This window comes from Myotis yumanensis, unplaced genomic scaffold (genome assembly GCF_028538775.1).
Source record: "Myotis yumanensis isolate MYYU_CA2020_CCGP unplaced genomic scaffold, mMyoYum1.0.hap1 SCAF_17, whole genome shotgun sequence".
NCBI lineage: Eukaryota > Metazoa > Chordata > Mammalia > Chiroptera > Vespertilionidae > Myotis > Myotis yumanensis.
The window spans coordinates 34207076-34278149 of NW_027223768.1; the positions used below are offsets into that span (position 1 = coordinate 34207076).

The 71074-nt window shown below is 43.7% G+C and overlaps 2 protein-coding genes and 1 pseudogene across 7 annotated transcripts; 2 read left to right on the forward strand and 1 right to left on the reverse strand.

The window, feature by feature from the left end:
- Positions 1-3171: 3171 nt before the first annotated feature.
- On the forward strand, positions 3172-10578 carry RAB29 (RAB29, member RAS oncogene family). Of its 5 annotated transcripts, none has more exons than XM_070397577.1 (6): positions 3172-3206; positions 3523-3769; positions 6317-6388; positions 7070-7251; positions 8240-8361; positions 9407-10578. In XM_070397577.1, the coding sequence occupies exons 2-6, from the start codon at positions 3646-3648 to the stop codon at positions 9516-9518; spliced, it is 612 nt and encodes a 203-aa protein (XP_070253678.1). In that variant the 5' UTR covers positions 3172-3206; positions 3523-3645; the 3' UTR covers positions 9519-10578. The 5 variants fall into 5 exon arrangements, with proteins under 5 accessions (XP_070253678.1, XP_070253683.1, XP_070253682.1 ...); XM_070397582.1 differs by having other exon boundaries at positions 3190-3206; positions 3528-3769; XM_070397581.1 differs by lacking the exon at positions 3172-3206 and adding an exon at positions 3320-3336 and having other exon boundaries at positions 3528-3769.
- On the reverse strand, positions 10500-16406 carry LOC138996179 (putative solute carrier family 22 member 31; annotated as a pseudogene).
- A 3131-nt stretch (positions 16407-19537) lies between these two features.
- NUCKS1 (nuclear casein kinase and cyclin dependent kinase substrate 1) lies at positions 19538-51072 on the forward strand. 2 transcript variants are annotated; one of them, XM_070397084.1, is made up of 7 exons: positions 19538-19772; positions 35842-35891; positions 38522-38627; positions 42368-42423; positions 42786-42938; positions 43687-43833; positions 45849-51072. In XM_070397084.1, exons 1-7 carry the CDS (start codon positions 19756-19758, stop codon positions 46046-46048), a joined length of 729 nt encoding a protein of 242 aa, XP_070253185.1. In that variant the 5' UTR covers positions 19538-19755; the 3' UTR covers positions 46049-51072. The 2 variants fall into 2 exon arrangements, with proteins under 2 accessions (XP_070253185.1, XP_070253184.1); XM_070397083.1 differs by having other exon boundaries at positions 19539-19772; positions 43684-43833.
- The last annotated feature ends 20002 nt before the right edge of the window (positions 51073-71074 follow it).

A 71074-nucleotide genomic window follows, 5' to 3' on the forward strand; every position in this document is an offset into this window, starting at 1 on the left:
GTTGCCTGGCCGACGTGGTTCAGTGTTTGAATGTAGACCTATGAACTAGGAGGTCACGGTTCAATTCCCGGTCAGAGCACATGCCCCTGTTGCGGGCTGGATCCCCAGTGTGAGGCGTGCAGGAGGCAACCAATCGATGATTCTCCATTATTGATGTTTCTATCTCTCTTCCTCTCTGAAAGCAATAAAAAAATATTTTTTAAAAAAGGAGGGGACGTAGGTGGGTTACATAAAATCCATTGGTGATAGATTAGAGAGGCTGGAGAAAGCAAAGTGGGGGAACCTCTGGGATTGGAAGAAGAGTAAAATGATGGACACATAACAGTCAACAATTAACATGATAACAATAACAATGAAGGAATTTGTGGTATCTGTCCTGGCACCCAGGCACATTAGATTGTGCCCCAAGGGGTTTGGAAAAAGGGAAGTTACAAGTTACCCAGACATTTCAAGGGTATATTATTATAGATGCAAAAAGACAGATAGGCTCAGTGAAGGTAAAGGCTGACCTTGTCAGTGAAGATACCAGCCTAGGAGGTGACTACCCACCATAACTGCTTTTAGTTAAAGTTTAATTTCAGACCATCCTTTGTGGTTACTTTAGGTCTTTCAGTTTGCAAGACCGCCATGCAGGCCTTCCCTAAGCTTGTCAGGTTAGCATGTGGCTCCTTTCGTCCACATTTGAAACAAATAAAATAATAAAATAGTCAAATTTATAGAATCAAAGAGTGGAACAGTGTTGTTAAGAGCTGGGGGAGGGAGAAATAGAGTTCCTCATCAAGAGGCATAAGCTTCCGTTAAGCAAGATGAATCAAGTCTGGAGAACTGTTGTACAACATTGTACTCATATTGCACATTTTAAAATTTGCATCTTTCTGTATTTATATTGCACACTTTAAATTTTGTTAAGAATGTAGATCTTATGTTAAGTGTCTCCTACAATAAAATAATTTTTTAAAAATGCTTGAGGTCTGAAGTCTGAGTAGAGGAAAGAAATAATGAGGACAGAAATAGGGAAGCTGAGAAAAGGAGCTGTTTTTGTGGTGATGTAGTGAGAGGGAGGACTTCTAAGTGGATATACCTTTATAGCAGTTGAACATCATTGATTGGCAATAAAGATATAAAGTCAAGACTCTGAGAGATGTTTGAGGCCAACTGCAACTTACTAAATAAAGAGTTTAAAGGACAATAAGCTCAGGGACATAGAATTGAGCCTAAGGAATACATATTTAGGGGGTGATGGTGAAGTATGGTAGCAACCATCTCAGGTAGAAACTGTAGTTTAATACTAATCCTGTTGTTTGGCTTAACAATAGAAAAGTTACTTTGATTTTCTGAATTGTATAAATCATCCCATTCGATTAAATGCCTTATTGATTGTAGTGTGAATATCCCATAGGTTGTGGTCATACTGGTCTTAGAAAGCACATTTTCCTTTACCTGGGAAGGACAGCACAGTTATCCCAAGGTCAGAGGGCTCTAGACCCAAAACTGTAATTTAGATAACATGCTTAATTCTGCTTCTGTAAACTGCTTTTTTTCAAACCAGGTTCCTCATTCCAAACCCTGGGATGTAATCAATACCTTTGTGATTTTTTGCCTATATAACCTTGGAGCTGTGACCATCTTGTTGCTCTGAGATTTGGGGAATGGCCCTTCATAGTCCCGGATTGCAATAAATGTGACTCTTTAATTCGACTTCTTGAGGCGTCCTTCTGTGATTTGCGGGGTACATTACAACAATGGGATGAGAAGAAACCATGAAGGAAAAAAAGATGATCAGAAAAATAGAGGGTAAACGAGAAAGAACTGTGTCACGAAGCCATGTGAGAAACAAATTTAAGAGAGTGGGCACCCAGCCAGTGTGGTTCAGTGGTTGAGCATCGATGATGAACCAGGAGGTCATGGTTCGATTCAGGTCAAGGCACATGCCCAGATTTCAGGCTTTATCCCAAGGAGGTGTGCAAGAGGCAGCTGGTCGATGATTCTCTCTCATCATTGATGTTTCTGTCTCTCTCCCTCTTCCTTCCTCTCAACTATGTTTCAATAAAAATATACTTTTAAAAAACATATTCAAATAAAAACATTTAAGAAAAGAAATGGGTCAACTATGGAAAAGCCAATGAGAATTGAGAAAAGACCATTTAAGAGGTCTGAGATATCCTGGAATATGAGTAGCCCAGCCTGACCTCCCCTACCTAGGTAACAAACATTTGGGGCTAAATAAGTTGTGAACTACGCTGATGTTCCTTCTTCGTAGACCGTAAGTGGTGGCCTCCCTGTCAGGAAACCTGGCAGGCCTATTTTTCCCATGGCCCTGCTGCTTTCTCTAACATTCCTGAGAAAAGCATAGGAAAGGGGCTTATTTTGCTTGTCATGAAACTCATTATCCCCTTAACTCTTACCAAAAAAGTTACAGATTGAAAAACTAAAATTGTTTGCAAAACTTTAGTTTAATTATTATTCCTGAGCAACAGAGGCAACAAAAGGAGGATTCGCAGTGTACTCCAATTAGCTTCCAGCTCAAAAGTTATACGAGTAGTGTAGCTAGACTAGGGATTGTGGAAGTGAGAATGACGAACTGCCTCTTGGTTTCTATCTATCTTTACTGTTCTGACTAATTAAATGTTAATAACTTACACTACCAGCATGGGTTTTTGTAAGGGTCAGTCTCTTGATCAAGTGTCCCTGAACTTGAATGATATGATATTGGGATCCAGAGAGAAATGTAGGAGTTGGCTTTTATCATGTTCACAAGATTCTGGGTTTGTCTACCTAAGTGAAAGAACAGGAAATGGATTTCACTTGAGCTTTTATTAGTGGAAAATTTTATGAACTCTATGGAATAATTTGTAATCTTTGCTGCATAAAACCTTTCAAGATAATGAGGAACCTGAGGACTGATTCAGGCAGATGAGATCACGTCGAACAAATCCCTCTTAAGAATCTTTTCTATTCCAGAATGATTTTTTAAATAGCATTCCGAAAGTTGAAGGAGTTCGCCAGCCTTGAAACTTGTGTTAAGTTTTTTAAAAACCAATACTGCGTAAACTACACTTCCCAGGAGGCCTCGCGGGCGTGTCTCCGCACTCCACTATTATTTTCCCCGCGAGAGAAGCTGGGAAATGTAGTTCTCCAAACAACCAGCACGTGACGCGTGCAGAGTAGACCCGAGGAACCGCGCCTGCTGAGTCCGGGGAGCAGAGGTGTGAGCCGCTCCTTCCGCAGAGTTTGGTTGTTCAGTGGAGGGAGGGCGCCCATCTGCTGGTCCAACCCGGGAAGTGAGCTGGCCCGGTTTAGTCACTCATTGGAGCGGCTCCGGGGAAGTCCGGGCGGGTGCGGCACCGCCCAGCTTCATCCCGTTTCTCAGCAGCGGGGCGGGCAGGGGGAGAAGGTGCGATCAGCCCGGGGCTTGGAGGTCGCGCCCGGCGCCCGGCGCCCCGCGCTCCACCCAAGCTGCGGCCGCGCGCGGAGGAAGCGCGCAAAGGTTGAGTGTAGTTTCCCTTTTTGCTTTCTCGTCAGTGCAGCCCCAACAGGCGGTGGGCGGAATGCCGAACCTCAGTGCGAAGGGAGTCGGGAGCCACAGAGGTTAAAACCAGCGGTTCCCCGGCTTCCCGCCTCCCTGAAACGTCCACCGCGCTCGCCATGGGCAGCCGCGATCACCTGTTCAAAGTGCTGGTGGTGGGGGACGCCGCGGTGGGCAAGACGTCGCTGGTGCAGAGGTACTCCCAGGACAGCTTCAGCAAACACTACAAGTCCACCGTGGGAGGTGAGCGGTCCAGGGGGGCGGGGCGGACCGGATCCGGGCCGGACCCGAGCTCCAGCTGGGGCCTCCAGCGGGGTGGGAGCTGGGGATCTCGTGTCGTTGGGTCCTTCCTCGGGTCAGGAAGTAGGTGTCTGGGATCCTGCAGCGGTTCTCAACCTGTGGGTCGCGACCCCTTTGGCGGTCGAACGACCCTTTCACAGGGGTCGCCTAAGACCATCCTGCCTATCAGATATTTACATTACGATTCATAACAGTAGCAACATTACAGTGATGAAGTAGCCACGAAAGTAATTTTATGGTTGGGTCACAACATGAGGAACTGTATTTAAAGGGCCAGAAGGTTGAGAACCACTGCTAGAGGGAATAACTGCTGGGTGTTTGATTGGCATGCCTGTTTGGGGTTCCCCCGTCTGGTTTTCCTGACCTGAGCTGACTGCCGGGAAAGAAATGGGGCGAAGGTGTGAAGATGAGACGTGGGGAGGGGAGGGTGGAAAAGGAGCAGTTGCTGCGTCTGCGAGGGAACTCTGTGCTCAGGTCTCTTCCCTGCGGAGCAGCCGGCCAAGCGGTCAGGGGCAGGTCTCCAAGCCCAGCAGAGGCAGCTGAGACCCCGCGCAGGGCCTGTGAGGGGTCCTGCCTCTCACGGGCGGTCGAGGCAGCTATTGCAGGAGCAGAAAGGCATTGACCCCGGCCTAGCTTTGTTTGCGGGATGCCTGCGGGGAAGAGTCCGGAGGCCACGCGATCAGACGCTTATCCGGGCAGATGAGCTATGTGTTTGTTGTCCATTGATTGCTTAAAGAAAGGCAACCTAGCCCTAACTGGTTTGGCTCAGTGGATAGAGCATTGGCCTGCAGACTGAAAAAGGTCCAGGTTCGATTCTGGTCAAGGGCATGTACCTTGGTTGTGGGCACATCCCCAGTGGGGGGTGTGCAGGAGGCAGCTGATCATTGATGTTTCTAACTCTCTATCCCTCTCCCTTCCTCTCTGTAAAAAATCAATAAAATATATTTAAAAGGAAAGGCAACTTAGGAATTCTTCAAGGATCTAAAATATACCACTTCTTGGCCTATTTTCCCACCCCTTTTTCTCTCAACCTGGGTTATGGAGGAAGGAAGAGAACACCTTAGGAGTTAATTCATTTCTTTCTAGGTGTGATCTTTGGACTGGTTTTTCAGGAGTAGAAATGCCTTTTTGTTTAATAGAAAGTGCTTAGCTAGGCAGAGCTGGTGAAGTGGAGAGTAACAAACATTTATTTATCTCCATTTAAAAAAAACTACACAAGTTTTTGACACCCACCCCTCCTCCTGCTTCTCCCGCTGGGCGCCCTCATCCCCTCCCCTACACGCCCTATCCCACCCACCCACGCTCCCCTCCCCCTGCACATCTGGGGGTGGGGGGTGCGAAGGGTACCTGGGGAAACCCTGCCCCTTCCCTACTCACACTCCACCCAGTGCCTCCTCGAGAGATGCCTGGGAAGGGATTGAAGGGTGTGAATTTTCTCTCAAGTGGTTTGGGGACCTGGATCTTGGGCTGGAGAGGATTCCGAGATGGGGAGGTTGGGGTGGAGGGGAGGGGAGGGGCGGTGGAAGAAAAAAACACGTTTTTTAAAGGAAAAAAAATTTACACCAATGTAAATTTTGAAAATGTGTGTTGGTATTCATTATGGAATTTTAAAACGTTAACAAGCATTTAAATATGTTTTTATTGATTTCAGAGAGAGGAGAAGAGGGATAGAAACATCAGTGATGAGACAGAATTAGAAATTATCTTGGGCAGGAATGGGATAGAGTGACAAGGTCCCAGAAGATTACTAGAAAGAATATGGTTGCAATGAGAGAGAATCATTGATCGGCTGCCTCCTGCACTCCCCTACTGGGGATCAAGCTAGCAACCAAGGCATGTGCCTTAAGGGGGAATCTAACCCTGACCTCCTGGTTCATGGGTGGATGCTCAACCACTGAGCCACACTGTTGGGGCTACCCATTGTCTTCTTTCTAGGAATCCTCTGGGACCTTGTCACTCTATCCCATTCCTGCCCAAGATAATCCCTACAGCCTTATGGAAGATGTAGAATTCCCCAGAGGGTGTTTGTATCATAATATGATTGGATGAGGAGCCAAGAGTGAAATTGAATGTGAAAGAGGCAAAAGCCACCACACTTACTTCATTTCCCCTTTGCCCTCTATCCTCCCTTCTCTGAGAAAACTCCCCAAGTCTCCCAGAAGCTGTTTAATCTGAGATTAGTAATTGTTTTCATAATTACTCCCACCCTCCTAGTTCCAGCCTTGGAGACAAATAGTATCAAAGGAATTGGTTTGACAAGAGAGTAAAAGCTAAAGACTGAGACTGAGTATGCATGAGCTGTTCCATACCTAATACCTGAGTGTGGGCTCAGCTCACTGAGGGCTTAAAAATTGAATGAATGAATGAATAAGTAAATAAATAAATAGGAGCTGTGTCTCCCTAGTGTTGAAACTGCAGATTTGATCTGAGGTTTTCTGTGGATTGTTTAAAGGTACATTTTATTCACCTGCATTACACGTATATTTTCAGTGGATTTCGCGCTGAAGGTTCTCCAGTGGTCTGACTCCGAGATGGTGAGGCTGCAGCTGTGGGACATTGCAGGTAGGCTGGGAAGACTGAATAGGAACAAAGGGAGAAGTTTTGGGGTAACCAGCCAGCTCCCAGAGAAAAAGGGGGGCAGGAAAACCAGGAGTGTGTGTTCCCGAAGCTGGGACGATGGAGCTGCGCGGAGGGTGCACGAGCTGAATAGACACAGGACTTTTGTAGATGTTTCTGCCGATGTCCTGCCCTGTAAATGTCAAGCAGTCTCTGTGGGGAGGGGCTGGCAAGGCGGTGGATGGTCCAGGCCACAGGTGGATGCTCCCACGGCAGGGGGAGGGTGCTCGTTCCAGCTGATCTTGGTGAGAAACAAGATGCTCGAAAAACAGAGACAATAATGATAGCTAACCCTTGTTATGTGTCAAGCACTTTTCTAAACATTTTTTTATTCACTGACTCATGAATCCTGGCAATGACCCTACGATAAAGCTACTGCTCTGCTTCTGTCCCCACTTTTCAGATGGGAAATACTTAGCCTTGAAAGCTTGACTTGTCCAAAGTCACATAGATAGTAAATGACAGAGCAGGGATTTGGACTTGGGCGATCTGGGTACAGAATCTGGACTCAACCACCATGCCTCCTGCCTTCTCTCCCACAACGAAGGCAGAAAGGACAGGGTGTAAGAGGGGCTTCTGGGACTGGTTCTCAGGATCACCTTCTAGGGGCCTCTCCTCTCCTCCCAGGGCAGGAGCGCTTCACATCTATGACACGACTGTACTATCGAGATGCCTCTGCCTGTGTTATTATGTTTGATGTTACCAATGCCACTACCTTCAGCAACAGCCAGAGATGGAAACAGGACCTGGACAGCAAGCTCACACTGCCCAATGGAGAGCCTGTGCCCTGCCTACTCCTGGCCAATAAGGTACATGGTCAATCTAGGACAGGGGTGGGCAAACTTTTTGACTCGAGGGCCACAATGGGTTCTTAAACTGGACCGGAGGGCCGGAACAAAAGCATGGATGGAGTGTTTGTGTGAACTAATATAAATTCAAAGTAAACATCATTACATAAAAGGGTACGGTCTTTTTTTTTTTTTTTCGTTTTATTCATTTCAAACGGGCTGGATCCAGTCCTCGGGCCGTAGTTTGCCCACGGCTGATCTAGGAAAATGGTTCCTGGCCTCAATCGGTGGTGAGAGGGCAAGCTATCTAAAATGCTCTTCCAGCCCCAGCTGGTTTGCCTTAGTGGATAGAGCATCGGCCTGTAGACTGAAGGGTCCCGGGTTCGATTCCTGTCAAGGGCACATGCCGGGATTGTGGGCTCGGTCCCCAGTAGGGGCGTGCAGGAGGCAGCCAATCAATGATTCTCATCATTGATGTTTCTGCCTCTCTCTCCCCCTCCCTTCAACTTTGAAATCAATAAAAATATTTTTTTTTTAAATAAAATAAGCCCTGGCTGGTTTGGCTCAGTGGATAGAGCATTGGCCTGTGGACTGAAGGGTCCCAGGTTTGATTCTGGTCAAGGGCATGTACCTTGGTTGTGGGCACATCCCCAGTAGGGAGTGTGCAGGAGGCAGCTGATGGATGTTTCTCTCTCATCAGTGTTTCTAACTCTCTATCCCTCTACCTCTCCCTTCCTCTCTCTAAAAAAAAAAAATCAATAAAATATATTTTAAAAAATAAAATGCTCTTCCATTCTTGTGATCCACTTTTCCTTCTCAAGTTGGCAAAATCATCTCTACCTCCTTTCAAGGGATATTGAGACTTTCTTGGGGAAGAACGTTGAATGTAGATTTTAGATGTTGCTGTTCTTTGCCATTGGTGGAAAGGTTTTAAACCCACAGGTATCTGAGCTGTGTCCCGAATCCCAGGAAGTTTATGGTGTTGCCTTTTATTTATTCTCTTTGCCAGTGTGATCTGTCCCCTTGGGCAGTGAGTCGAGACCAGGTTGACCGTTTCAGTAAGGAGAACGGTTTCACGGGTTGGACAGAAACATCCGTCAAGGAGAACAAAAATGTTAATGAGGCCATGAGGTGAGTAGCTTATGGGCACACAGATGTACCTATCTTCTACTGAGGCTCATTATACCTTCTTTTCTTTTTTTTAAAATCAGGAGCATATTCTTGATTTATATTTATACTCTCAGAACCTCTAACAGTGCCTGACAAACAGCAAGTCTTAATAAATGTTTCTTGAACAGAATTCTGTTTCTTGACAGCAAAAGTAATTCTGGGTTAATCTTCTGAAATACCAAACTGGAGATCTTACTCCATCTTTTGATTACTAAACCGCACAGTGGGATTCTGGCAGGTACTTAGAAACGAAGTTTTGTTCCAGAAACCTCAATTACAAATCAACTAGACACTGAAATAACACAGATCAGGATTCAGCTTGCTTCTGTGTTCCAAACAAAAGATAAGCTCTTCCTTTTCAGACAAATAAATGACATTAAATTTACTATGTTATGGTATCAATCACAAATACCGGGTGGATGGCCAACAAGAAACATGTAGCTCTTGTTTATTTAATCTATCCACTCTGCACAGATTTCTGATAAAATTAAATAGATTTTTTTTAATTGAATAGATTTATTTTTTTTTTTTTTAATATATTTTGTTGGTTTTTTACAGAGAGGAAGGGAGAGGGATAGAGAGTTAGAAACATTGATGAGAGAGAAACATCGATCAGCTGTCTCCTGCACACCTCCTACTGGGGATGTGCCCACAACCAAGGTACATGCCCTTCACCGGAATCGAACCTGGGACCTTTTGTCTGCAGGCTGATGCTCTATCCACTGAGCCAAACCAGTTAGGGCAAAAATTAAATAGGTTTAATAGATGTACCCATCTTCCACTGCAGCCCATTGTACCTTTTTTCTTGTTTCTGAGCAAATAAGAACAGACTGGGCCACCTGAATGCCAGCTTCTGAAGGTCAGAGTTGCTGTCCTCTCTCCTGAGATAACTGGGGACAAACCTGGTGCTTTATTGAACGCCATCTGGCGTTAAGACAGACAATGTCTGCTGTTTCTCCCTTTCCTCAGTTCAGCTTTTCAGGCTTATTTTTTATTTGTTTTTTAGAGTCCTCGTTGAAAAGATGATGAGCAATTCCAAAGAAGATATGTTTTTGTCCACCCAAGGGGACTACATCAACCTACAAGCCAAGCCTTCCTATACTTGGGGCTGCTGCTAGTCGTGTTACGCCTGTTTTCCCTCCGGGTTCTAATTCCTTCCCTTTGGTTGTCCACCCAGCAGTTTTATTAAGTACATTTGAACTGTCTCCTGCTGACTGTCCAGTAAGGAGGGCCATCATCACTAAGAAAAGATACCTGGCACTCATGTGCATTTCTGCATCTCCTGAAATTTGGTTCCCACTTGCTGCTGACTCATGTGGTCCAGTTAGTGCCTTCCCATTCTTCCCCTTTATATTGAATTTATTGGGGTGACACTGGTTATCAAAATTATATAGGTATCATGTGTACAGTTCTACAATACATCATCTGTACAGTTAGTGCCTTTTGTATAAGAAAAATCATCTCATCACTCAATTTATGATCTGGGATTTTGTGGGTAGGATTAGAAATCAGTGTCTGGACATATGAAAACATGCTCAGAGGACTAGTCATCCGAGAGATGCAAATCAAAGCCATCTCACACCTGTCAGAATGGCTGTCATCAACAAATCAACAAACGACAAGTGCTGGAGAGGATGTGGAGAAAAAGGAACCCTCCTCCTGCTGGTGGGAATGCAGACTGGTTTGAGCCAGTACCACTTCTAGGAATATACCCCAAGAAAACAGAAACACCAATCAGAAAGGATATATGCACCCCTGTGTTCATAGCAGCACAATTCACCATAGCTAAGATTTGGAAACAGCCTAAATGCCCATCAGCAGATGAATGGATTAGAAAACTGTAGTACATCTACACAATGGAATACTACGCTGCTGTAAAAAAGAAGGAATTCTTACCATTTGCAACAGCATAGATAGAACTGGAGAGCATTATGCTAAGTGAAATAAGCCAGTCAGTGAAAGATAAATACCTTATGATCTCATTTATGGGATATAAAGAGCATTAGAAACTGTTGAACAAAAATAGAGGCAAAGAAGCATAGAACAGACTGTCATACTACAGGGGGAAGGTAGAGGAGGGTTTGGGGGCAGGTAAGAGATCAACCGAAGGACTTGTATGCATGCATTATAAGCACAACCAATAGACGCAAGACATTGGGGGGCGGGGGTGAGGGCGAGTCCTGGGGGGTAGGGGAGGCCAGGGGGAGGTCAATAGGGGGGGAAGGAGACATGTACTACTATTTGTAATACCTTAAACAAATTTAAAAAAATAAAAAGCAATTCAAGGGGGAAAAAGCTACATAGTTTGTTCAATAAATGCTGTTAAATGGGGAAAAAAAAAAACACTGGTTTAAGGATCACAATGCTCAGCTGCTTTTGAGCTTATTTTTCCATCTGATGTATGTTGAGTTATCAATCTGATATGACTTCAGATTGAGAAGAAAATGAGATCAAAGGTCATGACTTTCAGATACTTCTGTCTTGGACTTTTAATTTAAAGATCTGATTCAGAGATACAGTAAAAGTGGGGCTTGATATCTTTGGGGGCGGCCTCTTCTCGGTGGTAGGCAGTCTGCTGTCGCCTGGTCTGGCCCTGCTCGCACAGGACTGCCATCTTCTGCAGGGGCTGAGTGCCCTGGCAACAGCAGCTCCTGCCGCTCCTTCACACTGAGCCCACAGCTCCTCCCTGAGACCCCTCTGCCCACACTGACATGTGGCCATCTGAGGGGAGGTGTGTCTGTCCAGCCAGAGTCACCCTTCCTGGACCAGCTGTGTCTGGGCCCAGCAGTGGGAGGGTGGCAGCAGGGGCAGGTAGTCCTGGCGTAGATGGCCCCGAAGGAGCAGTGATCAGCGCAGGCGGTCAGCATCCTGCAGTGACTGGGGCAGCCCACCTCTATTTCTGCGGCCGCCTGGCCCAGGAACCCAGCACCCAGCACGAGGCCCAGCCCTGCCACCCTGATCGCTGTGGGGAAGATCTCGGCTGCAAAGAGGCTGCTGAGGATGGACATGGCCTGGGCGGCCAGCAACCCCAGGACAGAGGGACAGCACAGTCTAGGCCGGCAGGTACTGGACCCCTGAGAGAATCAGCAGGGATGCCAGGCCCATGACCAAAGTGCCCAACAGCAGGACCAGGCGGCGCCCCCAGCGATCCACTGTCAGGAGCAGGAAGACGATGGCCACCACCTCTAGGACAGCCCCCAGGAAGTAGGGTCCATAGAAGGCCAGCTCATGAGCGGCCAGTCTTCAGAAAAAACTGGCTCTCATGCCCCCACCGACCAATGAACTGAAGCCCAGGATGAGTCGGTTTCTCCAGGTGACGCGCACGTGTGCAGTAGCCCTAGGACCCAGTGGCGCTGGGGCTGGGGATTCCCTGCAGACAGCACATCTAGCTCCGTAGCCAGGGAGCTCTCCTCCTCGGAGCTGCTCTCAGGGTCCACGCAGTTGCTCTCAGGGTCCACGCCGCTGGCTTCCGCAAAGTGCCACAAGATCTTCCCCGTGGCCAGCAGCCGGCAGGGAGACTCAGGTAACAGGGCTGGGAACCCCCAATCAAGCTTGCCCTGACTAGTGTGGCTCTGTTGGTTAGAACATCATCTCCTGCATGGAAAGGTCACAGGTTCGATTCCAGGTCAGGGCACATGCCTAGGTTGTGAGTTCAGTTCCTGCTCAGGGCAGAAGCAGGAGGCAACCAATTGATGTGATATGTCTCTCCCATATAGATGTTTCTCTCTCTCCTCCTCCTTCCTCTAAAAAAAAAAAAAAGGTCAAGCTTTCAAATTATCTATCTTGTGTGATGCCAACATTTCTTTCTGAAAAGAAATTACTGCCGAAACCGGTTTGGCTCAGTGGATAGAGCATCGGCCTGCGGACTGAAAGGTCCCGGGTTCGATTCCGGTCAAGGGCACGTATTTGGGTTGCGGGCACATCCCCAGTAGGAGATGTGCAGGAGGCAGCTGATCGATGTTTCTCTCTCATCGATGTTTCTAACTCTCTCTCTCCCTTCCTCTCTGTAAAAAATCAATAAAATATATTAAAAAAATAAAATAAAATATAAAAGAAATTACTTCTCACATTAGGGTGTGGTCTAATTGTCTCCCTACCAGTAGGGTAAGGGAGGGGTTTGCAGTGTCTGCGGGTTTCTGGGTTGATGTCTTGATGCAGAATGCTTCATGTGGTGCCCAGTTGTCTGTTCCTCGAAGTTCTGGGAATCTGAATGGAAGAAGAGGGAGAGGTTAATAGAACAAAACCCTGTGAGCAACTTGCTTATGAGCAATCTGAGTGGCTAGCACTTAACAGCCACAGGAACTAAATATTATGTACAGACCTCTTTGCCTGGGGGTGGGAGTAGATAGACAGGAAATCATTAGCTAATTTAAGTGCTAAATCAGGGAGAGTTTTTAGTATCAAATCACTTCTAAGCAGTATAATTTGTTAAATGCTCACAGGATAGTGATTTATAACCTACCCAGAATTATGAATATTCTTAGTGAACCCAGGGGCCCACAGTTCTTTGAGAGCTACTTGTCTAAATGTATCCTAAGTCAGTGGTTCCCAAGTCTGACTGGTCAGATGTAACTTCTATGTGGAATCGAGTGAACAAAATAAACTGACCAACAAAATAGATCCAGAGGCATGGAACAGATTGACCTCAGTCTGTTTGTTTTTAATACCAATTACAACTTTTGCACAATGTTTGGAGACCTTGAAGATCTCTTTTCTATCACCCTTTTCAGGTAGGGTTTTTATTACAATGATTCTGAAGGTAATAGTGGGTTAACAAATTCTTTTTATTTGAGAAGAACATTGATTTGTAGGCACTGGTTTCAACCCCAGCAATATCAAATAAATGGGAAATAAGTCTTGTATTCATGACAGTTATTGGCCTTTAATGTGAGTTTGTTAAAATGTTAGTCTATCTCACCCTAGCTGGTTTGGTTCAATGGATAGAGCATTGGCCTGCGGATTTGGCCCAGGTTCGATTCTGGTCAAGGGCATGTACATGTGCGGGAGGCAACCAATCAATGTGTCTCTCACATCGATGTTTCTCTCAGTCTCTCCCTCTCCCTTCCACTCTCTCTAAAAATCAATGGAAAAATATCCTCCGATAATCCTCCAGTAAGGATTAACAAAACAAAACAAAAAGTTATTCTACGCTGATTAATCAAGAGTATTGTGGAAGTAGAGACTTTATTTTTTAAAAACCTTTAAAAACGAAGGTAAATGTTTTTCTGTTTATCTGTTAATTTATTGGTACCAGTCGCCTAATACCAATTCAGTACTTGATGTAACATCCCAAATGCAGCTCGGAAATGTGACCATTTTAAAAAATAGAATATCCTTTCTTTTCCCATTTGCTAACTCAAAATCTACCTGCCTTTCAAGCATTGCTAGAAGCTGGCCTGCCAGCCCTTATGGATTGTCTCTCCTAATTGGTGAAAATTATAGGCCTGAAACTAATTAAAGAAGAAATTGAAATACAACTAATTTCTCTCTATGTCCGTATCGATAAAGAAAAGGGAAAACAATTAAGGAAGAAGAAAATATTTACAGGACTTGAAATATGATTATATTAAAATTATTAGATCTTATCATTTGGATGCCACCTCTCAGGTACAATTGTTTGGAACATGGATACCGTTGTAGCCCTTCCCTAGAGAAGTTTCCGTATTTGAGACAAGATGTCCCTCCAACCACAGCTGGTCTGTGGCCCAAAAGAAAACAAGCATTCCCTACAGTATGTTCTAAGAGACGCAAGGAAGGGCTGAAAACTGGGCTGTGGGATTGTGCCCTGCCAGGCTTTCTACTCTGGGCAAGATAGCTAAGTGACCACACAAGCAGAGAGAAAGAGACCACAGGCCAAGCAAAGCCCCTCAGCGGTAAGTGAGGTCTGCTCTTTTGTTACTACTAGTCAGCCAAAATTACTCCAAGAGATTTCCCTAATTCCCTTTCCGTAGCTATTGCCAAAGTATGTTTGGGTTCCTCATTATTTCCAGATTTAACTTTTCTTTATGTGGTCTGTCTTCTGTCCTCAAGACAATGCCCCATCTTCCATGAGGCTTTCCTGCCCTTCGTTGTCCTTCCGTAGGCAGTGTGGCCTGCTTTTGACATGATCTAAGGCCACGGTTAAAAGATGTAAAAATCTCCACGGTATTCTATAAACTCCATTGACCAGATTGCCCAAGGAAGTTTCCCCTCCACCCGTTTTGGTTCACTATGTGTGAAGAGTCCTCAGCTGTTTAAGTGACTCATTTATTACAGCCAAACAACACCCCAAGATGCAAGTTGGATTAGGTAGGAAACCACTAGGACAGGGGTTCTCAACCTTCCTAATGCCGCAACCCTTTAATACAGTTCCTCATGTTGTGGTGACCCCCAACCATAAAATTATTTTCGTTGTTACTTCATAACTGTAATTTTGCTACTGTTATGAATCCTAATGTAAATATCTGATATGCAGGATGTATTTTCATTGTTACAAATTGAACATAATTAAAGCCTAGTGATTAATCACAAAAACAATATGTAATTATATATGTGTTATCCAATGGTCTTAGGTGACCCCTGTGAAAGGGTGGTTCAACCCCCAAAGGGGTCTCGACCCACAGGTTGAGAACTGCTGCACTAGGAAGAGATGTGTTCTAAAGAACTATACGCGTCTTTTTAGTTCTGCCATAAAACCAGACTTAAAAATACGAGCATATCCACCTATGACTTTCATTGTTATTAGAAAAACCCCACCTTCTCTTTGGCTTTCAAGCATAATCTGAATTCTCTCAAATTTTATCTGCAGAGTTTCAGTATAATAATAGTATTGCTCTATATCAGGGAAAGAGACTAATAGGAGAATATATATGTAAAGGGATTTACTATTTCAATGGCTTATGCAGTTATGGAGGCTAACAGATCCAAAAATCTGCAAGTCCTGACATCCCCGTTAAAGTCCCACAGCTGGCAGGCTGATACTTCAGTTCGAAAACCATCAGGCAGGAGAATTCTTGCTTACTCAGCAGAAAGTCAACCTTTTCTTCTATTTAGGCCTTCAACTGATTGGATGACACCCACCCACACTGGGGAGTGCAATCTGCTTTACTAAGACTACTGACTTAAGTGTTAATTTCATCCGAAAACACCGTCACGGAAACACCCAGAATAACCTTTGATCAAATATCTGGGTACCCCAGGGTCTAGTCAAGTTGATACATAAAATTAACCACCACATGCACTGAATAGTACTTTACTGTATAATGGTGCTTTTGGTACCTTTCCTTTCCATTCTAACTTGACCCGTATTCAAAGTCCATCTGATTAGGAACTCAGTGGGAATGAAGAGGTGAGAGCAAATAGGAAGAGGAAGGAGACAAGGTAGGCTTTTATGATTTATCGTGATAGGAGAAGGGTAGCTCTGGACACCTATGTCTGGTTTAGTATTAAACTCTTTCCTCAGATATGTAAGTTGTTTGTGCTTATTACACTATCTTGGAAATAAAGCAAACAGTTCTTCCCATTTTATGGCTGAGGGGACAAATGCCTCTAAATCTGACTGTCTGAAAGGCAGCTGGTTGAATTTGTAATGAAGTCAAGACATCACTGCAAGTCATCTAATTCCCCATCTTCACGCTGCCCTTCAGGCTCCTGAAAAACCTATTTTAGAAAATAAGCTCAGGCAGTTAGAGGAACAGAACTGACCCCTTTAGGGTTTGAAACTCTTGGTTTGTGTTAGATTTTGAGACCATGTTCATGTGTGGAATAGAGAATGAGTAATTGAATTTGGAGCCAAATTAGTGCGTTTGAATAGCAGGCACTACAGATGTAAGATGCTTAACTGACAAGTTCCACTTATTAACATATGTCACCAAAATGCAGTGACTATCATTTAATTTTGAGTATTAGCTCTCTTGTTGGAAAGTACAGAGATTTTAGCAGCCATTACATTTTCACCTGTTGCTGCCAGCAGCTAACATCTGAATGTTGCCATAAACCAAATAGTCTGAGCACGTCACATAGATCATTTTTACAAAGACCCTCTGATATATATAAATAAGGAAACTGAGGTGCAAAAAAACAAGACTGCTCAAGGTTAGATAGCTAGCAAGTGGCAAAACTGATTTTTAAGCTTAAGTAGTGTGACTTCAGAAACTGGGCCCTTTACTACCATACACTGCCTCCCCTTTTACATGTGTGTGTTTGGTGGTGGCATCCTTTAGGTTTTTCCATATAATGATTTTTCAGTATGGTGGAAACAAAAGAGTTTATTAAATGGGCATACAGGTATTCTAATCTAATCTAATAATAGTCAAACAGGGTAATTGACCGTACCTTCGCTACGCCTCCTATTGGCTAATCATCGAGATATGCAAATTAACCACCAACAAAGATGGCGGTTAATTTGCATACATAGGCGCAAAGCGGCGGAGTGAAGACTGAAGGCAGCTCTGGTCAGAGCAGCGAAGGCCTGGGTGCCGGGTGCCTGAGGAAAACCGGTGCCAGCAGCCAGGGGAAGGGAAGGTCTATTGCATGAATCTTTTCATGCAATAGGCCTCTAGTATCTTTATAATGAAACTTTTAAATCTACTTATTTTTTTTTTAAGTTGCATCCCATTTTATTTTATTTTTTTTACATATATTGTGATTTTCTTTTTTTTTATTCTTTTTAAAAAAATATTATAATAAGTATTACAAAGGGTATTACATATGTGTCCTTCCCCCACCCCCCGCCCTTGACAATCCCCTGGCCTTCCTTACCCCCAGTGTCTTATGTCCATATAAGCATAACTAATGGACATAAGACACTGGGGGTAAATCTACTTATTAAGGGAGATGGAGGAAAGAAGAAAAGTCCAAACCACCATCAATTTACATATTGATAAGTTTGTTTCCCATCAATTTGTTAAAGCAAAGATTTTTTTCACATAATTGTATAATCATTTTATTTTATTTATTTTATTTTATTTTATTTTTTTACAGAGAGGAAGGGAGAGGGATAGAGAGTTAGAAACATTGATGAGAGAGAAACAGATCAGCTGCCTCCTGCACACCTCCTACTGGGAATGTGCCTGCAACCAAGGTACATGCCCTTGACCAGAATCGAACCTGGGACCTTTCAGTCCACAGGCTGATGCTCTATCCACTGAGCCAAACCGGTCAGGGCTGTATAATCATTTTAGATTACATACTTTTTACGTGTCTAGTATTATCGTAGGAGTTGTGGGGGATAGAAAGATCGGTGCCATAGAAGTTCAAAGAAGAAAGAGATCTAAAAACATTTCTTAAAGGAAAGTAGGACTTGGATACAAGTTGAGAAAGAGGTGGGGAGAAAGGGAGTTTAGCATTCCAGGTTGGGAAGAAACAGAGTTTAGAGTTCTTACACAAGTTTGAGAAGTAGCCAGTAGATCAGAAGGTAGACTAGGGGGTGCCAGGGGCTGGGAAAAGAGGGGATGGGGAATTCGTGTTTAATGGCGAAAGTTTCCATTGGGTTTTATGAAAAAATCCTGGAGATGGATGGTGGTGATGGTTGCACCACAATGTGAATGTACTTACTAGTAATGCCACTGAACTATGCATTTCAAATGGTTAAAATGGTGAATTTTGTGTTATGAATTTTTTTACAACAACAGCAAAAGAAACATTCAAGGGAGGAAGAGTGGTGTGGTGTGGAAGAGACAGAAGATAACGTTAATGCTTCGCTGGTTCCCTGTGCTGGTCTTTCCCCTTAGAATAGCAGAGCCCACGAAGGACACTTTAGGGGGCAGACAGTGGTGGGTTTGATTGATATGGCGTATATCTGCAGTTGGTTATCAACAGGCTGCCTGTGTCTACTTTGCAATGGTGGGGTACACCTTGCTGTTCCCATAGGGATCCTGAGCTCTGCCTCCAAGAGTTCAGGCATCCAACACATGTTCATGGATTTTAATGGGGTGATGGGAGTTACCCTAAGTTATTTGACTTGAGTCTTGAGCCAGTCCCCCCTATCTCTACCTAGGGATCAGGTCACCTTTTAAAAATTGCACTTAACGTCCTGACCAGTTTGGCTCAGTGGATAGAGCGTCGGCCTGCAGAATGAAGGGTCCCAGGTTCGACTCGGGTCAAGGGCATGTACCTTGGTTGCGGGCACATCCCCAGTAGGGAGTGTGCAGGAGGCAGCTGATCAATGTTTCTCTCTCATCGATGTTTCTAACTCTCTATCCCTCTCCCTTCCTCTCTGTAAAAAATCAATAAAAAAATATATTTTTTAAAAAATTGCACTTAACAATTTTAAGCGCTTAGATAATGTTTATTGTGCGCCAGAGACTGTCCTAAACATTTTCCATATATCAAGTTATTTAATCCGAATAACCCTATAAGGTATGATTGCTTCCCATTTTACACATAAGAAAATTGAGGCACAGAGAGGTATAGTTATATAGCTGTTAAGCTGTGGGCCTTCACACCAAAACACCTTGTGGCCCCAGAGTTCATACTCCTGGTCATTAGGCCCCCGAAGTAATGTCCAAGATCGGGGCTTGGTGACCCTGAGGTGTCTCCCAAGGTCCAGAATGGAGAATGGAAACTGAGGGTGAAGTTTTCCCTTCGTTATGATCCTGCCTTTCTGCTCCAGCAGCGGGATTGGACCCCTGAGGGCTAAATACTAAATCCAGGGCAAGGGGCTTACCGGTCTAAGATCAAATTTTTTGAACCTATGGAATTTCCCTCCAATTCTGAAACAGCGCTTTAGTGACGAATCAGCAGCCTATCCCATAGGTTTCGCTATTGGTGTGGTTTCAGATGATCAAGCAGGCGAAATAAAAGATAGTGACACTAACAGTAAATGACATTATCTCCTATATAAATCTTTTTTCCTAGTCCTTCCAAGGCGCGACCCAAGACGAATCTGCAACTCTGGAGTGGAAACCAGGGGGCGGGCTGCGCAGCGACCATTTTTGTTTTGCAGCCGTGCGCTCTCAGAGTAGCTTTACTAACAGGACCCAGTGGGGGAGGCGGGGCCTATGAAAGCGCGGGGCGGGGCCTAGGGGACGTGATGATTCAAATGGACTAATGAGCTCGGCGCAGCTGGCACCAGCCGCCAATGACCGGGCGTTTGGGGGCGGCGTCCACCAGCCCCAGTGTGTTTGGTTGCACGGCGGCTTTGGCGCATTTTCGGCTGGTTTGATTCATCCATTTTGAAGAGACGGGGGAACGGGGGCTTCGTCTGATTACGGGCCTCTGAACCGAGGAGCGGCGTTGTTTGAGAAGCCAACAGCTCGGGGTTCTGCGGTATCGGCCCCCTCGGCCAAAGTTGGGGGGGGTGGGGCGCCGAGCGCGCGGGGTGGGGGGGGGTCCTGGTCTTTGGCTTCTCAACTCGGTCCTGATTCGACAGCGAACATGTCTCGGCCTGTCAGGTCAGTGCGGAGTCTGAGGCCCGGAGCGGGTGAGAGAGGTGGGGGTGGGGGTGAACGGCGAAGGAGTGGGGGACACAGACCTGGAGTCTGCTCGCTCCCCTGCCACCCGCGGCCTCCTCCCCTGGGGGCCCCCGCGCGCCCTTGAGCGTGGGGGGCCTCGCTGGCGCGCGGTGCTGCGTGGGGGTGGCGGCCGTGCGCCCATGCGCGCTCCTCCCCTCCCCGCTCCGCGGCCGGGCTCCCGGCTGCTCGGCTGCCTCCCCCACCCGCCGCACTCGCGCGGGCGGGGTGTTCCCTGCACCGCCAGCGGCCGGAGGGGGAGGGGTGTGGAGTCAGTTCCCCCACCCAGGCCCCACCTCCTCGGGGCCGGCCCCCGGGAGCCCGCCGCGGGGACTGCGGCGGAGCCGGGCTGGGGCTCCCCACCTTCCGCGAGGAGGAGCGCTGACACCCGTCTCGCCCCTTCCCCGCCTCTGCTCGCGTTGGGGGCTGGGGCGCACCGCACTTTTTCCAGCGGCCCGGAGTGTTCCACGCCGAGGAGGAGGGCAGCTCCGCCGCGGGCCCCGCCTCCGGCATCGGGCGTGGGCGGGGCCCGTCCTGTGCCCCCTCCGGCCCGTGTGAGTTCCGAGCCGGTCGCTGGGGAATGACTGCTGCCGCTCCCCCAGCTCGGAGCGGGTGGGAGCCCCCGAGGTCGCCCTGACCCTCCGCCTCGCTGTGCCCGTCCTCGGGGAAGCGCCCTTCCTCCCGGAGGTGCGGGTTGGCAGCGCGACCCAGATCCCGGGCGGTTCTCGGTCCCGCTAGCTCCCGACTCCCAGCGGCGTACACGTCGCGCGGTTTTTGTAACCCTCTCTTTACCCCGGTAACTTTAATAATGACGGGCTTCTGTTCGGTTCGCCGTTGGACTTTATTCTGAGAATTTCAACAAGTTCGCTGTCCCCCCGCGGACGGTGGGCTCGTCCTTCGCCGTCCTCCGGGCGGTGGTATGGAATGTGCCATTTGTGGAGGGGTGTGGCTGGACGCCGTCCGCGGGGGCCTCGGGGAGGAACAAGGAGGGCTGTTGCCAATACGACTTTGCATGTGATGTCCGTGACGTTTTCGATGTAAGGGGTTGGCTACTTTGCATAGTGTTTTCTGGATAAGTACGGAAAGGTATGGTTTTAACGTGTGTAAGAGTTGCTTCCCCTCTTCCAAGTGTTGTGAGAAACGGAAGTGCTCCGACCTGGCGCTGTGAAGAGGTTTGCAACCCCCGGAACGGGGTTTGTTCTCCTCGGTCCTGTTTCCCGACTAGGCCGTCCGTCTCCAGCGGGTGGTGGTGTGGCCCTGCGTGCCCCGCGCTCGGGATGGGCGCGAGGCGAGTTCCAACAACCTGACTCGCTTTTCTGCCTTCTCATTTCAACCCCCGTCTCTGATAACTCACCATCACCACCGGGAAGAGTTTAGCCAACTTTTTGCAAGGAGTCTGAATAGGTATTTCAGGTTACCGTATGCATACCTTTTTTTGGCATAAAACTTACCTATGTATCCCATCCATTTATGTAGAATATTTTCTTGAGGATCAGGTCAAATAGATTATCAAATATTTGTTTCATGTGCGTTGGACCTTCTGTCTTCCTCAAAGTAAATTACTGTGTGGTGAAATTGTACCGTTATTTTTTCCCTGCTTGTACTGGAACACAAGCAGAACTTTATTTTACTTGGAAACTGGATTTTTAATATCACCAGGTGGAGACAAATATATTAAGCATGCTCTCTAAGTTTTTTGGAGGCATTGGGATTTCTGCACAACCTTTTTCTTGCTCAGTATGTGTTAAAAATAATTTTAACTCTGTATTTGCTCCTAAATGACGCATGAAGTTAATATATTCTGGGCTTTTGTGGGATCACCTTAAAATTATTTCAAAGCAACTTGGTTTTTTATTATATATTTTAGTGATAGTCTCTAACTATTTTTTGAAATCTTTAATATACTCAAGACCAATAATAAAGCAGAAATAACTAAACGTGAATTTGGTGGTTGGTTAAACTTGCAATTTAAAAAGTCCTCTTAGGGAAGTGCTTTTGCTTCAAGGTGTAATTGAAGATCTATGTGCCTGTGGGCGTTTAATAAAAAATTAATAGTCGACATTGATTCAGAATAATCAGCCTTGTTTAAAAACAGAAAAAATCATTTTGGGAAATAATAGTATCAGCGCATCTTGTTTTGGAGTATGTTTCTTCCCTTAGGCCTATAGGTAATTTTGAGGTTTATTTGGTTTTCAGAATACTGTAAATATTATTCATTTTCACATTAACCTAAGCATTTAAAGATGATTTATTAATAGCTGCTTTCACTAGTTTTCAAATGGGAATAAGCTACAGCAGGGATTTCCACAGATGTGTGTAACATATAGTATTATTATCCTTACCTTTTACAGTGTCTGACTCATATATAAATGATCGCAAATATTTTAGGCCTTGGATTCAAATTTATAGCATAAAATTACAGTTTTGGAGTTAGAAAAAAATTTAAGCTAATTTATTTTTCAAGGGACTTAATGGGAACCTGAACAAATGAAGTGCCTTGTATCACACACTAGTGGGTGCCAGATTGGGTCTAGAGAACCTAGATTTCTCATTCAGTCTTGCTCATCCTTCCCCTCCCCCTTTCTGTATAGTTATCACTTTATCACCTTCTTCCTGATAAATATTGACATAATTGTAGTGTATGGAACTTTCTTTGAATATATATTTTTCTTATTGACTTCAGAGAGGGAGAGATAGAAACATCAGTGATTAGAGAGAATCACTGATTGACTGTCTCCTGCACGCCCCCTACTGGGGACTGAGCCTGCAACCCAGACATGTGCCCTTGACCAGAATGGAACCTGGGACCCTTCAATCCACAGGCTGATGCTCTATCCATTGAGCCAAACCAGCTAGAGCTGTATGGAACTTAACTTTTCAAAGTGCTTCCATGACTCCTAACTGTGAGGGAGGAAGAAAAATGCTATTGCTTCTAAAAGATGAGAAAGTTCAGAGAGATTTACGACTTGCTCAGACTAGAAACCAGGTTTCTTGAAATTCAGCTTGTTATATTCTCCAGAGATCCCCCTCTCCTCCCAGTTTGTACATGATCCAAGTTACTCAGATCAATTTATTTGCTCCTTTCTTTGTAGGGTAAGTGTACTTGATATCTTTTCTTTTTTTTTTTTTTTTTTTAATTGACTTTTAGGAAGAGAGAGTGAAACATCGATCCGTTGCATCCCAACCAGGGATGGAACCCACAAACTGGGTATGTGCCCTGACTGGTAATCGAACCCGCCACCTTTTTGTGTACCTGACGATGCTCCAACCAACTGAGCCACAGGCCAGGGCGATATCTTGTTTTTTGTTTAGTACAGTGGTCGGCAAACTGCGGCTCGCGAGCCACATGCGGCTCTTTGGCCCCTTGAGTGTGGCCACGAAGTTTCAATCGCACTGTACGTGTGCGCCCGCACGTGGTATTTTGTGGAAGAGCCACACTCAAGGGGCCACAGTTTGCCGACCACTGGTTTAGTACTTCAGATTGCAGGGAACCTTTAACATTGAAAGTTTATATGTGAAATTATAGGCTCTTGCAGATTAATATAAAATAACTTTTATGTTTATAATTATGCTGAGAATTAACAGCTTTCCCAAGATTCCAGATTTCTTTTCCAAGGAAATTCTGTTTGAGATATGTCTAGATTCTAAAAATTGATACTCTCACCAGAATATTAGTTTCAAAAAGTTAAAGGGTAAACTGGAAATTCCTGATAGCTTGGGATTTATGATACCAAGTATGCACAGGAAGACATGAAAAGTTTAGTAGCCTAGTAAATGTGGTTTAGACTGGTTCCTTATATCTCTTATTCTCTACATCCAGATTTGGGGGGGTGCGGTTAACCGTGGATCTGTACATTTTATTACTATTTACATATCATTTTCCTCTAAGACAGTGGTTCTCAACCTTCTGGCCCTTTAAATACAGTTCCTCATGTTGTGACCCAACCATAAAATTATTTTCGTTGCTACTTCATAACTGTAATGTTGCTACTGTTATGAATCGTAATGTAAATATCTGATATGCAGGATGGTCTTAGGTGACCCCTGTGAAAGGGTCGTTCAACTGCCAAAGGTTGAGACCCACAGGTTGAGAACCGCTGCTCTAAGAAGATGTAAACTCTTCTGTAGACTTTACTTTCAAAAATAACTCACATAATTGACAAAGCCTGAATAATAGGGGGAGTTAATTGTTCAACATTTCAAAGTAGTTTCCTGAAAATAGAGTCACTTTACTAGAGGCTTTCACTCTAACTTGTTTTATCCTCATTACAACCCTGTATGGTAGGATTTTTAAAAAATTCCTACATAACAGATGATGAAATAAGCTTAAAGATTATGTTACTTGAGGTCATAGAACTATTAAAAGCATGGCCAAGATTTGAACTCAAGTTTTCTGAATGCAAACCTGGCCTTCTTTCCATGGTACCAGTTTTTCCTTCCTAAGTATTTGGCATGAAGATGGTCAGACTTTTTAAGTTTAGTAATCTCTCAGTGGCAAGAATTTTCTGCATGCATAGGTTTTTTTTATTCTTTATAGAAAATATTTTACAGAAAATGTGCCCGTGTTGTGTTTTTGTTTTTCATTTTTAGAGAGAGAGAGGAAGAGGGAGAAACATTAATGTGAGAGTGAAATATCTATCGACTGCCTCCTGCATGCCCCCTACCGGGGATCAAGCCTGCAACCAGGCATGTGCCCTGACCGAATTGAACTCATGACCTCATTGTTTAAATCAAATCCGGTTTACCAAAATACTCTGCCAGGTACGTTAACATATTTCGAAATCTTGAAATAACTCTTAAGGCATGGTATACTGGTATATTATCTCCATTTCATATGTGAGGTAACTGAGGCTTAACGAAATTAAGTGACAGGTCCAGTTCACCTAACTATTACTAAGTGAAGGAGGAATTCAAATCCCAAGTGTGGCCAACCCAAAGCCATATGGTCTTTCCTGTGAGATACTGCCATGAAGCGTTACTCTTTTCATGATAGTAGTGCACTTTGCTGTCTCTGGAGGGGGTTACAGTTCATAATAGGACTTTTGTAGGGAAGACCAACTTTAAAAGTGAGCTGGGCCCTAGCCGGTTTGGCTCACTGGATAGAGCGTTGGCCTGCAGACTCAAGGGTCCCGGGTTGGATTCCGGTCAAGGGCATGTGCCTTGGTTGCGGACACATCCCCAGTAGGGAGTGTGCAGGAGGCAGCTGATCGATGTTTCTCTCTCATCGATGTTTCTAACTCTCTATCCCTCTCCCTTCCTCTCTGTAAAAAAATCAATAAAATATATTTTTTTAAAAAGTGAGCTGGGGGGTGGGAGGGGTGGCCTGTGTGCTTAGTGGTTGAGTGTCAACCCATGCACCTAGAGGCCTCTGGTTTGATTCCTGGATAGGGCACATGTCTAGATTGTGGGCTTAATCCCATTGGGAGGTGTGCCGGAGACAGCCAATCAATGTTTCTCATTCATGTTTCTATCTCTTCAGAAATCAATAAAAATATATTTTAAAAAAATTAAGTGAGTTTGGGGGGAGGGAGGGCAGTGGAGAAAAAGACAGTTGTTTTGGAAGGAGTGGAAGAATATGTGAAGGGATTAAAGAAAGATACCTGAATGTAGAGGGAAATGTGAAGTGTAGTGTGAAGCTTTTGTAGGAAGAAATGTGAATGTTAGGTAAGTGGTATTGCTTTAAGTTTATACATTTTATTTTATTTTTTTTTAAACATATTTTATTGATTTTTTACAGAGAGGAAGGGAGAGGGATAGAGAGTTAGAAACATCGATGAGAGAGAAGCGTCGATCAGCTGCCTCCTGCACATCCCCCACTGGGGGTGTGCCTGCAGAAGTTTATACATTTTATAATACAAGGACATTTCCTCGTGACTAAAGTGAATAGATTCCAAATCCACCTAAAGAATATGCTAAGACAATGAATGGGTTCATTTTAGTGTAAGTATAGATGCAAAAATGCCAAACAGGATATTAACTAACTGAATACAATGTGTATTAAAATATATATGATTAATTAGTATTTGTCCCAGGAATAAAACTTAAAATCTTTCAGATTCATCATAAAAAAAAGACTAAACGAGAAAAACTATGGCATTTGAAAAGATTCAACACCTATAACACCCATTAGTACATTATAATTAGAAGAAAATTAAGATTAAAAATGGAATTGTTTGAGCTTGACAAAAGTTATAAAGTAAGGTAAGTTGTTGCATTTTTAGTGTTTTAAATCAATTAGCAGTGGAACTGTTGTGGGAAAGTAACATGGTACAGCAAAAGAAACCCAACCTCTGCTTAGGTTTATATAATGGAAATGGTGAACTCCATTTGAATACTAGCACCTTGCATTTACAAAGCATTTTATAATTTTTAAACTTTGTCTCATAGGTTTCTTTCAGGTCTAAAAACTAGTATGAAGAGAAAGTAATTTTGAATGAAGGGAGATTGATTTTATTTACTTCCAGAAATAAAAACTAGGCCGCCATATTGTGTATCTCCGCGACATCATCCATATTACATCTACATTATAGTCCATGTGAATGGTGCCCTTCTGGAGTTAATAAGATTGAGAGTCTGCATGTCCAGATGGGTTGCATTGCAAAATTGGTCGCTTGAACTTAATAACAAAGAAGTTACTGAGCATGCTGTGAAGTGTTAGTTCTATTTGTTTTTTTTTAAAGTTTTAACTGTAAATAAATAAATAAATGTGACTCATTACTAGATGAAGAAGTATCTTCTTGGATTGTTCAGACTAGAGATAGAATCTTAATTTAGGCGACTGCTATGTTGTACACAATAGAAGAAAATATTTACCACAGGACTACTTTGGTGAAACTGGGGCATCCCTTTGTTTTGTCTTTAAAAATGTATTACTATATAGATTCTAGAAAGTGGAACTGATTGTTTGTTTGTTTAAAGAATTGCATTGCCATGCTTTTAAATAACTACTACATAAATAGCCATAATCATAGGCCTTTGGAATACTTAGGTTGAGGAGACCACAGGTTGCCAAAAGTGTTTCAACTGGGTATAACATTTTCAGATGCTTTTTAGTGCATATCTATTTTTTTTTTTAAATATATTTTATTGATTTTTTACAGAGAGGAAGGGAGAGAGATGGAGAGTTAGAAACATCGATGAGAGAGAAACATCGATCAGCCGCCTCCTGCACATCCCCTACTGGGGATGTGCCCGCAACCCAGGTACATGCCCTTGACTGGAATCGAACCTGGGACCTTTCAGTCCGCAGGCTGACGCTCTATCCACTGAGCCAAACCAGTTTCGGCAATATCTATTTTTTGAATTGTGCACCTGTTCAGTTACCTGCTAAACAAGGGTTTCACCTCTCAAGACAAAATGACCCAGAAGATGAACTGCTTGAGAAACTAAAAATTAGCTTTACTGAGAAGTAAAAATCCACCTGCTTTTCATTGGGTCAGGATAATAGACACAGCTCTCTGAATTCCACAGACATGCTGCATCTATATAGATTTATAATGATTCTCTAAAATCAGAGACTATCAGGAACTTGTCTGATTGAAATTAGATCAGTAAGAATGAAACATCACACGTTTGTCAGAAAGAGCAAAGTCCTTTTGACATGGAGAACCAGCCACAATTTACAACTTCAGAGCTTCAGAGGAGGGGTTTCTGGACACAAAGGCCACATCTACCTTAACTTGCTTACAAATAGGATGAGTGGTCCACTTTGCAGTCCAGACTTAATGTTAACCTCTTTACACACAGTCTTATTGTCCTATTGAGTCTATCAAGGCACTGCTTCATTTAAATTTCACCTAAATTCTACCTTTCCCTAAATCCTGTTATTTTCCCAGTTTGGTGAGATGCTCCACACTTGATGTCATTGCCTTCATTGTATGAGTCAATAAACCTGACTTTGTAGAGCTACAGATTTGTCCCTGGGGATAGAGTTAATACAACAGGGGAAATATTCCACTGAGGTTTCAGACACCCTCTCTACTACACAGGCCTCTACTTGGTATTGTGCACATCTGGTACCCCTTCAGTTTCATTTGCTTGAGGTTTCTCTGTCCCTAATTGTATATGGTTTGCACTACACTTCTGTTGGTAAAAATCTAGCCCACTTTACTTATGTAATACTTGATCTCATACTCACTGAAATTTGTATGACTTAGAACATTTTCCTGCCAGGCCCATGTGGTTTAGCGGTTGAGTGTGGACCTATGAACCAGTAGGTTCGATGATTCCCTGTTAGGGCACATGCCTAGGTTTTGGGCACAGTCCCCAGTAGGAGGCAGCCAATCAGTGATTCTCTCCCATCACTGATGTTTCTATCTCCCTCTCCCTTTCTCTCTGAAATAAAAAAAATATATATTAACAATATATTTTCTTATACGGAGATAATTTGATTATTTTGGAAATAAGGGGTGCTGTACAAGAGTTAATATTTATTCATCTGGACTAAGACATTATGTTGATTTTTAAAAGAAAGTTTAGTAAGGGATTTGGACAATTATTTAATAAACAGATGTGCCTAGTTCATCATTCAGACTTTACTCTGTTCCCTTTTCTGCAAAAAATAGAAACTTGATTTTTCCATTTGAAAACTTAGGAGCTCTTTGCTATAATTTTTTTGTTGTTGCTTAATATGTTTTACTTTTTGCCTTATATCCTGTGACTATTTTTAAATTTTGTTTAATAGTAAATAACAAATTATATGAGATGCAGTGAGAACAATATATCATAGCCAAAAGGAACTTAAAGCCCAAAATAAATGAAGCATTTGCAAGTAATTACCCTGAATTCAGTTCAAGTATCCTGGCTTCTATGAGATAATCCAATCTAATAAAAAGGGAATATGCTAATTGGCTGTCATACCATCACAAAGATGGTGACTCCCACAGCCAATGAGGGAATATGCTAATTGACTGCCATGCCCTCAAAGATGATGGCAGCGCTCAGTCCTCTCAGCCCGGCCTTGCTGTGCCTGCCTCCGGAGTCCCCTCAGCCCCTGGGCCCCCCAGGGCTTGCCCAAGGTGCGGGCAAACCTCTGATGGCGGCTGCCCAGCCGCCCAGGGCCAGCCAAGGCTTGCTCTGCCGGCAGTGGCAACAGCAGAGGTGTGATGGGGCATCGCTTTCCCCTGATCGCCAGGTCGCCTCCCACCCCTGAGGGCTCCCGGACTGTGAGAGGGGGCAGGCCAGACTGAGGGCCACTCCCCCCCCTTCCAGTGCATGAATTTTTGTGCACTGGGCCTCTAATATTCTTATATGCTGAAAATATTTGGCATATGAGTAATCTTTGAGGGATAGAAGAATGGAGAAAGATAAATGTCCTAAGTTTTAAAGGGGGGGGAATCTATATAAAAGCCTAAGTGACACTTTGACTGTTTAGTAGCTATGACGCACACTGACCACCAGAGAGCAGATTCTCAATGCACAGGCATAGTAACATGGAACAGACTGATGAATCCAGAGGGGAGGGGGGAGGGTGGGAAGAGATTAACCAAAGATCTTATATGCATACTAGAGGCCCAGTGCATGGATTTGTGCACCGGTTGGGGGGGGGGGGGGGCCTTGGCCTGGCCTGTGGGGATTGGACCAAAACCGGCAGTCCGACATCCCCTGAGGTGTCCTGGGTTGCAAGAGGGCACAGGCCAGGCCGAGGGTTGTGCACCAGGCCTCTAGTAGTTAATATGCAGAAACTTCAGTGACATCAGTTCTATAGGGTAGTTAGATTTGTGTGAATATATAGGAAGTTTTAAAAGTTACAGAGGTAGGTAGTAGGAGTGAGCCAGATGGGCATTGTAGGCTCAGGAAACAAGTTACAGAAGCAGAATAAGGGCCCTTGGAGCTTAGGAGAGAGAAAGGCAAAGGTAATGAGCCTGGGGGCAAGAAGAGGTTGAAAGGATGGGGGTAGGTATGCTCGCAGGAGGAAAGCGCTCTTAAATGAGAATTTAGGTGAAATATCTGGCACATAGTAACTGCTGTTGTAATGATTGGTAAAAGTCAACATTGGTTCACAAAAAAAAACCGAGTCTCATAGATCAGTGTTTTTCGCTTTCAGGGACATCTCAGGCATTTGATTCAAATTTTGTTTTTACAACATAGGTAATTTAGTATGTTTCTTTAATGCAAATCTTTCAAAGTTTGAACATTTAAACCTTCTTAAACTAAGGTGATAATATCTAAATTGATCTGACCAGGAAGCCTTTAGAAAACCTATCTTTACAGAACATAAGTTGGAAAATTTAAATAAGATAAATTTATGTTCTTAAAATTATTTAAATTAAACATTGTGTGTTTAATTTTTGTGGTTCCTGGGAATATTTTGTTTGAACAAAAAAGGTTTATTCCTAAAATGTTTTAACTATCATTAAACAACCTCATTTGCTTTTTAAAAATTTTATTAGACGCCCTAGCCAGTTTGGTTCAATGGATAGAGCATGGGCCTGTGGATGGAAGGGTCCCGGGTTCGATTCAAGTCAAGGGCACATACCGGGTTGCTGGCTTGATCCCCAATAGGGGCCATGCAGGAGGCAGCCAATCAGTGACTCTCATCATTGATGTTTCTGTCTCTCCCTATCCCTTCCTTTCTGAAACCAATAACAATATATTTAAAAAATTTTTTTTAATTTTATTAGAGTAAAAGAATATTATTAAAAATGGGGTTCTCTTTCAACAGGAATTTTGACAGCACTTCACATGAGGCCCTTGTGGGGAAAATGAAGAAATGTGGGCAGAATGATAGTTTTCTGTGATGGATTGGGCCTCAGTAGCCATACCCAGAAAAGGCCAATTAACAGATTGATATCAACCTGGAAGAATACTTCCACTGATGCCTTAAAAGGCCTATGCTGATTAAGTTTGCGGATAATATGAATTTGAGAAAGATAAAAATATGTAGAAGTATCGGAATACAAAAAGGTCTTAGATTTTGAGGAAAGGAGGTTTTAGTCATTTTAATTGCAATATCCAGTCCATTGTGTGATATAACAGCCCCAAAGGCAGCTGAGATCTTGGATTGCATTAGTACAAATGGGAAGAGTAAGGTCATAATTCTGATCTGCTCCCCCTCCTCCACACACCTTTTTAAAACCATCTTATAATGTTTAGATTGGGGCACTACTTGCATAGATTTTAATCTGAAGTGGTGTAGAGGAAAGCAACTAGGTTGTGAGGATGCTTGAAATATGTTGTAAGGAAGAGTTAAAGGGAACTCTTACTATTTAGCCTTGAAGGAAAAAGTGGAAACTGTCATATGTATTTTTTAAGGGAGGAGGGGTTAGATTTAGATCATGGTAAAACTCAGAAGGTAGACAAGATAGAATTGGTGAGTGGACTTCAGATGCAGATTCCACCTCATTGAGAATTGTTTCATTATTAGAATTTTTTTAGAACAGGCAGCCTTGGTAGATGAAGGGAGGTTCTCAGTTATTCCCTTGGTAGGATAAGTTAGGGATAAGGTTGGATTAGATTGTCTAAAGTCCAATAGCCTGGTACAGCAGTTGCCAGCCAGTGGTCTGCAGACCACTGGTGGTCCATGAGGTCCGAAAGGTTGGCGACTGTTGGCCTAGTACATATAATACACATGGCAGCAGCATCATATCCACACACACACTGGCCACCAAACTTTGATAGATTTTGTGAGTGCTTAAGCTTGAAAAAATGATTTTATTTTTGTGGTTTAAAAAAAAATCTTTATTGTTAAAAGTATTATATATGTCCCCTTTTTCCCTCCCATGACCGCTTCTATCTGTGTCCATGGGTTGTGCACATATGCATACAAGTTCTTTGGTTGATCACTGCAACCCCCCTCCCAGCCTTCCCTCTGAGATTCCAGTCTGCTCTGTGCTTCTATGTCTCTGGATATATTTTGTTCATCAGTTTATTTTGTTCATTAGATTCCACATAATGAGTGAGATCGCATGATACTTGTCTTTCTCTGACTGGCTTGTTTTGCTTAGCATAATACTCTCCAGGTCTCTCTATGTTGTCTTGAAGGGTAAGAGATCCTTCTTATTTACTGCTGCATAATATTCCATGATATAAATGTACCACAGCTACTTTTTTTTTAAACCATAGCTTCTTTATCCACTCAATTGATGGACACTTGGGCTGTTTCCAGATCTTAGCTATTGTAAATTGTGCTGCTATGAACATAGGGGTGCATACATTCTTTCTGATTGATGTTTCAGATTTCTTAGAATATATTCCCAGAAGTGGGATTACTGAGTCAAATGGCAGTACCATATTTAATCTTTTGAGGAAACTCCATACTGTTTTCCATAATGGTTGCACCAGTCTGCATTCCCACTAGCAGGGTTCCCTTTTCCCCACATCCTCACCAGCACTTGTCATTTGTTGATGGTAGCCATTCTGACAGATGTGAGGTGATACCTCATTGTTGTTTTAATTTGCTTCTTTCTGATGATCAGTGACTGAGCATCCTATATTATAAAAGGCCAGCAACCATAATGGCATAATGACCAGAACGACCGATAGACCGGTTGCTATGAGGTGCATTGACCACCTCTTGGTCCCTCCCCCTGGCCTGCAGGCTCCGATCGCTGGATGGCGAACAAGGAACCATGGGGAACCGGGGTGGGTGGCGGTGGGGTGGGACTGGGGACTGGCAAGCGGGCAGAAGATGGCCCTGATCGCAGGCTAGGCCTAGGGCAGTGATGGCAAACCTTTTGAGCTCGGCGTGTCAGCATTTTGAAAAACCCTAACTTAACTCTGGTGCCATGTCACATATAGAAATTTTTTGATATTTGCAACCATAGTAAAACAAAGACTTATATTTTTGATATTTATTTTATATATTTAAAGGCCATTTAACAAAGAAAAATCAACCAAAAAAATGAGTTCATAGGTTTGCCATCACTGGCCTAGGGACCCTACCCATGCACGATTTTGTGCACTGAGCCTCTAGTTTTTGTATGTCTCTTGGCCATCTGTATGTCTACTTTGGAGAAGTCTATTTAGATCCTTTCCTTTTGTTAAGTTGTATGCCCATTTCCTTATATGTTTTGGACATTAACCCTTTATCAGATGTATCATTGCCAAATAAGTTCTCCGGTCATTTTTGTTTTTCTTTTAATTGAGCATTTTTTTAAATTGATTTCAGAGAGGAGGGGAGATGGAGAGAAAGATAGGAACATCAATGATAAGAGAGAACCATTGATTGGCTGCCTCCTGCACGCCCCCTACTGGGGATCAAGCCTGCAATCCCAGACATGTGTCTTGACTGGAATTGAACCTGGGACCCTTCAGTCTGCAGGCAGCTGCTCTATCCACTGAGCCAAACAGTTTTGTTGATGGGTTTCTTTTGTTGTGCAGAAGCTTATTATTTTGATGTAGTCCCAATATGTATCTATAAACATATTGCTATGAGAGCGGTCTGAGATTTTGCTGCCTATAGTTTCTTCTAGGATTTTTATGGTTTCACAACTTACATTTAAGTCTTTTATCCATTTTGAGTGTAGTCTAGCTTCATTTTTTTTCCGTCTGTCCAATTTTCCCAACACCACTTAGAGTATTTGTTCTAGATCTGTGAAATATGCTGTTGGTATTTTATTAGGGATTTCATTGAATCTATAGATTGTTTTGGGTGGTATGGACATTTTAATGATGTTAATTCTCTCCATGAACATGGTATATTCTTCCCCTTGTTTATATCTTCCTCAATCTCTTTTTCCAATGTCCTGTATTGTAATTTTCCGAGTTCAAGTCTTTTACTTCCTTGGTTAAGTTTATTCCTAAGTACTTTACTTTTTTTGTTGCAATGATAAATGGGATTGCTTGTTTAGTTTCTCTTTCTGAGAATTCATTATTGGTGTATTAAAAAGCCATCGATTGTTGGGTGTTGATTTTGTATCTTACTACATTGCCAAATTCATTTATTAAATCTAGTAGTTTTTTGATGGGGTCTTTAGGGTTTTCTATGTACAATATTATGTCATTGCAAATAATGAGGGTTTTATTTCCTCATTTTCTATGGGATGCCTTTTATTTCTTCTTGTCTGATTGCTGTGGCTGGGACTTCCGGTACTATGTTGAATAAGAGTGGTGAAAGTAGCCGAAACCGGTTTGGCTCAGTGGATAGAGCGTCGGCCTGCGGACTGAAAGGTCCCAGGTTCGATTCCGGTCAAGGGCATGTACCTGGGTTGCGGGCACATCCCCAGTAGGAGATGTGCAGGAGGCAGCTGATCGATGTTTCTCTCTCATCGATGTTTCTAACTCTCTATCTCTCTCTCCCTTCCTCTCTGTAAAAAATCAATAAAATATATTTTTAAAAAAAAAAAGAGTGGTGAAAGTGCACATCCCTGTCTTGTTCCTGTTCTTAGAGGAAATGGTTTTAGCTTTGCCCATTGAGTATGATGTTGGCTGTAGTTTTGTCATATATGGCCTTTATTATGTTGAGGTATACTCCCTCTATTCCCACTTTGCTGAGAATTTTTATCAAAAATGGGTGTTGGATTTTGTCAAATGCTTATTCTGCATCTATTGCTATAATGATGTGATTTTTGTAAGCTAGAGAAAGATATTATTAAAATAGTAAGGAAGAGAAAATACATTTACAGCACTGTACTATATTAATACTGTAAATTTATGTCATCTGTTTAGAAGATAAAAAATGTTTTTTTTTGTTTGTTTATTTTTTTAAATATATTTTATTGATTTTTGTACAGAGAGGAAGGGAGAGAGATAGAGAGTCAGAAACATCGATGAGAGAGAAACATCGATCAGCTGCCTCCTGCACATCTCCCACTGGGGATGTGCCCGCAACCCAGGTACATGCCCTTGACCGGAATCGAACCCGGGACCTTTCAGTCCGCAGGCCGACGCTCTATCCACTGAGCCAAACCGGTTTCGGCAAGATAAAAAATGTTATAAGTGGACTCATGCACTTCAAAGGCTCAACTGCAATTGGACCATATTTTTAAATTTTGCATCTTGACCCATTGAGGCAGTAAATTGAGAAGGTTCATTGTTGGTAGAATAAAGAAAAACAGAAGGCAACATTCCTTAAGAGCCTTTCTTTTTTCTCTAAAGCCAAGCGTGTGTCTATACCATTGAACATCACTCCAAGTATGTTCTCAGAATTCATTCCTACACCTATCTTTTTTGCATACTATATAGTAGTTCTACCAGTCCTTGGATTCTGACCATCCTGTCTTTGAATTTAAGTGGTATCTTAATCTTTATTATAAAACCCTCTGCTCAGTGTTGGTGGTTTGTTTCTCTTAATCTTTTCGGTTCACTTGTTCAGTATCATTTAGTTACAGTGCCTCTAAGGCTCTCTGAAAGCCAGGCTATCTGGATATTTACATGGACACTTTTATACAGAGTGGAATGAAAGTTGGTTTACAATTGTTTGTATGGAAAATAATAATACACTGTAAATACACTGTAAATAATAAACTGTATTGAGTATTCACAACTGTAAACCTACCTTTGCCCCACCCTGTATATAAAGTAGGGAAATACAAATTAAGGTTTGTTTGAGATTATAAGAATCTTGAATGATTCCATTTTTTTCTTCCCCTTCGTAAGGCTTAATTTACTGTCACTAGGATTTATATCTTATAATGTAATTGTATTATAGTATTTAAAAATCACTTCATCTTGAAAAAACTCATTAATAACCTTGTTTATCAGGTATACATACATACGTGTATATAGCAGTAAGAAAAACATTTATGTCCTGGCCAGGTAGCTCAGTTGGTTAGAGCGTCCTGATATGTCCAAGTTTTGAGTTCAATCCTTGGTCAGGACATATACAAAAAATCAATTAATGAATATATAAATAAGTGGAACAATAAGTCTATGTTTCTCTCCCCCACCCCCTTCCTCTCTCTTTCTAAAATCAATTAATAAAAACAAAAAAATATATATGAAGTCTTTTGGATGAGATGGGAATTTGTTGAAAAATGTTTTTCTAATTGTTTTAGGAAAAAGAAATGTGTATGCTAATATCTTGGAAAGTCCTACATTTTTATTATCTTAATTAGAATTTTTCTTTCTACAGAAATAGGAAGGTCGTTGATTATTCACAGTTTCAGGAATCTGATGATGCTGGTAAGTTTTGTGATTTCAATAAATTATGAGTTGAACCCTAGTAGTGGAAGAATCACTAGTTTATGTACTTTTTACAAGGCTTTTGGAATAAGTTTTTAATTTTTAATATTTAGACTATTTGTGTATCTAAATTACATTAAGATCTGTGTCACCCAAAATAAAACTTGAACTTGCATGGATTTTAAGTTTTCCTTAGTAAATTACTCATGTAAACATTGAATAATTTTTTCCTGGTTTTGCAGTCCAAAGTTTAAGTGTGCAATAATTCTCATGCAGTGTTTATTAGTTAATGTATCCTGCTATAATCCCATTTTAAACTTGTACCTTTTAATAGAGAGTATTTTCGTTTTTGTGTAATAAAGTAACTAAGATGAGAGTATTTTGTGAAACAACTTTGATTTGTGAACTGACTCATTATAGAATGAGTAGTGTATCTTAAATCTTAGCCAGAACAGGTTTCTATAGAATATGATGTTGCTGCCCTAACCGGTTTGGCCCAGTGGATAGAGTATATCGGCCTGCGGACTGAAAGGTCCCAGGCTCAATTCCGGTCAAGGGCATGTAACTTGGTTGCGGGCACATCCCCAGTGGGAGGTGTGCAGGAGGCAGCTGATTGATGTTTGTCTCTCTCTCATATCGATGTTTCTCTCTATCCCTCTCCTTTCCTCTCTGTAAAAAATCAATAAAAAAATATTTTTAAAAAAGAATAAGATGTTTCTAATTTTATTGTTTTCCAGATGCATTTACTATTTTTTTTTAATCTAATTTTACTTTATAAAGATAATATGTGCACTCTGGGAAAACTTAAAAAATGCATAAGGAAGAGTTTTTTAAAAATAATCCAGCCTCTCAGAGGGAATACTAACATTTACGCCTTTGTGCGCCATAAGAGTCTATAGACGCAAGCGAGATAAAAGCATTTTTGGATGCATGGCAGTTAACTAGTTATTAAATGCTTGCTGAATGTTTGCATTTATAAATTTAATCCTCAGAACAATGCTGTTAAAATAGGATATATATTATTATTTCCATTTTGCAGATAACGAAACTGAAGCAAAGATATTACTCAAGATCCATTAGCCAGCAAATGGCCATTTTAACCATTTGTTGAAAAAGGTTTTGACTTTTTTCCCTTAAATGTTTTTATTGATATTTGAGAGAGAGGAAGGAAGAGGGAGAGATAGAGACATGGATAAGAGAGAAAAATTATTGATCAGCTGCCTCCTGCCATTGAACCATGCTTGCCGGGGATTGATCCAGCAACCCAAGCATTGTATCCTGACCAGGAATCGAACCAGAGACCTGTTTGATGGGTCGATGCTCAACCACTGAGCCACACCGACCCCTTTAAAAATCTAGTTGAGGTCTTGCTGTGGGATTTTTGGGTTCTCTCCCTTTACCATATCACCCCTACTTATTATACCACCCCTACTTAGTATCTGCCTCCTGTTATTAGAAGTTACTTGAAAAATTCCTATTAATGGTTGTATGATATTCCATAATGGAATTTATAATGTAGCCAACCTTTTAATAATTGCTGAAGCTCCGTGTATAATGATGTAGTAAATACATTTGGAAATAATCACCTTTTAAGGTGGGGTAATTTTCTTTAGTTTAATAGGGTTTTTGAAACTGAAGTTATTTTGCATAAATAAGTAGAACAACAAACCGATGGTTCTCTCTCCCTCTCTTCCACTCTCTCTAAGATCAAAATTTTAAAAATATTTTTATTGATTTCAGAGAGGAAGGGAGGGAGGGATGGAAACATCAATGATGAAAGAGAATCATTGATTGGCTGCCTCCTACACGCCCCCTACTGGGGATTAAGCCTGCAACCCTGCATGTGCCCTAATTGGGAATAGAACTGTGACCTCCTGATTCATAGGTCAACACTCAATCACTGAGCCATGCCAGTTGGGCTAAAATCAAATTTTTTTAAAAAGAAAGAAATTGGAGGTATTTTTCTTAAATGCCAGAGTATACTATACTTACTACTTTAATTTAAAAGTAATTTACTTGATAACAGGAATTGTATTAGCATTGTAGAATCATGGGTTCTTTACATTCTAAAATGCTTATATTACTATAATTTTCAAATAAATATAAAGGTGTGGAAACATGGGAAAATCTTTAATAAAAAGGGTAGGATATACAAATGATGATATTTGGCTAAGGATATATTAAAACATACACATGAGGACTAGAGGGTAATATACAGAAATGGAAATGATAAGGTGGTGAGACTGGGAAAGAAGAATTTTATTTATTTTTTAAATGTGTGTGTGTGTATGTTTTTAAAATTGATTTTAGAGAGGAAGGGAGAGAGAGATAGAAACATTAAGGATGAGAGAGAATCATTGATTAGCTGCCTCCTTCATGGCCCACACCAGGGTTTGGACCCTCAATCTGGGCATGTGAACCGTGAACTTCTGGTTCATTGATCTACGCTCAACCACTGAGCCACACCTGCCAGGCTATTTTATTTTTTAATGAAAAAAATAATTATTTGGAAAATCTTGCCCCTCATTATTTAAATAGCATGAGAGATAATTATCTAAGAAAATGCAGTGGTAATTTCTACATGTACAAATCATAATATAGTTTATTGATTTTTGAAAAATGCTGTGTAGATGAAGATTATGGAAGAGATTCGGGTCCTCCAGCTAAGAAAATTCGATCATCTCCACGAGAAGCTAAAAATAAAAGGCGATCTGGAAAGAATTCACAGGAAGATAGGTAAAAAGCATTGTTTTTGTTTTGTTTTGTTTTTGGCAAGAAGCATTGTTAATTTGTTCCTGATTACTCTGTCAACCACTCTGATAGGGTAATTTCTGATCTCTAAATTTGGAGAATCTTCATTTCTTTTGGGAAGGCACTTACAGGTTTGCTTAATATTATTTTTGCATATTTTATCTTAACTTAGGCAGGGCTTCTAAGTCTAGACATTGACATGTGGCTTGTTTGAACTCAATCTGTAATCCAAGGTGGTCTCCGGGAATGTCTATGTTTAGAACTCTGAACGTGGCAGAAAGATTGTTTTAAGTATATAATTTGTTACCTAAGGTTAGTATTGACATTTTCATTGTCAATAGCAAAGAATGAGTGACCTTTCACATTCAGTCACAAATCACTGGTAGAATCATAACTAAAGCTTACAGAATTTCAAGCATATATAGTCTGCTGAGTTTTACTGTCTATAATCCTCCTTTATTTAGATAATATAATAATTTGGGACAGTTTCCCTTCCCTTAGTTTTATAAATGAGTTCAGATGAGTTGTAATTTTAACTAAAATTGCCTCATGAGACCAGGATGCTGTAGTTTTCTCCTCTGTTCTTATAAGTATACATATACATTCTCATACTCACTGTGGCAAGAATTCCTTGATGATGGTGATGATGATAGCTACCATTTATGATTGTCATGTGCTAGTCTCTATTATGTGCTAATTTATATTTATTATCATTTAATTTTCACAACACCTCTAATTAGGCAAAGTAATATTAACTTAAGCGGGGTTCAATGATATGTCCAAGGTTACCCAGCAAATGGGCCAACAGAGGGGTTTTGTTTGTTTAGTTTTTGTTTTTGAACCAACAGGTTTTGAAACCATGTCTATTGGACTCCGGAGTCTATTTTTTAACCTAGTTATTCAAAGATATTTACCATCAAGCCTAAAGTCACTATAATAAAGCCATAGGCAGAAGTCTTCCCATTCTGAATTTACAGGATGCTAAATTTGCAGGAATAACGATACTATGTATATACATTTACCTAGTATTTTATGTTTGCTTGCATTGCTAACATCTAATATTTTCTTTTCTGGAGAATTTCAGAAATTTGATTTTGAGGAAAAATAAGACAGTTGCACTGTGGGGAAACAAGTCTTCCATAGTTTCATAGTATATCTCTCTAATCCTGTTTTATATGGCAGCCTAATTTAGAGCTATCTTTTATTATATTGATTCTATTTCTCCAAAGGAATAAGCTTTTTTCTTTTAAAATACATTTTTATTGATTTCAAAGGGAAGGGAGAGAGAGAGATAGAAACATAAGTGATGAGAGAGAACCATTGATTGGCTGCCTCCTGCACACCACTACTGGGGATCGAACCCGTAACCCCAACATATGCCCTTGACCGGAATCAAACCCAGGACCCTTCAGTCCGCAGGCCAATGCTCTATCCACTGAGCCAAACCAGCTAGGGCTGAGCTTTTTTGCAGCCTGTTATAATGTCCCTTCGATGTAATTAATATCTAGCCTAAATTTTGTTGTTGTTGTAGTCATTTAGTATTCTCTCCAATGTCAGGAGTGGTTGAAATAAATACAGGTTTGATTGCCATTTGTATTAAGTGACTTATATGTTTATTCCCTAGGACTATATATATTTTTTATTGATTTCAGAGAGGAAGGGAGGAGAGAGAGATAGAAACATCAATGATGAGAGAGAATCATTGATTGGCTGCCTCCTGCATGCCCCACACTGGGGATTGAGCCCACAACCTGGGCATGTGCCCTTGACCGGAATTGAACCCGGGACCCTTTAGTCCACAAGTCAACACTCTATCCACTGAGCCCAACTGGGTAGGGCCCCTCAGACCATATTGTGTTGATTTTTCCATTGGTCTCTACGTAAAAGTTTAGCTTTTACTTGGCTTTGCTGTAATGGGACTCAAGGATCAATGGTTTCTATAAACTCAATAATAAAAGAACTAGAGAAAAGTGATATAATTATCGTTGTCATAGAGTTGGAGATTAAATGCTTATTTTGCATAAAAACATTCATGTAGAACAATCACAGGTTTCAGAATTAGTGTTTCTTGGATCAGATTGCTTTAGTAAAGAAATATGTTTGTTTTTTCTCTTTGCTTAGGAATCTTGGGTTCAGTAGCTTGTCTTTTGAATGTGGTCTAGATTATGGGAAATACCAAAAGAGATTTGCAAGATCTGCTGTTTAAGAAAGGAAAGCTTATGTATGACTTTTTGTGTTTGTTTGTCAGAATTTCTCATAGAATCATAAAATTTTAGCACTGTAAGGTACCGAGTGATTTTCCTGAGATCATAAAACTAGTTAATGACAAAGACAGGACACTAAAACCCATATTCCTGAGCTAAAATTTGTAAGGACATAAAATGTGCATTTTTGTGACTTTAAAATTGTTTTATAGCCGAAACCGGTTTGGCTCAGTGGATAGAGCGTCGGCCTGTGGACTGAAAGGTCCCAGGTTCGATTCCGGTCAAGGGCATGTACCTGGGTTGCAGGCACATCCCCAGTAGGAGATGTGCAGGAGGCAGCTGATCGATGTTTCTCTCTCATCGATGTTTCTAACTCTCTATCTCTCTCCCTTCCTCTCTGTAAAATATCAATTAAAAAAAAAAATCAATAAAATATATTTTTAAAAAAAATTGTTTTATAAAACAAAGAAAGTGAAAACATCGAGATACATCAGTCATATTCTCTCTCTCCCCCCTCCCCCACCCCCCCATTTTTGGGGGGAGGCAACCCTAATTTTTGGAGGCCTTGCTTTGGCAAGGCTAAAAAAAGGGGGGGGGGAATACATCAGTCAGTTGCCTCCGTATGTGCCCCGGCCAGAAATCGAACCCACAACCTTTGGGTGTATGGGACGATCCTCCAACCAACTGAGCCACCTGGCCTGGGCTCTTTGTACTTTGCAATTTTTAATTTTATTTTGCAGTGATCTTGAGCTCACTTTTATTTTCTCCAGGATACAAGGCAGACCCATGTGCTCATGTTTCTGATGTATAGAAATATTAGAGAAAAAAAAAGAAAAATATTAGAGGCAAAAAATATATATAGTTAATATTTTGTTTTAGATAAATATTAAGGCATATTATAATTTATATAAAATTGTATTTTTATATTCTTCCTCTAATAACAGAATTTTTGTTTGTTTTTGTTTTTCTGTTAATCCTCACTCAAGGATATTTTTCCATTATTTTTAAGGAGAGTAGAAGAGAGAGGGAAAGACAGAGAGAAACATTGATATAAGAGAAACACATCAACTGGTTGCCTCTTGCACGAGTCCCAACCAGGGCCCAGACCAGGGAGCAGCCTGCAACCAAGGTACGTGCCCTTGATCGGAATTGAACCCAGGACCCTTTGGTCCACAGGCCAAGCTCTATCCACTGAGCCAAACTGGCTAGGGCACAACAGAATTTTTTTATTAAATATTTTTTGAACTAGGCATTATCTACAGGTGAAAGATTTTCAGCCTGTGTTGAGATGCTTTCCTTTTTCTCTTTGGGTTTTTGGAAACAGTATTTTCCAAAAGTAGATAAAAATTGTGCTTACCAGCATCCCTGTAAAGTAGGAAAAATAATGGAAACTCCTTAGCATCGTTTTAATTTTATATATAAAGGAGGTTTTCTTCAGTGTTATTAAGTCAGATACCAGAGATCTATATTCACTTAGATTTTGATCTAATAACTTAAATGTCTTATTCCTTCCCCTTATAGTGAAGACTCAGAAGAAAAAGATGTGAAGACTAAGAAGGATGATTCTCACTCAGCAGGTAATAAATAGTATTTCTTTTTATGTACTTATTTAGTGGACATTTTAGTAAGTGGTTTTATAGTAATGCCTGGCATTACAAAGATGCTTCCGTCTTTGAAGAGCTCATAATGATTTTTCAATCCGGGTGGCTTATTAGAGTCACCTGTGAAGGTTGTTTTTTGGGGGGCGGGGGCGGCGTTGATCCTTACAGCATCCTCTGCTCGCAGAATAAAATCACACTTGACCACATGCATTTATTTTCTTTTGGGCTTTGTGTTTTCTGGCAGATATTCTCCTAATCAGAGCTAGTTTGCATTGGCTTTTTTAGGTAGTTGTCAAACACAACTCTTAGATCAGTGCATCATAATTTTGATATTGCAGAGGACAGTGAGGATGAAAAGGAAGATCATAAAAATGTGCGCCAGCAACGGCAGGCAGCCTCTAAAGCAGCTTCTAAACAGAGAGAGATGCTCCTGGAAGATGTGGGCAGTGAAGAAGAACAGGAAGAAGAGGACGAGGCACAGTTCCAGGAGAGTGCGTAACGTTGGCTTGTTGCTTTGGTCATGATTGCAGTATGTGATCTTGATTTGGCGTTTGGGGCGGGGGGTGGGGGGATGCTAGATGTTACAAACAGTCCCTTAAATGACTCACTGTTAGATGAGATGATGGTCTTTGATATCTGTTGATTTTGTAAAGGTTCAAAGATTATCATGACTGCTGTCCATTGTTTGTATTCAAATACTTAATAAACAGTTGTTAGAATAATAGTTCCATGGCAGGTGTTGTGATTAAGATTTGCATTTTGGCCTGATGGAGAAGGGTGTAGACCTCCTCCCCTGACAAAAAGTGTTAATAACAGAATTCAGATGTTTCACAGGTTACTCAGATGAATCGTTTTCTTGTTTCATTTATTCATAGTTGGACCAAACACACTAAGTTGATTCCGTTTCATTTCCCTGGTCTCACCAGATCTGTATGGGAATGATATAATTGCCAAAAGTTACTTGATGGCTTCAATTTTCATTCAGATTAAGTTTATCCCTTCCTGTTTTCAACCTACTCTTCAAATCAGTCATGTATCCCTCATGTGGTGCTAAACCCATTTTACAGATGGGGCCAGTGACAACTCCAACCAAACTGGTAGTATAGCTGTAAATAGAGTCCAAGAGTGTTTGACTCCCAGATCCCATCCTCCAGTCATTCTTAGCGTTCTCTCCCTTTGTTCACTTGGAAGGATATATACATTAAGTTGGACGTTGAAATTCTTCTTTCCTCTCAGAAGATTCCGGCAGTGATGAAGATTTTCTAATGGAAGACGATGATGATAGTGACTATGGCAGTTCAAAAAAGAAAAACAAAAAGATGGTTAAGAAGTCCAAACCTGAGAGAAAAGAAAAGAAAATGCCCAAACCCAGGCTAAAGGCTACAGGTGAGGTCTGCAGAATTAAATTAAATTATTGCTTTGAAAAATTTCATGAGCTAATAAACTTTCTCTACAGAAATTCTTCATTAAGGCTTGACATTGGCCACATAGTTAATTAAGAATAAATGAATTTGGAAAGGATTCTGTTTTCTACTCCTACAAGTGTCATTTATTAATAAGGACTCCAGACTCTCGAAGAGTCTGGTGGCTTAGCCCTGTTCTTTTTAATATTTATTTATTTATTTATTTATTAATTATTGACTTCAGAGAGGAAGGGATAGAGAGAGAGAAACATCAATGATGAGAGAGAATCATTGATCAGCTGCTTCCTGCATGCCTCCCACTGGGGACTGAGCCCACAACCTGGGCATGTGCCCTGACCGGGAATTGAACCTTGACTTTCTGGTTCATAGGTCAAGGCTCAGCCACTAAGGTGTGCCACTGAGGGCTGGGCTTAGCCCTCTTCTTTAACAATGGCTGAACATAAGCAAGATTTGGGAATGACCTATATGTGTCAGGCACAGTGTCAGAAATACTGCGTCAACACAGCTATTACTGCCCTTTTTCCCACCAGTATCCCAACTCCAGCAGCTAGTAAAGACTTGAAATTGTGGAAATGTACATCTACAGTAATTCATTTAAGTTCTGTGTTTTGATCCTACACCATCCTCTGTGCTCCCAAAATAAAACCACAGTTGACCACATATTTATGTTCCTTGAGGCCTTGCGGTTTCTGGCAAATGTTCTAATCAGAGCTAGTTTATCATTAAACCAGAAAGCTAAATTTGCTTTTTTTTTTTTTACTTATATTTTGTTGAGAATATGAATATGAGCATTTGCTTTGTGTTCTAATGTTGTTGTTATTATTTTTTAATCCTCGCCCGAGGACATGCTTAGAGAAAGGGGGGAATATCGAGAGAGAAACCCTGATTGGTTGCCTTCTACCTGCTTCCTGACCAGGAATCGAACCAGCAACCCTTCAATGCGTGGGACAACTCTGAACCAACTGAGCCACCCCAGCCAGGCTAGATTTACTTTTTTTTTATTCTGGCTAATGGAACTGGTGATTTTTAAACCTTTTACTCATCACTTCTTACTGTTGGGATTCCTGGACTTAATCAAAAGTTATTTAATAGCTTCAGTTTCTACTCAGGTTATCATAATCTTCTTAGCCCACTTTTTAAACACCATTTAGTTCACAAGCCACTAAGGATGATGTACAGCAAGCATATCAAATTCAGAGGCTAACACGGACCAAATAAACAAGGTTTAAGTTTATATGGGCCGCAAAAAAACAAAAAGCTTCAATTTTCATAGAAGTGTAGGTTTATTTCGATAGAGACCATGCTGAATACAAAGGGCTGAAATAAATGAGTCATCGTTAACATAAAATGATAGAACATCTTAATAAAAATTAGTATTTTTTTTTGGACACTTACCAGACACTGAATAACTGCACAAATTAATAAGCATCATGCAAATAAATCTATTTTTCTTGTTCTGCGAAAGTGAAATATTTCCTTATTGCACACACCAAACAAGTCAGTCCAAGACTAATGACATGGCAGTCGGCTGCTAAAATATTTGCTGCTTAGTATTAGTGGAGAGAAATGGTGCACCTGCGCGTAAGGCACCTAAGGGAAATCAGTGCAACATGATTATAGTAATCAGTCATTAGCAAACGTTGTAGTTCGTTATTAATAATTATGGGTAACAGGATATTAAAAAATTAAGTTATGGAATTTTTATTAAAACGTTTCTTACATACCGTTATATTGGCTGGGCCGCAAAAATATTCGTTGTGAGCCCCGCAAGTTTGACATGCTTGATGTATAGTATCCTGTTTATTATAAGCATTACTGCTAACATAACATTATAGTGCTGGTAAAAGTATTGGAAACCAGTAAGTTGGGAGTGTTGTCTTTATAGATCTTGTTCTTGTAGATTGTCTTGTTTCTAGCTAGTTTTTATAAAGATATTTTCTTCTCTTCCCTTCCCAAAATTGGTGTTTTTCTTCTCAGTGACGCCAAGTCCCGTGAAAGGCAAAGGGAAAGTGGGTCGCCCCACAGCTTCAAAGGTATCAAAGGAAAAGACTCCTTCTCCCAAAGAAGAAGATGAGGAGCCGGAAAGCCCTCCAGAGAAGAAAGCCGCTGCCAGCCCTCCGCCCGAGAAGTCTGGGGATGAAGGGTCCGAAGATGAAGCCCAATCTGGGGAGGATTAAAAGTGATGATGGTTTGGGAGAGATTTTATTTAAAAAAAGAAAAGAAAAAAAAAAGGAAAAAAGGGGGGCAAAAAAAGAAAACTACATAAGATAGAACATGGTTTTGGCTATGGCTTTGACTCATGGGCTTTCAGTGCTTTTTTTCCCTTTTGTTGAAAATAACTTTCTCTTTTTTTAATTTTTTTTTTAAAGAAAATCTTTGTATGTTTAATTTACCTTTTTGTCTATTGGTCTTTTCTTTTCTACCACCCTCTACTCTCTCCCTTTTTCAATGAAAGCCATGTCAAATTAATCACTGGATTGACTGCTTCATCTTTTTATTTTTAAAGGATGGTATACCACAGTTGTAAAGCAATAAGATTTGAGATGAACACTATGGAAATGTTGCTTTTTGCTAAACAGTAGCAAGTTGAACAGTAATCAAAAAACATAGAAGAATTTTAGTTAAAAATGATTGCTTCTTTCTCTACTTGGACTTAAATCAGTTGTCATCTAATACAAGTTTATTTTTTACCTTGCAGGCAGGGCAGGGAGTGGGTAACCTGACCTTGTGTAGAGTGTGGGTTTTTTTTAAATTTCATCACTTGTTATCTCAAAGAGATTCAGAGCCAGTGATCCTTTTATTCTACTACGTCTTTAAGGAATTAAAAAAAGAAAAGGAAAAAACAAGGAGCGCCAAAACTTAAATCACGCTTAATTTCCTATTTTACTCTCCGATGGTTCATGTTTTAAAATATATATGTATCCTGTTTCTTGGATAAATTTTTACCAAGGGTAAAAAAAAAAAAAAAAAGAAACCTAGAATTTAAATGGCAAGATCTATATATCATAGTGGATTTCTTCTCAAACTGACAATGTTTAGGTTATAAGCAAATAAACTACCGGTTAATGTGAAACTTGTTCACAAAGACTTGAGATTTTTTTTCCTTTATGAAAACAGAATTGAAATTCTTTTATGCCATAAATGTGTGTGCATTCAGATTCCATGAACTGTGCTCTGTTTTTATTTGCGGATAGAACTTTTCTTTTTCGTACACTTATCTTCCCATTTCTTCATAGAACCATGGTATGAAGTGCATCTCTCGGCTTCCTGCTACCATGTAGGATGCCACTGCAGACCCACCCCCAGTGCCTACCAGCCCTGCTGGAGGACATGATTTCTCCTGGCTCTGTCTTCACCTACTTCACGTCCTGTGTTTGATGGGAGTGTGTTAAGTGGTGCTCCCACACATTTAATTTGCTTTTTTTTCTTTTTACTGGTGTGTCTGCTTACTGCTCATGTTGCTTGTTTGGAGTGTAAGGGGTTCCACAGGGCTCGAGAAAGCATGCATTCAGGAGACCTACGTGCGGTTAACAGACTTGACATGCCTTATGAAAGCAGTCAGGAGATAGACCTGTGTGTTCCATCCTCCACATCCTGATACCATGAGCTTCTGGAAGGAAGGGTTAGGGGCCTTAGTGTGCTGAGAAGTTGAAAAATTAGTGAAATTTAACCTCTGCCTTTTTATCTAGATTTGCTTCCTCAATATTTTACTTATGCAATTTTCTTCCTTTTAATTATAGCATATTTTACTCTTGGACAACATAGCTTTCTTACAGATGTTCCTAGAACAAAAGGTTATTTAAGGAATAGTTTTACTCTGATTATTAAGACACTTTAAGAAGTATTCTTTGTGATTTAAAAAAACAACACCACCTAGTGACAGTCGCTTCGCTGTTGCACTATGTGTTAAAGAATGAATTTGAAGATTTTAGTACTTGGCCAAAAATGCAAAGCTTGAATATAAATAGCAGTTGGATTGTTATCTAAAGGTTATTCTGTTTGGTTAGTGGGTTTGTTTAGGTACCCAATTTTAACAGGGTGTGTGTGCTTCTAGCAAGAGACTTCTCAGTGTTTCCACCATGCACTTCTATACTTAGGGGTTTATAACTTTGTCTTACATTCCTAGTAACTTTTGGGCTTTCTTAGATTATGTTTTGTGAAAATCAGTGGTGGGGAGGGGGTCTTTTAAAACTTTAGCCTCGGTATTTTATGTAACACAGTCTCTAATATATTAATCTGCACTAACATCTATGTGATACAGGCACATATTTTAGAGGTAATTTTGTCTTCTAAGTTCCTTGTGTGCATTTGGTTGGGCTTTTTGTTTGCAATCCCTTTTTAAAAAATTAATTCATGAGATTGAAAAACATATATATTTCTAATAGACTGGACAAAAGGATCTGTGTCCCCAAGTGAGAGAGAGGCTCTGAATGACCGTTGTTTTCTCCACTTTTTATTGATTTAAAACACTCTAGTCTTCCCCTCAAATCATGCATGCACATAGGAGGGTAGCTGTGGTGTCTGAACTGGAAACCGGTGCTCAATAGTCAGGCTTGATGTGATGTGAGGCTGGGTTACAAGCTATAAGCTGATAGTGGTTGGCCATTGGCACCACCCTTGACTAATCTCCCTCTTTTTCCCTGGCGTGCCTATGGTGAGATGGCAGTAGCTTTCACGGCCTTGTTTGCAGTGCTCAGGAAGTGGGACATTAACCTCGAAGGTGCTTGTTTGTGCTAACTTAATTCTCTGTGTTAGCTCTGTTAGGTTTACCTCTGAAATATGGATTTCGGCAGCTATGCTGACTGACACTACATTCTAGTTCTTATGATTTTTTTTCTATACTTCTCTCCACACACACACACACACACACACACACAACTTGACATGGGTAGTTTACATATTAAGTCTCTCTGTAACTTGCTGCTGCTTTTAGCCCTCCCCACCTTGGAATCAATGGACTAGACCCAAAGGATACATTTTAATTTTAGTAATGGTAGATTTGTCCTGCTTTCCACAAACCTGCCTTTCATATCTCCACTCACTATTGAGTCCATAAAGGAAAGTTAATGGGTGAGTCCTCCTTTAGGGAGGTAATGAGTGGAAATCTTTTTATCTCGAATAGTAGTTGATTTCCCATAAAGGAGGTTTAATGTCTTTTTTCTTTTCCACAGTAACTGTTTGCCCCAGGTTGAATCCTCAATTCAATACTTATTCTTGGTACTGGTTCAAATAGCTTTTTCTTATTATAGGTAACTAATCAAGAGGAATTAGAAGTTATAATCCAGTAAGGTTTTTGACACTCTTGTGAATATATGTGGTCAGCTAAACTGAACTTGACACTTTTTTCCCCAAAACATTTCTTTTTTTAACCATGACCATTCAGGTATCAAGTGAATTTTAGAGTACTGGTTGGAGAAAGGGAATAGTTCTTTAAAGAAACCAGTTTAGAAGATGCTTTGAGAGTGTTAGGCAAGGGCAGAAGTTAACACCTGGAGCGACAGAGAAAGCTTTATGAAAGGCCATGGGGCCGTTGTCACTGTTGTGAAGAAGGGGAGTTCGAATGGTTCTGTGCCCGCTTCACCTGTGGCTGCGCTGAGAAGCAGAAACGTCACCTCAGGAGTTTGCAAAGGGAGAGCCTGGGTGGTGGGCTCCATGGCACTCAGGCGTAGATGCTGAAGCAGGTGAATAACACGCTTCCTACCAAGGGAAAGAGAAAAGCTAAAAATCTGGTTGCTCTTGAGGTTAGAAAATTGTCCTTTTCTCTGCTTGGCGCTGGGTTTATTTGGAAAAGGTGTTAGTTTATTTGAATATTGGGACATCAAGCTATCTACAACCAAATTTCAATCTGCAACCCATTTTCCCTTGGTCTTGGGATAAACTTGATACAAAATGACTTTTTGAATCCCAAATCCCTAAGTCACACTTCTTTTTTCAAAGCCTAGTTCACAAAATTCACAGTGGTGCTGACTGTGTATTAACCACTATTGACAAAAGTCCCCTCAACCTGCCTGTTGCCATGCCAACGGAGTGACTGAACTGGTGACATCTGTTGGAGCATGCTTTGTGTGGCTGGTGGAATGCCACCATTGTGCATACACTTTGTACATCAGGGGTGAAGGGGGGGTTTTCTAGATTTATGGGGGGGGGGTAAAACTTTTTTTTTGTTTTTTGATGGGGAGTGGGTATAGTACTTAGCTTACCCCTAAATAACATGTATAAAAACCCCTGAAGTATTGTGTGGGTGTGTGTGGGTGTGAGTGTGTGTATATGTCTGGCAATTAAACTGTTGTCTTCTGGAAATTAGTAAATTCTTTTTTTCCTCCAGAAGTATTTGTTACAAGATTTGTAAATAAGAGCTCTACTTTGTTTGTTTACCATGACCATGTTGCAGCAAACCTTAAATACCTAATTCCTGTAAGATTTAAGGAAAGACTTGAAGACGTGTCAGGTTAAGCAGCAGCCACGTTCTCAGAAATTGTTTGCCTTGATTCATCTTTCAGACTTCATTTGCCAGCTCTAAAATTCCCAGTCTTCCTAATTTTAGTCCTTAATCTTTTACGTTCTGAGCAGGAAGGGTAAAAGAGGAACCTGCGTAAATGTGTTTAATTGTAAGTCCATGGGCTGAGACCGGGGCATCCCTTTCTTAATACTGCAATGTTGCTAGATATGTGATCAGACACCAGAGGGTTGGGCGTTCTTGCAATACCTTAACAGTGCTGAGATCTGCAGCATGGTACTAAGGAAGTTAAAGTTTGAATGTAACCACTTTATTTAAAAGTTGTTTTTTATTTAAATGAAATGGGGTTGAAATGAACATGATTTTGTTCGTGAATTATAGATGCAACATACATTGGTAGACGTGTGATGGTCTTTTGTGATACTTAATTTTTACATATCCCAGTCTCTGTATGTACCTGCATAGACAAAAAAACAAATTCCTGCTTTCTTTATGGAAGGGTTTCCAGGACTGCGTGTCTGCTCCTGAGCTCTGTTTTAAGTATGTGTATCCTTTGCTTGTATTTTGTATTAAAAAATAAGAAAAAGAACCCTTTATTGTTGAGCATGTTGGCATTGTCCCCTTTACTTTTTTTTTTTTTCTTTTTGGGACATGAAGCAAGTTATTCTTTTTTCTGTATCTTTTTTTCTTTTGTAAACTTTGTTTTGTTTAAAAATGGCTTTATAAAAGGGCTTTTATAACCCAGATATGTGCTCTGTGTACTTCTTGGAATACTCACACAAATACACTGACAGAGAGCTGATTGCCTGGGCCTATCAGCTCCCAGGCCAGCCTATTGGGGAAAACCTGCTTCCTGAATGAATTCTTTAGGCTCTAACAGTGACCATCACTCTTGCTGGTAACAAGAAAAGCATGTCTTGTCTCAAGTCAAAGGGTTACAAAGTGTGGAGGGCAAAATTCTTAATTTAGGATAATTATACTCACAAAACATTTGCATTCAATTTTAAGTACCCATAGGAACTACATTATATTGCAATTTTAGAATAAAATACTACTTAGGTGGTGAATATGGTAGAGTGTCCTGTTTAGAATTGGGCTGATATTGTAGCTAATCGGGTTTTATTCTTTCCAGCCTTGCCCCTTATTTACTACATTCTTGCCTCGTCATGCAAATATTTAACAAGCTTAGCTTTGAAATTTAGTGTTTTTTGCATGCTCTTGTCCCTCTGGCTAATTTCTTATAGAGTTATTTGTCCCAGGTGAAAGTTGACTTGGGAAGAATGTAACCAGACACTTGCTCATAATATGTGGGTGTTTTATGATTAACATACCAGATTTCTGTGTCAGTACAATGCTGAAGAAATGCAATCTGTTTAAAGGATTTCAGAACCCAGGGGACAAACATGTTTGGTAAAAATACGTTTGGAACTCCCTCAACTCTTATTCGTGAGCATTGCTATACAGTAATTTAAGACTGGCTGTTCAGTGCTTTGTAATTCATAAAGTGCAACTTACATACTACCTCAGTCAGTTTTCCCAACAACTGTGAGACTGGCCAGATGTTTGTTCCTCCAATTTCGTTGGTTGGGGGAAAAAAACTGGTTCAGGTAGGATGTGCTTTGATGTGGCAGGTATGGTCCAAGGGTTTGAATCAAGCCGTTAGTTCTGTGTGCTTGAAGTTGTCACAGCTCCCATTATCTTGTATAAATGGGTCCCTTGAATCTTTCTAATAACCTTTTGAGCATTTTGCTTTCAGCATCTCTTGAGTAACATGCTTGAACCAGCTCAATGACTTACATCAAAGACAATGGGGAAAATTCTTTTCAGTGAGATATAAAAATTCTCATTAAATACTTAAACTTACTTGAAAATTCCTGTGGTCCCTAGATAGGAAACTAACTTATTTAAAGCTTTTATTTTCGGATGTCTTAATATAGTGACTATACAGGAAAATCTTGTTTATACAGCCCTTATCCTCTGCCAGTAGAGGGCAGTGTTTGTCCTCCATATACTTAACTAGTGACCCTGATGCTCACCCCATCTCATTTTTAGATACTTTCCCCTGGGCTCAGTGTCCACTGTATCCTACTTGGGTTAGAGCAGCGGTTCTCAACCTGTGGGTCGCGACCCCTTTGGGGGTCGAACGACCCTTTCACAAGGGTTGCCTAAGACCATCAGAAAATACATATATAATTACATACTGTTGTTTTTTTTAATATATTATTGATTTTTCACAGAGAGCGAGGGAGAGAGAGAGTTAGAAACATCGATGAGAGAGGAACATCGGTCAGCCGCCTCCTGCACATCCACTACTGGGGATGTGCCCGCAACCCAGGTAAATGCCCTTGACCGGAATCGAACCCGGGACCCCTCAGTCCGCAGGCCGATGCTCTATCCACTGAGCCAAACCGGTTTTGGCAACATACTGTTTTTTTGTGATTAATCACTATGCTTTCATTATGTCCAATTTGTAACAATGGAATTGGGGGTCACCACAACATGAGGAACTGTATTAAAGAGTCACGGCATTAGGAAGGTTGAGAACCACTGGGTTAGAGGTACTGTGCTGTGTGCCCACAACATCCTAGTGTATGCAGCAGCAATATTTTCTGGATTTTAAGTGCAAAATAGGATCTCGTTCATGCACATCTGTCTGCTTATGTTCTCTTTATACTCCCAAATCCTACATGGGTAATATCCCGAAACTAAAGTACACATATGTTGACATTTCAAAATGCAGCTGTAAATTCTTGGCCCTAGTTTGGAACAGGTGTTGCCTTTTGAAATTGCCTTCCAGCTCAAAAAGCCTTGTCTCTTGCACAAGCAGCACTGATACATGGTCACATACAGTGAATACGGAGACTTGTTGTCAAGGTAACGTGGTAGCTGTGTTCCTTTATCTTGATGGCATGCTTCCCTTTCCCTCGATACCTCGATAGAATGGACAGGTACTCATTTGACATGTTTTGGCTGGGCCACCATCAGGAGAAATCGTTATTCACGGGTGTGCCCCCTGTTTCAATATTAAAGTCCTGGACAAATATTGTGAAATAAATGCTGTGTTCATTCTGGGGTCAGAGAGTGAGAGGGTGCAGCCAGAATTTCCATCTTAGTAAAGCAAATAATTACTTAAAAACATGATAACAAAATGTTGGAAGTAATAGTTTGCTTTAATTTAGGTCTAAGCTGGCATTCAGAAATGAGTTGTTTAAAAATGTACAGAATAAGTAGACCAAGGAAGATTACACACACATAAACTATTATTGGTAATGTTTTAGCTATTCAGTGAAATATATATGTGTGTATGTACACACACGTCCTTTTATTAGAATGTAAGGGATCATATCCTTGGCTAACATGGAATGTAACATATCTAATAGATACACTTTTCCACTTTGGGTACGAACAAGAATATGTACTCTATGTGTCCTCAGGACTCGTCTGACTACAAGAGATTAGGGTGGATGGGTTAGGTAAGGCTCTGAAGGAGGTAGAAAGGCATTTGGAACAAGAAAAATGATGGCCTAGATTTAAGGATAACTACCAGTTTGGTAACTCTGGTTGGTTATGTACTAAGAAATGATTCTCACTGCCCCACCAGTGTAACTCTGGTTGAGTGTCAACCAGTGAATCAAGAAGTTACCAGTTTAATTCCCAGTCAGGGCACATGCCTAGGTTGTGGGCTCAGTCCCCAGTAGGGGGCGTGCAGGAGGCAGCCAATCGGTAATTCTTTTTCATGGATGTTCCTATCCCTCTCCCTCTCTCTAAAAAAAGTCAATAAAAACTTTTTTTAAGATGTAAAACAACAAAATTTTAAAAAATGATTCTCACTAACAATAAGCTGAATTTATAGTAATTAATGTAAAATAGATTGTGAAACACTTGTCTTTACCCAAAAAGTGTGCAGAGATGGTGACATACACTGGATCCTCACTTGTGACTATAAATTGGTTCTCTTGTACACTAATTTAGCCTATGGATTAGAATATTAAGCATTTTTAAAATATGGCTTTACTGCCCTGACTGGTTTGGCTCAGTGGATAGAGCGTCGGCCTAGGGACGGAGGGATCCCAGGTTCGATTTTGGTCAAGGGCATGTCCCTTGGTTGCGGGCACATCCCCAGTGGGAGGTGTGCAGGAGGCAGCTGATCGATGTTTCTCTCTCATCGATGTTTCTAACTCTCTATCCCTCTCCCTTCCTCTCTGTAAAAAAAACACACCAATAAAATATATTTTTAAAAAAAAAAAAAAATATATATATATATATATATATATATATATATATATATATATGGCTTTACTGCCTGGCCGGTGTGGTTCAGTGGTTGAGCATCGACCATGAATCAAGAGGTCGAGGTTCAATTCCCGGTTAGGGCACATAACCAACTTGCGGGCTTGATCCCCAGTATGGGGCGCGGGAGACAGCCAATCGATGATTCTCATCATTGATGTTTCTATCTTTCCCTCTCCCTCCCTCTCTGAAATCAATGAGAATAAATTTTTAAAAATATATGGCTTTACTTCTAAAGTATAATGACATAGCAAAGCTCTTTTATAAGAACCTAAGTGTCTTTAGGAGTCACAGAGAACTCAATTGATACTCTATTTAGATCTTGGAACATAATCTGGGGCTTCAGTACCCTCACTTCATATCTAATGCATGCCGCATCTCAGTTACTCCCCGCTCCCCGTTGAGTCTTTTCCTCCTGCCTCTGACCTAATTTAACACTATCTCTCTTTTCCTCTCCTCCTCCTCTCTCCCCCTTTGTGAACAGTTTCCATGAGGTTAGTGTTTTTGAGGCAAATATATTGTTCATACATGAACCAGGTAGTCCTAGAAGTGCTTGGGGAACCAGCTGTCCTACAGAGAGCCACACCGTTGGCCCAGGTACAAGGTAAATAGCATTTCTTGGTAAAGTGGGAACAATGCAGGGCTTATTCCAACGCTCCCTTGTAGGGAAGGGCTGGTGTGGCTTCAGGTAGACAGGATGTACACAGCAGCAGTGAAAGAGAGTGGTTGTTGTCCTGGGCCTTGCACAATGGGCCAGTCTTGGGCTATCAGCAAAGCGTTCTTTCTTTCCTTCTCCTGCATTTCTCTCATTCTCTTCCCACACCCTCCAGTGAAGCAAGAAGACCTAGTGTTTGTCTCCTGGGTCACTAACTGTTCTTTAGAAGTCCACGCCAGTGCGCAGCCACTGGGAACCGGATGCCCGCTCGGGGAGATTTAAGTCTAAGTGGGGACACACTTCTCATGCCAGACGGCAGAAGAGGGAATGCCTAGCACATGTGTTGCTTTTAGAGTTCATCTCGGAATCATCCAGATGTATTTATTGACAATGAAAATCCTGGGGCCTGTGTAGCATGAAGAGTTTTGTCCTGCTCCCCAAGAGGAAAAACTGTAAATAGAGTTTGGATCTGAGAATGTTGCCATTTCTGGGATACTTTTATGGCTGAAGGAACTACAGCATGACATACGTAAAACTGGATTATCCCTGGAAATGTATGTGACAAGTATAAGAAGTTCAGCAGGTGTTCAGCGGCAGCGTTGCTCACTACAGCCGCCGCCGGTCATTTCATTGAAACCCCACTCGCCTCTCATGGCGTGACCTGCTTTAGCCGAGCTCTGGTGGATGAGGCAGATCCGTTTACAGGGTGGTCTTGGGCTCTGGCACCCGCCTCGCCATCTCCCCCCTCCTCTTGCCTGGTTCTCCTTTTTATATAGTGGGAATAATAAGCTGATTATCCCCCGAGTCAAAGGGACGGAGTGAGCGAGGCTGTGTGCACCTCACCCCCAGGAGAGAAGCTCTGCACTGCGGTGCTGCTGGCACGGCAGGCCCCCGGGCCACAGCGTTCCCTGGGCAGGGTCCACGGCTGCGAAAGCACCATTCTGGCCGGACTGAAATCCCTTCCGCTTTGTCTCTGAAGCACAAATGAGTTATTTATTAGTAAGAGCACTCTTGCAAAAGGGTAAACTTTAACCAGCCACAATTTAGGGTGGCTTTCGAGGGGAGGGGAGGGTAACAGTAACTCCCAGGTCACCTGCACTAGGGAAGGGGTCTTTGAAGAGTGTAACCGCACAGGACTGATTGGGGTTTGACTCTTCAGCTTCTCATGGGAAAATATATTTTCATCCAGTGGTTACAAACAGTATTCCTAGTTACGGGACATAGATTTCAAAGGAGGGAACACTCACTGGGACAACAAAACTGATTAGAAATACTTGCCGGGGGCACATTTTTGGTATAAGAAATCATTACATTTTTGTGTCTTTGGTCTTTTAAATTTAGTAGCAGAAAGGAAGCCACGAAACTATCGATTGGAGCCCTCCTCAGGGACAGAGCCTAGGGGCTCAACTGAAATCTCTGGCTGGTGCCAGGCCACTGCCCATGGACACTGGAGCCCCTGTCAGGAGACCCTGTTACAGACAAACAGCGTCGTGGCAACTGCACCCCGGGGACGAGCTACAAGATGGATGCCTCCTCCCCCACACATTCTCTTCAGTCTTTAGGGAAGAAAGACCCAATTTCAGCAGATAGTGAGGAGGCCTTTTTTAAAAAAAAGTTTGATTTATGTAAGTTGAGTAACGGCCAGGCTACATAAATACCGAAATTCTGGTCAGGAGCCTGTTATCTTGTAATCCGTCTTCCATCTGAACATCCTGTGTGCTTCTTGTGAGATAAGATAACTCCCAGGAGGTGAAAGTCCCTCTTGTCATGTAATCTCCCTTAAGGAGATAAAACTGGTCATGTGTCTGTAGTAAAATTTTCACTTTCTCAACCCAATTACCATCAGTTCTGTTAATGTGCATGACACATGCTTCCCCTTCATTAAACATTGCAGATAAGTGAGGTCGTGAGAACTGGGTTTTGTTCCCTCTTAAGAGTGTGGTATTAAGAGAAAACTTCGCTTAAAAACTAAGATAGCCCTCTTCCCGGGCTTAGCTTTCACATTTTCGGGGTCAGAATGCTAGCCGGTTCGCACACAGGCAGGTTCTCATGCGAAAGCATCCACTGGTGAAGGGCCAACAGGAGGAGTAAGGATAAGGGGGGCCCTTTCTCCGCTCATTTGACAAGCCGTCAGTTCTGCCGTGTGTCCATCACACTTTCAAAAGAGATTGACTTGGGGTATTTGTTTCTGTTTGTTCGTTTTCTGTTTTCAATATAAAATTCTTAATTGAGAATACAGGTCAATTTCCAATCAATGTGATAAAAGAGAGGAAAAGGCTAATAATTCAATGCAGCTGTTCTATGTATTGGAAAGCAAGGACCTGCATTAAGGTTTGTATTTGATACACCTTGGCTGGCCATAGAAGAGTGCTTTCAACCAGTGGTTCTCAAAATGTGATCCCTGGTCCAACAGCTGGGAACTTGTTCAATACGTGCACCATTGAATGCATTCTCTTCGGCCCCATCCCAGTCCTATTGGATCAGAAACTCCGGGGGTGGGGCCCAGCAGCTTGGGTATAACAAGCCTTCTGTTTGGTTCCCATACACACTGAAGTTGGAGAACCACTGCTAGTTTATCTCAGGCCAAAGGATCCACTGGACCCAACCCTCACCCTGTTTTTCATATTGGAGACGGTAACTTGGCCTCGGTGATGTTGAAACAGACCCGTCATGGCACCGTCTGTCTGGCACGACAGCACCAATGAAATCCTGTGGTGGGAGCCTTCTTTGCCTTTCCTGGAAATCATCTCCTTCGCTCTGGGTGCCTTGTCCCTGTGCGGGAGTCACCGGCGAAAGCACGGACCCTTTTCCCCTCGATGAACCCCACTGTCCCTTACCTCTGACTTCAGATAAGCATCCTGCCTGCTAGTGAACCTCTCACAGATTCAGGTCTTGGTTCTGAGTTTTGTTTTGTTTTTCTTTTCATTCCCTTTCTGGAAAAACAACTGGACCCTGCAAATGTCTTTGACAAACCACAGATGTTCATGTTAAGACTGGAGCAAAGAGGTCCAGCTGGTGTGGCTCAGAGGTTGAGCGTCGACCTATGAACCAGGAGGTCATGATTAGATTCCCGGTCAGGGCACAGGCCCAGGTTTCGGGTTCAATCCACAGTGTTGGGTGTGCAGGAGGCAGTCGATCAATAATTCTCTCTAATCATTGATGTTTCTATCTCTCTCTCTCCCTTCCCTTTCCTCTTGGATATCAATAAAAATAAATCTATTTTTTAAAAAGACTGGAGCAAAGAGAACATGCATATAGCTCCTTTAATGGCCTGCATTTCACCCTGGATAACTCATTTCGCTAACTTGTACTTCTTCCAATGTTGTCTTGCTAATAACAGTAGCTTCTCTTTTTGAGTGCTTCTGTTCGAGGAATGGAGGAATCCTCTTGGCCATTTCCCATGCCTTCTACCATTGAATCCTCCCAGTAGTTCCATGAGGGACCGACAATATCACGATACCCAGTCACAGAAGATGGAACTGAGGTGGAGACAGTCGAACAGCGCGCTCCAGATCCCATAGCCTGACAGCCACCACCCCGGCAACCTTTTTATTGACACTGACCAATTGCCTTTTGGTTCCCTTCACTTGCTTCCCAGAATATCCAGCCTCTAGCAGGAGCTTGGGGAGCAGTGACTTGACCCAAAATAGATGAAAAGAGAGAGATGATGAAAAAAAAATGCAAACCTCTCGACAAAAAGTCCCGGACCTGGTTTTGAGCTCTGGTTCTCACTAACCAGCGAGGCCCTTGGCAAGACGCTTCCCTCCCTGGGTCTCAGCTTCTCAGATTGTTCACGATGTTTGTAACACATGCTGCTCAGAGCTGTGAGGAGCAGAGGTGACACTGCCCAGAAAGAGGCCTCCCGCAGTCATTCCCCGCGGGGACGAGGAGGAATAGGCCTCCGCAGCCTCAGGAGGAGCAGCCTCAGCTGCTGGACCACAGGGCCTGTCATGCCCGTTGCTGAGGGGAAATTGCATTTCTTTCTTTTTTAAAAAAAAAAAAATTTTTATTGATTTCAGAGAGGAAAGGAGAGGAAGAGAAAGATAGAAACACCAATGATGAGAGAGAATCATGGGTTGGCTGCCTCCTGCACACCCCCTACTGGGGATCGAGCCCGCAACCCTGGCATGTGCCCTTGACTGGAATCGAACCCAGGACCCTTCAGTCCGCAGGCTGATGCTCTATCCACTGAGCCAAACCAGCCAGGGCGAAATTGCATTTCTGACTGTTTTGTCTTGAGGGTGGGGTGATGGTGCAATGTAGGTAAATGAGGGGATGGGAAGAAGGGCTGGGAACCGCCCCGCCACCTGGTCTCCATGCTCCTGGCTGCCCCCTCTCTGCGCCTCTCCAAGCGCCTGCTTCAGGCTCTATCTGCTCGTTTATACTTTCCTGTGAAATCGCTGCCGCAACAGGTTCCTGATGCGCATTAGGGTACTTGTGGATGCAGCCAGGCATCAGGAAGGGTACAGGCCCGCCGCCTCAGAGCAAAACGCTCCCTGCTGGTCGCATCTCCCTGGGCAGGTGGTGGGGGTAGCGCTTGGTGGCAAAGATAGGTAACCAGCATCCCTCAGGAAGCATTTAATATGGGAGCGTTGCCTAGGAAATAGAACTATAACAATGTGGACTGGGGAGGAGAGGGGTCGAGAGTGGTGTGGACTCCCTCTTAAGGCTGCAGTGGATTCCTATAGAGGAGGTGGCGGGGCGGGGGGGGGGGGGGGGGGGGGGGCGGTTAGGAGAGGCCTGGAATTTACACCCCACCTGGGTGGATAGACTCCAACTGCCAGCCTAGGACAGGCCTATGGCGGCTCAGCCTCGGGGAGGGGGGGACAGCTGATGGTGATTGGAAAGTGAATGTGAAACATCAGTAGGGAAAAAAGGGTGCCAAGCTAGTTCCTCGAGGAAGTGGCTGCTGGCTAGGGGTGGTCCTGCACCCGAGTCCGCAAGATTGCAAAACTCTTCCATATACGCTCAGACTCCTAGTGTTTCTTTTTCTTTTTTTTACAGCAGGATTGTCTTTTTAATCCTCAGCTGAGGATATGTTTTTTTAAATTGATTTTGAGAGAGAGAGAGAGAGAAGGTAGAGAGACATATCGATGTCAGAGAGAGACGTACGTCGGTTGCCTCCCATACGCGCCCCAACCAGGGATCAAACCCACAGCTTAGGTGTGTGTCCTGACTGGGACTTGAACCTGACACTTTTTGGTGTTCAGGACGATGCTCCAACCCACGGAGCCGCCTGGCCAGGGTAGTGTTTCTTTCCTGAATGCGGCTGTGCTCGTGTGTAAGAGAGAGACGGGCAGAGCTTCGAGTGGTTGTGTGCCTTGGAGGCTGGGGGGCAGGATGGGGCTTCTCTCGGGAGCTCTGCTCATCAACGCAGCCCAAGACCGTGTTCCCCGCTGGCTCTCCCGTTGCCCCAGCTGACGGCATGCTCTTCACGAAAGGAAATCGTCTCTCAGCTGAGCTGGGACGCTCCAGTGCCTGGTGTCCTCCCGGTCGTGGGCATCATGGGAAGGACAAGAAAGGAGGCAGCTGCTCGGGCTCCTGGCCTCCCCTGCCCTTCCCGGGAGTGCCCGGCCCACTCTGGAGGGAAGGTGCCCTCCTCCCAGCGGGAGCCTGCCAGCCTGCCGCCGGGCACGGCTGTGGCACGGATGGTGTGAGAAAACCAAGGCCGGGCTGAGATTAGGTGGTGGAAAGAGGCCGGTGTCACAAGGGCCCTGGGGAAGCTGAGTTGTTTATTCACTGCCCCTCAGCTGCTGCCGGGGAGTGTGGCCACCCCACCCCTGCTGTGTACAGCTGCTGGGGACCCAGCCACAGAGCCGGCTGCTGCAAGCTTGGCTGGAGTGGGGCTGGGACACAGGGGGGAGGCGAAGGGGGAGGCATTGGCTGAGGTCCTGGGACAGGGCTGCCAAGCCTTCCTCTCCATCAGGGCCTCCCTCAGTCAGCAGAGTCCCTGGGAGGTGGCTAGAAAACAGTCCCAAGAGGGGCTATAGGTGAGGGGGGCAGGAGGGAGCGTTCATGGGGCAGGAAACAGCTGGGCTGCCGCTTCCCCAGAAAAGTTACTCATGAAGTGATTTCAGGATGATGTGCGGGCTGTGGGCACCTTTCCTCTTTCCACGGTTGGGGGGAAGGAGAGGGAGAGACAGAGCGAGAGGAAGAGAGAGGACACACCCCACCGTGGCTCAGCGGTCTCCTCAGTCCCTACAGGGACTCGGTGCTGGGCGGCCGGGAGGGAGCTGGCCGCTCTGTTGCTTTCTCTGACCCCTGACCTCGGCTACTCCCAGGTTCTTAGTTCCCCCTCCCACTTCTCCTTCAAAAAACTGCCCGGGCGCCCTGGCTGGTTTGGCTCAGTGGATGGAGCGTTGGCCTGCGGACTGAAGGGTCCCAGGTTTGATTCCGGTCAAGGGCACGGGCCTGGGTTGCAGGCTTGACCCCCCCAGTGGGGGATGTGCAGGAGGCAGCCAATCAATGATTTTCTCTCATCATTGATGTTTCTATCTCTCTTTCCCTCTCCCTCTCTGAAATCAATAAAGATATATATTTTTTTTAAATGCCCAAGTTGAGGAGATGGGGATTGGAAAAGCAGGCAGATCTTTTTTTTTTTTTTTTTTTTTTTAAATATATTTTATTGATTTTTCACAGAGAGGAAGGGAGAGAGATAGATAGTCAGAAACATCGATGGGAGAGAAACATCGACCAGCTGCCTCCTGCACATCTCCCACTGGGGATGTGCCCGCAACCCAGGTACATGCCCTTGACCGGAATCGAACCTGGGACCTTTCAGTCCGCAGGCCGACGCTCTATCCACTGAGCCAAACCGGTTCCGGCAAAGCAGGCAGATCTTATGGTCCTTCGCTGCCCACTCGGCACTTTCTTCCCAGGAGAACCACCTACCCTGCTTCAGCCGCATCCAGCCTGGAGTTAGATGAAGAGGCCGAGAAAAGAGACGGGGCACGTGGAGACTCTAAGCCTCTTGAGCACAGGGGAGCTCTTCAGTCTTTGTCTTCATCATTGAATTTTTTTATTGAGATCATCATAAATTCACAGGCAGTTAAAATAATAATAACACAGAGCGATCCCTTGTACGCTTTGCCCAGTTTTCCCCTGTAATAAAGTTTTGCAAAACTATAGCACAACATCACAGCCAGGGTGTCGACTCCAATACAATCCCTGGATCTTATTCCGAATCCCCACTTTGCGTGCGTGCACACGTGCGGTGCATGTGTGTAGTTAGGTCTGTGCGGTGCTATCACCTGCGTGTGCTGCACGGTCACATTCCCATTCTGAACGGTGACCACACGGCCACGATCAGGACCCCTCCGGTTGCCCTTTCAATCCACAGCCTCCTCACTCATCCCTAGTCCTTGGCAACCACTATTCTGCGCTTCATTTCGGAAGCTTTATTTCAAAAATGTTATGTGGAAGGAACCCCACAGCACACGGTCGTTTGGGTCTGGCTGTTCTCTCCGCATCATGCCGCCATGGCGCCCTGAGCCGCGGCAGCCGCTCCCTCTGTGTTGGTGGTCCGCACTCGCGGTGCTAGGACCGGAGCGTGTTAACTGTCCGCCTGTCGAAGACTCAGGTTGTTTCCACTTTGGGGCGATTACACATACGGCCGCTGTGGCCATGCACGTCTAGGTTTTATGTGAACATCAAGGGGTGCGTTTATCCAGTGACCGCATCGCGCGGGCCCACAGTGGACCCTCGGCCCCTGCTCCTCGGTAGTGACTGAGCACAATCCGCCCTGGCACTGCTGTCCGGCTCGGAGTGAGGGAAGAGGAGAGAATGAATGGTGGGTGATGGTGGTTACCTCCAACCACCAACCAAGCATCAGGCACCGTCTGAAGAAAAGATTGACCAAAGGCCTGATCGACAGACGCACCGTCATCATAGGCACTAAGCAGTCAGGGTGACGGGGCAGCAGATTGTCGTGGAAACAAAAGGCAGGGCAGGGTTCAAAATCCAGGTGAGAGGGAGGAGGGCAAGGGACACAGCATGGCAGTGTGAAGTGACTCCCAGGGCCTCGCGGGAAGCCGGCCTGAGCCATATCTCGTCTCCACCACTTCTTAGCTGTGTGTTCCGGGCAAGGCACTCACATCTCTGAGACGCCACTTCCTCATCTGTCAATGAAGATGAATCTCTTTCTCAGAAGAGTTCCAGGGAATGAAGAAAACAGAATATTATTAAACGCGTTTCTTTCCTCCCTCCCCTCCCCCTGGGAGTGAGGCTGGCCGGGAGAGGCCGCGGGAGTCTGGCCTAAGGGATCCTAGAGACACAGGGTGGATTGAGCGCAGGCAGGGAGGTGGGCCTCAGCCGTGGTGGGGTGAGATGCAGGCTGCCTCTCTGCAGCGTAGTATGCATCGCCTCAAAGCAGAGCGGGACCAGGCAAAGGGGCCTAGGAGACCCCGGTCCCGCTGCCACTCGGCTCTTCTGCATTCAAGGGGAGCGTCTCCTGGCTTTCTTACAGGCCTGAGATGGACAGTGGGCATCCCTCTTTGGAATGGTTATCGGGGTGTGCTGGGCAGGGTGCCTTCCCCTCCAAACACATGTAAATTGTCCACAAACCACCCCTCCCTTCAAATTCTAAATCCCAAGGAGCCAAAACCCTGGGTGCCTCCAACGCCTTCCAGAAACGGCCTGGCCCCAGCTCTGCCCTCTCCCGGCCTCGCCTTTCGTCTGACAAAGATGTTTAACCTTCTGATCCTATCACGGAACTTTCTCCAGCTGTAGCCGCTGGAAAAGGAGAAATAGAATCCCCCTCTCCTTGTTCCCAAGAATCGCCTCCCTTTGGGTCTCTCCTCAGGAAGAGAAGGGGATGCAGGCTCTTGACACCCTGTTCCCTTTCTCATCTGCTCATCCCGCCTCTGGCGCCTCCCAGGTCCAGGCTGAGCTGGGGCTGGGAAGAGCCCTGGCCTTTGAAGCCAGTCGTCGGGAGGACAGAGGGCAGCAGGCCACCACCCTCCCAAATGCCTTGGCTTCTCACTCTGCCGGTTCTCTCTCCCGTGGCTCTTTGGGTGTCAGAGGGCTTGTTTCCTCTAGTGCCGGGGGGCGGGGGGTGGGGGGGGGCTGCAGGGGAGATAAGAGAAGGAAGAGGGAGACAGAGTTCCCCTGGCATGCAACCAATTAGAAGGAGCCTCCCACCCTGCTCAGGGCCCTCCATGCCACAATCGTGGTCACAGAAAAAGTCCTGTTCTATTCTGTTCCGAACGTCTTTGTGTCCATCATCACTTTTTTCACTGATTTTATTGATACTTCCCTCTGCCAAACTTATACCTCCCAAAGTGATGTTTATTTTCTTTTATTAAAATTTGTTTTTATTGATTTAGAGAGAGTGAAACATCCATTTGTTGTTCCAAACAACAAATTGATACATTCGTTGATTGATGCATGCATGTGCCCTGACTCAGGATCGAACTCAACACCTTAGCATATTGAGATGATGCTCCAACCAACGGAGCTACCTGGCCAGGGCCCAAAATGGTCTTTAAAAACATAAATTAGATCATGTCACTGCTCTGCTTGACTCCTTCTAGTGTCTTCCTGTTGCACAAGAATAAAATTCTCACAGTCCGGTTTCTGCTCACTTATCCAGCCCCGTCTCTGCCTCCTCCTCTTCCTCTTGCTCTGGCTTTCTTTCCATTCCTGGCACTCATCTTTCTTACTGGCTGGTCCGGCCTCAGGGCCTTTGCATCTGCTGTTCCATTTTCCTGTGCCTTCCTCTCAGATCTTGCTGGGGTGGGCTTCTTAATTTTCACAATCCAGCTCAAGTGTCACCTCCTCAGAGGGTCCTGTTTTTCTTGACTTCCTCCCTAGCCCCTCCCACAGGCCCTCTAACTCATCGTCTTGTCTTTCTTCCTTCATAGCTATCTGAAGTTATTCAGTTATGAGTGTGGTCTCCCTACTAAAATGTATACTTCAAGATGGAGGGGCCTCATCTGTCCCATTTACCAGTGTGTCCCCCGCGTCTGGGAGGGGCTTACCTAATATTTTGTTGGATGTTAGTGAATCCGCCTGAGGTTGCAGTGGGGCAGGTAAGAGCCACAATGAGGGCAGAATGCTGGCCCCAGAGACTAGAAAACCAAGCATAGGTTTGGACGTCAGCTTAGCCAGATGGTAATTGTGCAGCCCCAGAGAAATGGCTTTACCTCTTTGCATTTATTTTCCTCAGACGACAAGGAGAAGTGCTTCCAGTTGGCTTCATGAGATTGTGGGGAGAATGAGAGAATTATGCGAAAGCACAAAATAGATATGGAGTAAGCGCTGGTTTGGAAAGTAAATCCAGCCCTAACTGGCTTGGCTCAGTGGATAGAGCGTCGGCCTGCGGACTGAAGGGTCCCAGGTTCGATTCCAGTCAAGGGCATGTACCTTGGTTGCAGGCACATCCCCAGTAGGGGGTGTGCAGGAGTCAGCTGATCGATGTTTCTCTCTCATCGATGTTTCTAACTCTCTATCCCTCTTCCTTCCTTTCTGTAAAAAATAAATAAAATATATTTTAAAAAAAGAAAAGTAAATCCAGCCTAGATGGCGAGGCTCAGTGGTTGAGCATTGATCTCTGAACCAGGAGGTCACGATTCAATTCCTGGTTAGGCCATATGCCTGGGTTGCAGGTTCGATCCCCAGTAGGGGGCATGCAGGAGGCAGCTGATCAATGATTCTCATTGTTGATGTTTCTATTTCTCTCTCCCTCTCCCTTACTCTCTGAAATCAATAAAAATACATTTAAAAGAAAGTAAATCCACAGGGTTATCCAAAGATAGCAAAATAGAGCCTGGATACTGTTACACTCTAATCTTTTTATTTAAGGAGGCCGATACCCAAGGCTGCTCTGATGGAGAGATACGCAGAAAACTGCCTTGCCCAGGCCAAATCCAGACTACCACTGGTTTTCACAGGGCCCATGAATAATAAGGGTTTTCACATTTTAAAAAATATATTTTTATTGCCGAAACTGGTTTGGCTCAGTGGATAGAGCGTCGGCCTGCGGACTGAAAGGTCCCAGGTTCGATTCCGGTCAAGGGCATGTACTTGGGTTGCGGGCACATCCACAGTAGGAGGTGTGCAGGAGGCAGCTGATCGATGTTTCTCTCTCATTGATGTTTCTAACTCTCTATCTCTCTCCCTTCCTCTCTGTAAAGAATCAATAAAATATATTTAAAATATATATATATATATATATATATATATATATTTTTTTTTTTATTGATTTCAAAGAGGAAGGCAGAGGGAGAGAGAGATAGAAACATCAATGATGAGAGAGAATCATTGATTGGCTGCCTCCTGTACACTCCATACTGGAGATCCAGTCCGCACCCCAGGCATGTGTCCTTGACTGGAATCGAACCTGGGACCCTTCAGTCTGCAGGCTGACGCTCTGTCCACTGAGCCAAACCAGCTAGGGCAAGGGTTCTCACATTTTTAAGTGGTTGAAAAAAAAATCAAAAGAAGACTATTTCATGATATGTGAAAATTGTATGAAATTCAAATTCCAGGGCCCATCCATAAAGCTTTATTGGAACACAGCCTTGCCCATCCGCATCCGTGTGCACTGTGTCGTGCCTGCTTTTGTGTTACGAGGGCAGAGTTGAGTGGTTGTGACAGAAACGATGTGGCCTCTAAAGTATTTACTATTTGGTCCTTTGCAGAGGAAACGTGCAGATGGCTGGCTGGGTCTACAGTGCGGAAGGGATTGTCTAAGGGGCCAGGTGTTGGGGGGACACGTGGCCTCGGGGGCCATGCCTGGGGCTTTCTGCTGCCTGCGGTGGGAGGCCCTGTCTCACTCCTCACCACAGACGCAGTGCCAGCCTCCTGGAGTCCAGACAGAGACGGAGGGGAGCTGCACCTCCATGGAGCCTTTGGGGGAAGAGGCCCCCAAAGGGGTGTCCCACAGGAGTCCCATGACCTGTTGCAGCTCAGCCAACCTCCCTTTCCCCTTAGTGTTTTCTAGAAGGTAGGAGATGGGGCGGTTAAATCGGTTTAACCTCCCCCGGACCTCAGCTCTCAAAGACAAAGTCAACCTACCCAACAGAGGAGCCTTAGGAGGAGCCCTAGGACCCCCTCTCCTCCCGGCGGCGCGGCCCCACGTCCTCCCCGCAGGCCCCTACAGGAGGGAGGCCTGGGCAGAGAGTTGTCAGAAACAGACAGTGACAGGGAGCTCGCTGCTTCGGGAAGTGGAATGTCTGCTCCTAATGACAGGCTTGTCTCCCTGGGGAACTTGTAATCACCTTGTCAGGCTCCCGCTTCCTGTGGCAGAGATGCCGGCCAATGGAGCCGGAGATCCCCGGAGGCACTGTGTGACCTTGGGGGTGGGGATGTGTGTGCAACAGTCTCTGGGGTGTGGAGGGGAGGAACAAGAATCAAAATGCGAATACAAGGCCAGGTGCGGGGATGAACTGGAAGCGGGGAGCAGGAGGGGCCGGGGAGCAGGAGGGGCCGTGGCTGCCATCCCCAGCTCAGGGGCGGGGAGGTGGGGTGGCGGAGGGCGGGGGAGCACAGCGCACAGATGTACCATTGCGATGCCACCTTCCTTCCCCTTGTCCTTCCTCCACCCCCTCGGAGAGGTCCGCAGGGCTGGGGCCAAGGCCCCCCCACTGCCCCGCTCCCTCGAAGGAAGAAAAGGCCCTTTTCACCAGAGACTTCTCAGAGAGCAGACATGTCCTGTCTGCCTCGTACTCAGCCTGGGCACCAGCAGCCTCATCCCCTGGGGCTGCCACCCTTGGAAGTAGACGTGGTCAGAGGACTAGCGATCAAGGCCAGGCTCCAACACTTAGGGCCGGCCGTGCGGCCCCAGTCAGTCACCGCCTACTTCTCTAAGTTTACATCTCCCTCCTTTAATGATACCTGTCTCCCCAGGTCATTGGGAGGTCGGAATGACACCCTGTACCTGAAACCACTTTGAAACCACAAAGCCCAGAAAGGGATGTTCATGGGAATGAGCTACGATCTTTGTGTCCACTCCCTCCCTATGGGCACTGAGCCTGCCCATTGTCCTAACGGTGAGCCTGGCCCAAAGCGAGGGAGTCTGAGATCAACTAAGCATAGCGTGGCCCACGCAGAGCGAGAGGGCGGGAGGCCTCTATCGCTAAGACGTTATATAAAATCTAGGAGATATGAGCGAGGGGAGGAAGGCCCCGGAGATGCCATCGCAGGCTCTCATCACGGGCTCCCACGGTGCCCTGCTTGTGGTCTGCCCTCAGCATCTCTCTGTGGGGCCCACCTTCCTGTGTCAGCCCGGCAGTTAGATGAGACAGCGGTCTGCCTCCCACCACGGCCAGTGCCACAGCCTCGCTCAAGGCTGGGCTGGGCGGGGGGGAAGGGGGGGGGGACGACAGGTTTTAATTTTACTTTTTTAAAATATATTTTACTGATTTTTTACAGAGAGGAAGGGAGATAGAGATTTAGAAACATGGATGAGAGAGAAACATCAATCAGCCGCCTCCTGCACACTTCCCACTGGGGATGTGCCCGCAACCAAGGTACATGCCCTTGACCGGAATCGAACCCGGGACCTTTCAGTCCGCAGGCCGACGCTCTATCCACTGAGTCAAACCGGCCACGGCGGGAGGACAGGTTTTTAATGTGTGGGTTTCGGCTGTCACCTGCCTCTCCCCTCTTTATTCTTGGAGGGTGTCAGTAAAGTTCTAGAAACCCCCCTAGGACACCGGGGGCAGGAGGGGGGGGGGGTTGCTCAGCACAAAGGGCATGGGCTTGGGTTCTAATCCAGCCCTGCCACTCGGGAGCCACAAAACCCTCGGTCAGTCTGACACCTTTCCTGTCCGCCCCTCAGAGTGGCAGAGGGCAAATGGGAGGTGTCTGTGCAAGTGCTTTGCAAACGATGCTATTTACCCGTGAGGGACTAGTGTTTTCATATAATGGGTGCTCAGATGTAGACTCGTAGACTCGGGGAGATGGGACAGAACCGGAAATGGCCCTGAGCGGCCGGTGGGAGGCAGGGGATGGGAGGGGAAGAACGAGGACAGTAATCATTTACTGCTGTCGGGCACTAAACGAAGCCCTCTCCGTTCTCACACAGCCCTGTGGATGGGAACTATAATCCCACCTCACAGAGGGCAGTCTAGGCTCAGCATCGTTAGGTCATTTGCCCCAAGTTTACCGCCGGTGAGGGCAGCGCAGGGCAGCCAGCCGAGTCTGTGGAACCTCGGCGCCCATGGTCTTTGCACACTAAGTCTCCACATCCTGGTGAGGGCACAGGACTGAAGTGGGGGGAGGAGGAGGAGGAGAGCGAACCCAGTGGAGGAAGGGACAGGAAGGATGTCTCCGTGCTGGGCACAGTGCCTGGTCCACCGAAGGTCCAGGGCTACTACCAGCCCATAGAGCACTTTTATGTAAATTAGAAAAGGGAGGTGCAGCCAAGAGCCTTGCCTAGTGGTGCTTGCAAAGTGAGTAACATGTACAACTGTATTAGTACATGGCAGCCCTGGGAGGGGCTCTGAAATTAATTAAGAAAAGAAAAAACAAATGAAGTCTAGGAAACAGTGGAGTTGAACAATAAAGAGTAACTGGGGATGGGGAAGAAGGAAAAATGTGGGAAAAATATGCAAATGGGGAGGAGTGTCAAAAGGGGCTGTCGTTGCTGAGAGGGAGGTGGAGGGAGGACTTGGCCTGCCCGCTCCAAAAGCAGACCCCATGCATTGTGTGGCCTCTCCAAACAGCAGCTACTAGTAACACACCTTGCTCACTGCTGCTTCACCTGCTGGACGGTCAGCTCTGGACAGGCGGGGGGAGAGATGTTGCAGCGTTCTTTCTCTTGAGTTCTCAGTGAACCGAGGAGGCATCTTTTGGCCAACATGGCTAGATGGTGCTCAGTCACTACCGTGCAATTGTACACAGCAGCCCTGAGAGGGACTTTGAAATTAATTAATTAAGAAAAAACAAGCCGAGACCGGTTTGGCTCAGTGGATAGAGCGTCGGCCTGCAGACTGAAAGGTCCCAGGTTCGATTCCGGTCAAGGGCATGTACCTGAATTGCGGGCATATCCCCAGTGGGAGATGTGCAGGAGGCGGCTGATGGATGTTTCTCTTTCATCGATGTTTCTAACTCTCTATCTCTCTCCCTTCCTCTCTGTAAAAAATCAATAAAATATATTAAAAAAAAAGAAAAGAAAAAAGAAAAAACAAGCCTGGCCGGTGTGGCTCAGTGGTTGAGCGTGGACCTATGAACCAGGAGGTCACAGTTCAATTCCTGGTCAGGGCACATGCCCAGTGTAGGGCGTGCAGGAGGCAGCTGATCAATGATTCTTTTTTTTTTTTTTTAATATATTTTTATTGATTTCAGAGAGGAAAGGAGAGGGAAAAGAGAATACAAACATCAGTGATGAGAGAGAATCATTGATTGGCTGCCTCCTGCATGCCCCCTACTGGGGATCCAGCCAGCAACCCTGGCATATGCCCTTGACCGGAATCAAACCCAGGACCCTTCAGTCTATAGGTCGATGCTCTATCCACTGAGCCAAACCAGCTAGGGCAAAGATTCTTTCTTATCATTGATATTTCTATTTCTCTCTCTCCCTCCCTTCCTCTCTAAAATCAATAGAAATATGTTAAATTTAAAAAAAGAAAAATACAAAACAAAATCTAGGCTATAGATTTTGTGGCTTGTTCTGCCTCCCCTTCCTGGCCTTGGAGCCCAGCAGGAGGTGGGATGGGGGTCCCCACCAAATCCTTCTGCTCCTCTGCAGAGTCTGGGCCTGGTGGCCCTGCCCAGGAACCTGGACTCAGATCTGTCCTCCCTTTCCTGCAGGCCTGGGGAAGGATCGTGCAAAAGTGGTACCCTGAGTCAAGAGGTTAG

What these genes read in the sequence shown, in the direction of transcription:
- NUCKS1 (XM_070397083.1), top strand. An exon ending in AAGAATTCACAGGAAGATAG is followed by an intron (nt 38,628 to 42,367) that starts GTAAAAAGCATT and finishes TTCCCCTTATAG; the next exon opens with TGAAGACTCAGAAGAAAAAG. An exon ending in ACCCAGGCTAAAGGCTACAG is followed by an intron (nt 43,834 to 45,848) that starts GTGAGGTCTGCA and finishes TTTTCTTCTCAG; the next exon opens with TGACGCCAAGTCCCGTGAAA.
- RAB29 (XM_070397577.1), top strand. Translation starts at nt 3,646, where the DNA reads ATGGGCAGCCGCGATCACCTGTTCAAAGTGCTGGTGGTGGGGGACGCC. An exon ending in GCAGCTGTGGGACATTGCAG is followed by an intron (nt 6,389 to 7,069) that starts GTAGGCTGGGAA and finishes CTCTCCTCCCAG; the next exon opens with GGCAGGAGCGCTTCACATCT. An exon ending in GCCTACTCCTGGCCAATAAG is followed by an intron (nt 7,252 to 8,239) that starts GTACATGGTCAA and finishes TCTCTTTGCCAG; the next exon opens with TGTGATCTGTCCCCTTGGGC.